Raw genomic sequence first — 72,089 nt, 5'->3', positions numbered from 1 at the left:
TGACGCACTGTTGCAGTAGCTTCCACCAGTTCATCATGAATTGTAGAGTGTTTTTGACAACAAATGCAGAATACTATACTCGGCTTTAGCAGTAGGGTGCGCCATGCTGTTTTAGCTCATGTAGCGGCGTGCTACGGTACTGCTTAGTAAGACCTGTGTCTCTCCCATCATCTTCATATTTTGAAGGATTACCTGTGTTAGTCATTATCGATTACATATGACTGTGAGTAAACATCACAAGTTTTTAACAATATTTTTGAAAAAAACTTCAATTATAAGTGATGGATCAGCCCACAGTTTTGCTTCTAAATACATCAGTTATGGAATTTTTTCAAAATTTCTGAAGATATTAATTTTAGTTTCACAGAGTTAATGCAGCGGTGAAGCGTGAAACTTGAAGAATTTCTCCGTTCGAGAAGTTCATCTGTTTCTTACCCTTGAATTTTCACAATCGCGTGCATGTACATATGAAAATAGCGCGAATTCTTTACAGACGAATGGAAATACTGATAGAAGCCGACCTCAGGGAAGATCTGTTTGGATTCCGTAGAAATGTTGGAACACGTGAAGCAACACGGACCCTACGGCTTATCTTAGAAGAAAGATTAAGGAAAGGCAAACCTACGTTTCTAGCAATTGTAGACTTAGAGAAAGCTTTTGACAATGTTGACTGGAATACTCTGTTTCAAATTCTGAAGGTGGCAGGGACAAAATACAGGGAGCGAAAGGCTATTTACAATTTGTACAGAAAGCAGATGACAGTTATAAGTGTCGAGGGGTATGAAGGGGAAACAGGGGTTGGGAAGGGTGTTAGACAGGGTTGTAGCCTATTCCGATGTTATTCAATCTGTATATTGAACAAGCCGTAAAGGAAACGAAAGAAAAATTTGGAGTAGGAATTAAAACCCTTGGAGAAGAAATAAAAACTTTGAGGTTCGCCGATGACATTGTAATTCTGTTAGAGACAGGAAAGGACCTGGTAGACCAGTTGAACGGAATGGACAGTGTCTTGAAAGGAGGGTATGAGATGAACATCATCAAAAGCAAAACGAGGATAATGGAATGTAGTCGAATTAAGTCGGGTGATGCTGAGGGAATTAGATTAGGATATGAGACACTTAAAGTAATAAAGGAATTTTGCTATTTGGGGAGCAAAATAACTGATGATGATGGAAGTAAAGAGGATATAAAATGTAGACTGACAATGGCAAGGGAAGCGTTTCTGAAGAAGAGAAATTTGTTAACATCGAGTATAGACTTAAATGTCAGGAAGTCGTTTCTGAAAGTATTTGTATGGAGTGTAGCCATGTATGGAAGTGAAACGTAGACGATTAATAGTTTGGACAAGAAGAGAATAGAATCTTTCGAAATGTGTTGCTACAGAAGAATGCTGAAGATTAGATGGATAGATCACGTAACTAATGAGGAGGTATTGAATTGAATTGGGAAGAAAAGGAGCATGTGGCTCAACTTTGACGAGAAGTAGGGGTCGGTATTCTGAGGCATCAAGGGATCACCAATTTAGTATTGGAGGGCAGCGTGGAGGGTAAAAATCGTAGAGGGAGACCAAGAGATGAATACACTAAGCAGATTCAGATGGATGTAGGCTGCAGTAGGTACTGGGAGATGAAGAAGCTTGCACAGGATAGAGTAGCATGGAGAGCTGCATCAAACCAGTCTCAGGACTGAAGACCACAACAACAAAACAAGGAACACGCTTGTGGTTTTTTTTTTTTCAAAATGAAGGTAAAATGCAGCAGAAACTAACAGGTACGTATATGCCGAACACTGGGACTGACGGACAATATACAGTGGCAAAGCATAAATGTTTAAATGTGAAACGCAAAGCATGCATGAGTTTACAAAGATAAATGCCACTTGTACGAAAATGTTGAATAGTCGGAGAGGGAACTAATTGTATTAATTCTTTTAGGAAAGAAATACTAGGCAAGAAAAAAACTAAAATAAATGGCTGTTAAGAAAACCTGTATAAAGGAACTTGATGGTGATGTTATGGATAAGAAAGAGGAAGAGAATCAAGAGGGCACGAGTCATGCGTGAAGAACAGTATAGACTGAAAGACCTAAGTTGAAACAAAGTTACTGGAGTAAACAACATTCTCTCAGAAGTATTGTAATAGTTTGGAGAGACAAGCGTGGCAATAACTATTTACACCAAATATGCAAGGTATATATGAGACAAACGAAATACCATCAGACTTCAATGACAATGCAACAACCTCATTATTAAATGAGCCATAATCTGAAGTATGTGAGTATTGCCGATCTATTGGTTTTAGTACGTCTTTGTTTAAAACTTCTCACGAATGATCTATCATTTAATGAGACGGCTGACAGAAGCCGGCCAGTTGGAACTTAAGTCTGGGTTCAGGAGAAATGTAGGAACACGAGTCATTATTGACCTTATCATTCAGGTTAGATGACAAGTTTCAGAAAGACAAACCCATAATAGCAGAATGAGTGGACTGAGTGAAGTCACTTCTACAATGTCGATTGGAATAGACGGCTTGGAATTAAGAGGTTATCATGGATAACATACAGGGAGCAGAAATTTTATCTGCAACTTGTACATTAAACGGACTAGCATTAGGGATTGACGTGGAAGGAAGCCAATTTTAGAGGAAGGTGTGTGTGTTTCATGTTGAACAGCTTGGCTACGTTCGCCTACACCAGCGATCGTGTTGCTGGGTACGCAACATCGATGCCACCATAGTGCGGCCGCTGCCAAAATTGTCGCCGACGGGAATCCCGCCGTCGCCTTGAGGGGGAGAGGTGCGGACAGCGGCGGGCAATCAGCCGGACTCAAGGAGAACCGACACTCTCCCAGAAGCAAGCACCACGTCTTCGCTAGGGACCCAAGAAGCGCCATCGGCAGTCGGAATGGGATCCTAAGGGCTAGGCGGCTGCCGAGACCGGCGGCTTGACCCGTGCTTACAGACAATCAGTAATAAAAATTGCTAGAGGGACACCAAGGGAAGCAGTTCTGTGAGAAACCAAGATCAAGGCGCTCACCGAGTTGGAATGAGCATCGAAATCAGATGGACACGGTCAGCGCGGATGGCGCTAGTGTGTGGACAACGACCTGTTGGAGTGGGTGCTGTTTCCTCAGGCAAGAAGGCGAGGAACGTCTTCATCAGAAAGCAAGGAGTACAATCAGAGTTGTGACGGCCGACGGAGCAAGATTCTTAGAAGTAAATTTCGCTCCGGCTGCCACCACCACTAGCCAAAATGGCAATCAAAATTCTTAAGGTGGTCTGAGGAAAGGGTCGAAACCGGTTTCTAACAAATTTATAAAATATATATGAAAACGCGATCGAGACTGTTTTTATCTGATTTTTAGCGTTTATACCAATGGCGCTGCGCCAGAAGGCTTTGTAAAATTTTAGAGTGTACTTGTGTTAATGTTGGTATCTGGGCTATTTTGGGTTCAAGTTGAGTCACAGTGTCATATGCACAGATGCAACAAGAAGTCATTTGTACTTCATTTCACCTGGAAGTCGCGATCGTTGAGTTAGTGCTTGTTGTGCCTCTTGCGCGTGTGGCTGTGTAAAGTGAATACTGTGTACTGATGCAGGATGTGCTAAAGTGAATAGTGTCATTTAACAAGCAGGCCCATATTTGTACTTGCTGTAGGACTACGCGTGTTGTACAGAGGTCAAATGTAATATAAAACCTTATTGAATCAGTGGATCTGTTCCATATTCTACGGTTTTTATGCTGATTCAGTACGTATCTTGTCGTTCAACCTGTCTTTCATTTACGTGTAGCCTATTGTGAGTTGCTATATTCTGTTACATGAATAACTTATTTATATATGTCACTCGAGTACTGATCATTTAGACGTAGGTATGGCTAGTAGAGCAGTATAATGGTAGTTGTTTACTTGGTGACCAGTGGTAAACGGGCAAAAAGTAGTTGGTACCGCTATAGCTCATTTTATAGGTTTTCTGATATAATAAGTTACCACTGACGTAACTGCTAAAGGTCAAAGGCTGTATGTTGTTATTTAGGTTACTCGTGTGGGGCCACATTGAATTGTTTTGTCTTAATTATTGTTATTATATCAAGAAGATATTTTGCGTTATTCAAACTCTGAACAAGTTTATTCGGGCCACATAAATATTTCATTTATAACAGTGTTTACGTTCTTGTTGTATTGATCTTTGCATGATAAATCAGTTAGTAATAAAAATACTGAGCCCCACGTATACAGAACCTCAATTCCGAACCCCACTTCACCTGAATCCCACGCCACAGGTGTAACACAGTGTTTCAGTATATGCTCTTCATTACACAGACGGCGCCTAGAGCAGAGAATAAATAAAGCGAAAGGTAATTTGAGAAAGGGAATTGAAATTAAGGGGGAAGGGAAAAATAAGACGTCAGTGTTTGTCAGTGACATTGTAATTTCTTCGTAAATTGCAAGCTCTTTGAAAAAAAAGTATCGGAATGCACAAAGTTTTGAGAAACATCTTACAAATGAATAGACGTCAAGAAAAGTAGATCATGGACAGAAGGGCATCGCAGTAGACGACTTTTGTTATTTAGTGAGCGAAAATAACTGACTATGACCGAAGTACAAACTTTCCTGAGGAATCAAATGCTTATTTAAGTGTTAGGAAGTAATTTTGAATTTATTTGGTTGGGTGAAGATGTAAGGAAGTGAAATTTGACGGATGAACGAAATATACATGAGGCTGATAGACATTTTGGTAATACTGAAGATTAGAAAGCAAGATCGGATAACAAAATGAGACTGAAATGTATGAAACAGGTGAGATAATAGCTTTATGGCTCTGTTTGTCTGCAGGAAGAGATAGACTTACAGTTCTCAATGCAGTCAATTTGGTAAAGGTGAGAGCTACGGCAAGTTAAAGCGGTACAGGTTTCAGTAAAGTAAGCAGACTCAAATAAACGTAATAATATAGAGATGGAAGACCAGCTTAAGACTGACTAGTATTAAGAGCTTGGGCGTCCCTAATGAGACTTCGCTACACCCAATAATTATTGAGTCCATCTCACAGTCCGATAACATATAAGATTTGATTTTAAATTTTCAATTTTTTGGAAAATTGTTTTGTTACCCGAACTGATAACACAATGAAACAAGGGTTGTCAATGAGACTGAAAAATATTGTATAGCAATAAATGGTATGGACACTCACTGCAACTTGAGAAGTTGCAACCATTATGTCACTGGCATCGACTTACTAGTAGCTCTCACACTAGATATACATTTGTTCCAGTCACATTCGTTGAAACAAATTATCTTACTTTGTCTAGAAAATGAGATTGATAAATGACTTCAACCAGCTTCTATGGCCTCATGTCTAATACTGTAATTTGTAGTTCTGCAAAATTGCATTCTCATAGCATCGCGTTTGGTAATCCGTATCAGAAGATATCTGAAAACTGGTAGCTTTTGCCCCGCCGTAAGATTTTATGACGCTGTTATTAGCAAATAATATGCCCCTACAAGACGTACCTCACCTCCAGTGAATCATCTGCACTATCCCTGCTTTGGGTTTCCATCTGTTGCGTGTATTGAATTCTACTTGTTCAATGAAACAAACGGTAATTATCACGCGCCAATCTAATTACAGTTCTAAGACTCGCTATGGTCGCAGGAACTATTCACTTCCTTGATCTCGTAGAAAAGTGTGTTACGTCCACGACGTTAACGACGCTTAGAAGGAGAGAAAAGAAAGAGTAAAAACGTGTTTTGACATTGCGGATAGCTCGTAGCGGCCTGCAGAAATTGTCACTGCCATTCGCCGGTCATACCTCCGGGAACAGTGATGGAAAGCGATCAAGAACTTCATGTCGCCACATCTTCTCCACGTAACAGCCAAACGTTGACCACGAAAATTTCTTGTATATTCAGGAGTCAGATCGGAGAGGCTTAATATAAGGTAAATGGATCGATCAAGAGGGACCGGATACAGGCCATATCTGGCTATACGAAAACAATGAAACTGAGACCCATAAATTCATGAGAGAGTACAGTCATCTGTCGCAACACCGGATCATATCACGCACGAGTTCAATATACAGTCAGTAGCGACAGATGACTGTAGAAACTTCTCCCAGAATAAACCAGTGTCGATAATACTGAAAGAATTAAGCCTGTGGCACCAAAAAAAAAAAAAAAAAAAAAAAAAAAAAATACAAATAATGTTCGTCATGTTGGATTGCATTTGAATGATTGTGCCTCACCTCCATTACGTAATCCAGAACAGAAAGAAGGTCGGCATCGGTCGTAGTGTCATTGTCCTTTTTAGTACATTGTAGATCTAGATTTCAACTGACGGTGCAGCTGTCATCAGTGCTTTACAAGCAGTCATGTAGACTGAAAGTAACTAGTACGACACATATTCCAGTCTCACTGAGGCCTGTACAAGTATTTGTCCAACTGATTCAGTTGCTCTTATTTATTTTGTAATACATTTTCTGACTTTTACATTAAATATCAGAAACATCTCAGACATTTCAGCCATCTGGAAACTATCCAGATCTAGGAGGATTACTTCCTAAGAATCACGAACAGAGTAGTCTAGATATAGACACAGGCGACAACCGCACACTATCGTATCAGAAGTATCGGGACACACTTGTGTAACGCGCAGACGAGAGGCGCACCACTCAATATAAAAGGAGCATTGCGTTGTCGGCAGAGAAGCAGTACAGCAAAATGGATCGATTTGGTGAGATTAGGGACTTCAAACTTGGACTAATTATTGGAAGTTATCTGAGTAACTGATCCATCAGGAAATTTTCAACCCTTCTAAAGCTGCTCCAGCGACTTTTAGTGATATGGCTGTGAAGTGGAAACGGGAATGAACACCTTAACCAAGACCAGACGGATATGATGTTGACCGACAGGGACCATCAAGCATTGCAGGGATGGTTGTGAAACATTCCATGATATAAGCCTGAGGAATCACTCGCAAATTTCAAAGTGCTCCAGCAGTTCAGGTAGCACAATAGCTGTGCTAGGAATCTAAGACGAATGCGGTGCAGCAGCCGAGCACCTCTTCATAATCTACAAATTTTTATAATCAATGCTGAGCGATACTTAAGGCGCAAAGCCATTGGACAGTGTATATGGGAAAGAGTAATTTCGAGGGATGAATAACGCTATAGTTTGGGACAGTATATCCTGCCGTAAAGCAGTATTTGTAAGGTTTGTGGACAGCAGCAGTCCTGAAATGGACTAGCCTGCTCACAGTCCCGACGCGAACCAAAGAAACACCTCTAATATGGCTTACAACGTCGGGTTCACTCCAGACCTCAGCGTTTATCATCACTCAGGATCTGATGCTTAAGGAATAATGGGTTGCCATTCCACAGCAGGCAGTGAAAATGTCCTCAGTTGAATTCAGGTCATTATAAAGGCGAAGTGTGTGCCCCTGCTTCGCCTTATTATAGTCCACTAACAGGTCACTGGATACTTTCGACCAGATAATGTTCATGTTTCGTTAAAGATATAGTTAACAATTAGAAATCTATGATTTGCAACATGATCTAGAATGAAGAGTACTCTAAGCTGTACTTTGTAACGAACTGTTGTACAAGACGTAAGAACGAAAGTAACTTACGTCTGATGTGTCACTGGCAAGTAACATTGCTCAATTAAATTGGAAACTTTCATAGATACAACAGTTTCTAGGTGCATTGCGTGTACCCACCTCTCGCCATGTGAGGATATGCCTAGCACTGTCGAACATGATTGTTTCGATGATGCAGGTGTTATAATGTGATGAGGTACAATGTTACATGTGCACACCCACATCTAGATCTTTGAACATGGTATACTCATAAGTTAACTTTATTTTTGTGCTTTCACCACGTGAGTCTCTTCAGGTGAGAATTTGGCCGTGATTTCATTATTATGGATGACAATGCATAGGTTTGGAAGCTCTTACAATGAGAGGCTACTTGATAAATGCACAGGTCTACAAATTCTCCTACTTAAATCTCATCAGAACGTGAGCGACGCGTTTGGTAAGGTATTTCAACACGTCCACATACACCAACGACCCTCCAGCAGTTGTCAGCTGCACTGGTGGAGGAATGGAACACCTACCACAAGAACTCCACACCAGCCTTATGGCCAGGATGGGAGCACGTTGCAGAGCGTCCGTTGCCGTCCGTGGTGATGACACGCCCAATTAAGAACGACAGTCCGACTTCTGTAGCATCCAGGGGACCATAATGAATAGCAGATACTTCTGTGTAATAACTCCGTTTAAATGAGAACGTCATTTCTGTTCTTTTCACAGCATGTCTCTTTCATTAACCTTCTGTACAAACTGTCTGTAAACCTCCTTGGTGTTTGTAACAAATAGTGTATGTGGTTGTCTAATGTTGTTTACGTAATGGAATTCTTACGTCTACAAATTATTAAGATGACCCATCCATTCGCAACTCACACCTATGGATTTCCAAAGAACGAATTAGATGTTGTGGGTTTACTTCACTTATCACATTAAACCAATTGTTTCTATCAGGGTATTATTAGAATGAATCAGAACGTGGGTGATGTAAATTACTTATTTTGGAAAAAATGTCGGTTGTTAAAAATTGTATAAATTTGAAGTATTCAACGTCAGATTCTATGCTACATCCAATTTCGAAATTTGCAGGACATTTGTTTGAATTTCCTTAAATCGCCACCCTCCACTACGCCCCACCCCGTTATTTGACGGACACAAGCGGTGAGAAACGTAAGTCCTACATCCTGACTGGCACTTTCAGAAAACGCACGGTGGACAAGGAAATAGAAATTGTGTTTCCCTATCCGTCGAACCGGACGTGCATATCACCTATTGAAGTGCTGGCAGCACTTTACTGCACCGAATGAGCTTGCTGGGCCGCTAGCTTCTGTTTAGATGACGTACGTTACATATCTGTAATTGTCTTTCTTCACATTGCAGCCAGTATCCCATCCGAAAACTCCTAGGGCCGAAATTACCTCTGTACAAGACAGAACACGAGTGAATATTTCTGCTTAATATACAGCAATAGAAATTTTATTCAAGTATTCTCCCATAAAGAAGCACCTCAATGTGTGTCACACTCCACAAAGGCTAGAGAATCGTCATTCAAGCAAACAGAATAACCGGCCTGTGGCAGAGAAACGATTTCACCTTCTCCCTGTGCCGAATGCAATACTTCGCAAAATGTAACCGTTAAATTCTCCGCAGTGGCTCTCGCCAGCAGTGTTTCTAGGTCGATCCTCGGAGGAAACTGTCTTCGATCGATCATGGCAGGGAAATTCCCTTGATTCACTAAGGGAGGAAAGTGTTCTCTCCATGACAACCGTGCTCCCTCCTGCAGACGTGGCATCCACGTTTGCGCTCAGGTGATGAATTCCAGCGGCCACTTCAAATTAGCTCTCAGTATATGGGTCATGAATCCGCCAACCAATCACATGAAGCTCACACTCTTTCAGAAGATTTTCTACCATTTCCATTTCCCCTCCTACCCCTTTTCAGTAGGAAGCATGCTCTGGCACTTTCCGAAGGAAGATTCCCTCGAGGTCAGCTCGCGACAATCGGTTATGTGCCCAAGCACTCCTCCACACTAAAAGGATTTCTTTTCGCCTCCTTCCGCCCCTGACCTCTTTCTCCAGGTAAACTATCCTGAATTCGTTTCCGTCCCACCAGACAGCAAACTCCCACCCACTCTGCCTGTGCTACAGGGGTTCTACGGCCTCCAGAACTGTAAACCACCACCATCTGACTCTCCTCCCTCTCAGCGCAGTAAATGTCCACACCTGAAGAATACGATAAGGATCTTCTCAGCACCTCTTTAACCAATAGCGGCTTTTGAGGAATTCATGGCCCACTACACCCTTTCTGTCAGTGCTTAGTTCGAATTGACTCCCACACACGTGGTACTGCAGAAATTGTTAGCATGCTATGCTAGCCAGTATCAGCCAATGAAATAATTAACAATCCTGTGGCCCATTGTAAACAGTAATCTGACACGAATGTATTCATGATACATTGCAACTGCCGAAGTTCTTTTTATGCGTGGCTTAAGTTTAATGGAGCTATGTTACTCCCAGTGAAACATCATGTGAAACTTTATTTCGTCCTTATGTTTCCTATATCAGTGTAGTATGACACATAAAACATTTTAGCACGTCAATCAACTAAATTTAGTAACACTGTACCTACCCACATAGCCGTTCATGTTAAAGCACCGTTTTTCGATGATGGGAAAGTGCGCCCATCCTAGATCAAATACACTGTCTGCATTAACAATGAGGGTTGGTCTACTGCAATGGATGTGGTTATTAGGCGGTTACCCAAATCCCGTTAGGTGAATATGGGGATGGTACCTGAACAGTGAATTTACTTTCAAAATCTATTCTTAAAGAATTTACTTTATTTACTAGCGATTCATCAAGAACACTAACACATTTAAGCGTGGAAGTAGTTGCCAGGGAGTAACTGATGAAAATGAAATTATCTTTAACAAATGGGAATTTTATTCATAAAAGCCTTTTCAAAAACAGATTTAAAATTTATAAGCAGAAAAGCACCCTCGAAATATCAAGTTACAATTTTATTTAGAGGCAGAAAGAACAATATTGACAGTATGAGCCTTCGGGCTGAGAAGCTTGCCGTTCCCTTTCAACACGGCCGTAGTCACGAACCGCTCACCACAACTTCTGAAAGACTACACTGGTGCAAATCTGCAACACACCAGATTACTTTAAACTAAAAATTTTAACAACTCACACAAACGCATTAACTATGCACCCCGTAAGAGGGATGGAAATGGTACAAACACTCACACTAAGAAATTATTTGCCACCGAAAGTACAATTTGTTTTTAAAAGGACTCTTACGGTGTAAGTGTGGCAACTTCATAAAAATGACTATTTAAATGAAACCCACGAAATTCAGACTTACATAAAATGTACAACATGCTCTACATTACACATATAAGGGACCGATGACCGTAGCAGTCTGGTCTCTTTACTCCCACAAGCCAACCATTACACCTATACCGCCTCGCAAGATGATAGGCAAGATAAAAACATATTTCAGGAATTCGGCCTTTACACCTTAATTCTATAAATTCGTTAACACCGAATCCGACAAGCATGACAGACGCAGCTATTAACGTACGGCAGATCAACAGACAGGCCGACACTAACTGCCTAACAAATGCGGACGGGAGACAGACGAGCAAGCTGGGGACGAGAGACTGACCAAGAAAACAAGTAGAATTTAACAAGTAAATGAAATCGCATATCTGCCATCACTTAATTTCTAACAAAATGCGATTTCCGGCGAAGACTCGGCGTAGCACCCCCAAAACGCTCTCCCGAACCGTCCGCTGCCAGCCGCTTCAACGGACGCAAGAAGGCGCGCCGATCTCCCGTCTCACGGCGTCGCAGCTCGCCCCGGCCAGACCGATGTCGTTGGTTGACCCCTGTTGCTCTCCTGTCGGCCGCGAAGCCACTACGCCTCGCTATACGGCGCGGTCACTGGACTCACGTGGCTACCTCATACGCCCCGACGCTCCAGGCGGACAAGTCATCTTGTGTCCCAGACGGGCGGCCTAACACATATTAGCACTCCGGACGACAGACAGAGACATACACCCAGACTTACTTGGCTGACCAACTGACCAGACTCGCCGAGACTCACAGACTGATACAGACTCACTCCGACTGACTGACCCTCTTCCGAGCTCATAGTGCCCCTTAAATGCACGTGAACAGGCAACATTCCCCCTTTCCCACCAAAGGGAGACACCAAAGCTGCGACACCAAAGCGGCGACACCGCGAGAAACGGAAGGCGACTGCTTCATACTACGCGCTGCGGCGGGCTCTTCAAAAATAACAAATTTTACCACGGCTCAGTACCTAAATGTCATCTCAGTTACATGGCTTGCAAACATCTAGAAAACTTTCGCTCACCTTCACATGAATAACGCTACACACAGACTGGTGGGGTTCACATAAGCAGTCCCAATGGTGTAGGAGGTGCGGGGGAGGGGGGGCGGGGGGATGGAGGAGCGCGTCTGGCCACACCTTAAACTAAACTGCCACATCCGTAGATAAGCATGCCGGCAATGCATAAACGCAGGACAAAGCCCCAAGCAATAGATGAAAAAGAGTTAAACTGACCAACACCAGGTACCTGTACGTTAAGGACTTCCATATTAGCGCACGATGCTGAAGAGACTACCTTTTGGTTATGAATTTGGGTATGCTGTCCCATGTGTGTCGTGTCCAAGAGTCTTAGAAATGCTTTTTGCACACTTTTCGAAGTAACTGACAGTAATCCTCACTGGAGTAAGTGACGGGTATTTCCATTTGCTTCCACGTCCAGCCACTCGAAACTTCTGAAGACCCATTACTTTCCTGAAGTGGTGGTCGATGAGGAGACGTCGAGCGGCACTTGATCCGGCAAGCAGCCAGCTGTTGTCGCGCAGCGGCCGCGCCTCCTCGGCAGCCGATGCGGACACGGCGGGGCGGTCGCGCTCGCGGCACGTAATTTCCTCTGGGAGGGGAATATTAATATCAGGGACGCGCCGCGCCGGCTGGGCACCCGGGCCGCGCCGCCGGCCCCCTTACGATATATCGATCCGGCGCCACCGCCACCGACACCGACACCACTGAACGCCCCCTGTGCCGTCCACCCCTGCCGATGCCGCCGATTTTTGTTGCCCTCCGCGTTCCGTTAAGCCCGCTCTCGTATCTCCTTTGCCTCTGCGGGCCACTGGAGCTACGTATATTCCTCCAACAGGAGTCGAAGCGCCAGACAAGCTCAATGAAGAAGGAAGGGTGGAGATCAATGTCCAGTAGACAGCGAGCATATCAAATAATTTCGAAAGGTGAGGGCGGAGAAATAACAAAAGGAGTTCCACAGGTTTCAATTTTGGGTCCACTTGTATTCCCTATACAAATATGCGTGTGCGTGGGTGACCTTCAACTAACGTTCACGAAGCGTAATTACTACTTTCTGCAGACGATCTAGTGTTGTAATAAGTCCCATTAGAAAGAAAACAGCAGTAGAGGTGATAATTGATATTTTAAAAATAATTATAAATTGTTACTCAGAAAATGGATTCACCATAAAATTCGAAAAAAAAACCACACTATATTCCATTTCCGAACAACCAATTTGATGTAGCACAAGAGCTGGAGTCAGTATGGAGGGTACAATGCTACAAATTTTTAGATGTAAATTCCCATGAAAACTTGTCCTGGAAAGAGCGTATTCTGAGCTTGTGAAACAGTTAAGTAGAACTACTTTTGCTCTTCATACAATTGCCGATTTTGGAAACATGCAAAATAACTTCCTGCCTAATTTTCCATATTTACACTCAGTTAAGTGTTATGGAATAATTTTCTACAGTAACATCACTTAAAAAGATCGACTGCAGAAAAGCAAGCTGTGAAGGTAACACGTGGTGTTCTCCCAAGAACATTATGTACAGGTACGTAACGAAATCCATCGTAAATAATTCATCACGATTTTAGAAAGATAGTAACGTCTATACCTTCAACGCTAGAGGGAGACATAACTATTATTACCCATCATTAAAGCTGTCAACTGTCCACAAGGAGTTTAGTATACAATAACAAAAACTTTTCATCCTTTTCCCAATAACATAAAATATCTGACAGGTAGCAAAGCAAGTTTTAAGTCTAACTCCTGGGTTATTCCGTCTACTTCGTTTTAATTCAAAATTGGTACCAGGAAAAACAATATTGCTTTAAGTGTAGCTGCATGAATAGCACTAAAACAATAATGTATACATTAATGTTAACACATTGTGTGCACGTATCCTGTATACAGCTTCTCTCCACACTGTTTCGATAAGAGAAACGTTCAAATGAGCTATGGAATATATAACTAACCGAATAACCAACGTGGATTACATGTAATATCTGAGGAGTTGGCAAGGTACCAAACGAAAGGCCTGGCCTTATTCCAGGTTTCAGACTGAATTTTCACTCTGCAGCGGAATGTGTTCTGGTATGGAACTCCCTGGAAAATTAAAACTGTCAGACGGATAGGATTCACACCCAGCACCGACGCCTTGCATGGTTCGACTCACAGTCCGGTACACAGTTTTAATCTGTCACGAAACTTCCTATCAGCCCATATTCCACTGCAGAGTGAACAATCATTTCGGAAACAGTCACCCAGGCCATGGACAAACCATGTCTTCATAATACCCTTTCTTCCTAGAGCGCTAGTCACGCAAGTTATCAAGAGAACGTCTGTGAAGTTTGGAAGGTAGAGATGTGGTACTGTCGAAAAAGCAGCTCTGAGGACGGGTCGTAAGTCGTTTTCAGGTAGAGCACTTGCCTGCAAAGGGCAAATGCTCCTAGTTGGAGTCCTGGTCTGTTACACAATTTTGTTATAGGTTACTAGACACCCATGCTGTGGTGTCTGACAAAATACGCTCTCGTTTGCCGAGACGATAGCTAGCATAGTCTTCAGCTACGTTATTTGGTACGACCTAGCAAGGCGCCATTATCCGTTGCTATTGATATTGTAAATAATGTACAGACAAGAGCTACGTTCAACATTAATGGATTAAAGTTAAGTATTCCACCATCTGCGTCCGTTTTTCTAAGTTCTAATTTCCTTGTCCTGCTCCAGACCTAACGCCAGCCTGCGTGAGCTAAAACGCGTGCTTTTCGGCTTCCTCTAAATTTAGTGGGTTGGTCTCCTGCCAATCCACAACACATGCCACATGTAAAACTCTACCATCTCACAGGCAAAGCGCCACTAGATATTTGTCGCGAAGCAACTGCGAAATGTGGAGATAACAGATCAGGGTTATCAGTATAGTCATCCATTAAAAGAGCACTCTGCATCGGCCCCAAGATTGAGGGCCAAACGAAGTTTCCTCAAGTCCACTTCAGTCTGGCAAACAACAGGAACTACAACAAGGAAGTAGCAGTGGATATCTCGAGTTCAGATTGATTCTACCTTTGGATACATTTCACAGTGGGAGAGAAAAGTGTTGGATTGTGTGGAGGTAGCTTAGCTGCCCTGAAGTCTGGTCCGAGAGTGACTGTGTTATGTCGTCTTTCCTGCGACCAACGGTTGGAGTATAGCAGCATGTGTTCTGGAGTCCTTCTCCCTCCATATGCACAATCAGCCTCCAGGCCGAGATTTACATGCTGCAAATGCATGGGGTATGATTAGTTAAGACATGAAGTATGCCACGATCTGGATTAACTAAATATGACACAACTGAAGAAATTTGTGGTCCCTCTTCCTCACCCAGTTGAGGCCAATACTAGAGGCAGCCACACTGATGTCGTGGGCGAATAATTTTTTGTCCGTTCCAAGATCCAGGAGTATTAGAAATGACATACTACCAGCTGTGACTGTTGAGAAGCACAGACCATGAAGAATATACTGGTTTGTCAACTGAGCCCTGCCTATTCTGCTTTCAATTCCGAGCTCAAATGAAGCTGAAGGTTTTGGTCAGTCATAGTGTAGCGAGATCATTATTTCTTTCAATTGTTTGCAATGTTGATTACCATGTGTCGTATTTATTTTTGACTCTATTAGAAAATAATACTACACGACTGTTCGCAAAGATATGTGACCAAGGTTAGAATTCACGACCTAGGCGCAAAATAAGTTTTTAAGATAAATGTCGAGGCAGTATCTGTGATGAGTAAAGTTTTGACATAGGATTATGTGAACTGCTTTTTAATGTAAACACAGCGGACAAAAAATTATTCGCCCACGACATCAGTGTGACTGCCTCTAGTATTGGCCTCAACTGGGTGAGGAAGAGGGACCACAAATTTCTTCAGTTGTGTCATATTTAGTTAATCCAGATCGTGGCATACTTCATGTCTTAACTAATCATACCCCATGCATTTGCAGCATGTAAATCTCGGCCTGGAGGCTGATTGTGCATATGGAGGGAGAAGGACTCCAGAACACATACTGCTATACTCCAACCGTTGGTCGCAGGAAAGACGACATAACACAGTCACTCTCAGACCAGACTTCAGGGCCCAATCTCAACGACTGTGCAAACAGAGCGTCTCTAGCGCTTCATAAAGAGTACTTGCAGGGACGAGAGTACAGGCGGCAACGAACGCAGGCGATGAATGATGCCAAGGAATATACTAGCGAGACCGGCAACAGTAGAAATGGTAGCAGGTTAGACGAAGGTGGCACAGGTGAAGACGGGCAAATATAAAGAGTATCAAGAAAGTAAGTGTTCATTAGACAGTAATATTCGATTGTAAGAGAAAGGTAGAAATACAGAAAAGCACACGCTGTCGTTTAGATTCACCAAAACTACTTTTAGCATCACTCCGTCTCGCGGCAAGAAGCTCAAAGCATTGTTGAGGTCCTCGCACTCGAATGGCGAGTGATAGTAGATAGTGCGAAGGCTGCCCAGGGGTAAGAGCTCGATGTCTGTCTGACATACTTCCTACTGTACTTTATGCCCGAAGGTAAACAGCAAAGCCAGCAAAGGATGTATCCCATATATTCACTGCCAGAAATCCTAAGTTGTTCACACATGTTTCGGTAAACTCATCATGACCTTGTTATTGGAATGCAGGGGCCCTATGCTCTCTGAGTTCCTCGAGCATAGAACCACAATCCATGTTCAGTGCTATGAAGACACTTCTCAGACACTTTTCAGAAACAGCGACGCGTCATAAAGTCAGAATGCCCGCGGATGCTGGCGAACGGAGTCATCCTGTTCCGCATACCAATCGTCCTCACACTGCTAATCGCACAAAGTCTAGACATCAGCGATTTGGCTGGGAATCACTTCGACATCCTTCGTACAGCCCTGGTCTTTAATCGTGTGATTTTACATCTTTGGTGATCTGAAGAAAGACACGCGTGAATGTCGGTTTCAATCGGACGAGGACATACAAGGGTGGGTGCGGTCGTGCATATATCAGCGGCCGAGCGCTTTCAATGGAACAAGAATTGATTTTTGCTACCGAGGGCTGCTATTGCTGTTAATTGTAATTTGTAAACGGTCGCTGAACATGCAGTCATGTTAAAAATTTTAAGAATTGATCGTCTCGAGTCTCGGTGGGATCAATCTCTTAACGTGATGGTGATTACTTTTGAATTTACCAGTGGCTGACTGTGTTCTACGAAACAAGAATTGATTGTCTCGTCTCCTGGTGGGATACATGTCATAACGTGTATGGAGATTACTCTTGAATGGGAGCATTCTGTGGTCCCCTTGTGGCACGTGAGATTTTCATTTCACGGCCCCTCATACTTTATTTACCTTCGAGAAATGTCGAATGTAATCTTTACTGGACGTACGAGAAACATCCAGATGATATTAAAACTCGTCTGATATTTGTCTGGAGCCATTGCATTCACTGCGTAAGCTTACTCCTATGTTAAGAACAGATATCCACTATCACTAGATGTTAGACGAAGCAGTGCAATGTGAAGCAACGCTCTTCTTTGTAAATGCTCATGAATCAATGTTTAATTTGTAAACGCAGCCTGACAACAAGCTAATAAACGAATGTAACATAGTAGACATACACAAATCTACACAACCCCAAAAAAGAATATGCTTAGGCTATGTTCAAATGGCTCTGAGCACTATGGGACTTAACTTCTGAGGTCATCAGTCCCCTAGAACTTAGAACTACTTAAACCTAACTAACTTAAGGACAACACACACATCCATGCCCGAAGCAGGATTCGAACCTGCGACCGTAGCGGACGCTCGGTTAGACTATGTAACTGAACTTAAAGCAGTAGGTAATGACTCATAAAATTCTACCAAAATTATACGTTTTAGGTAAGCACAGTACACTGAGGAACTTCCTCCTTATTGAAATTACGAAACTCGGATTCTAAAAGATTTATTGCTTTAACGCCTTAAAACTGACATATTTAATCAGCTTGAGGACTGAATCTTCAAACACTGTTAGAAATGCGGGAAGCATCTCTACCATGTACTACAATAGATACCACGTTGTCTGACAAACATGGATACGGACACTCAAATGTCCTCCGCTGCATTCGGCATTCCAGACACAGCGTCGAAACTAACATTTCTCCGCCTGTAAATTACTCATGTACAGAGAGAGATATCTACCATTAATGAAAAGGAACGCCGTGTAAGATGTTGCTGTTGGCTTAATCGTAGACTGATGAATCACTCAAGAGGCTTAACGTGGGTCTAGACAATCGGTGTCCAGAAGATGATGCCAAGCTGCCACTCCAAGCATACATATACTTCAAGTGCAAGAACTAATAAACGGTTCAGGGAGTGCAAATATAAGTAGCAGTAACACTGAATTAAGAAACTATATTGACCTGAAATTCGTGAGACAATTTCTATAAACCACCTAAGCATCTCAATACGTTACACACGAATCGAAGTTCAGTAAAACCAACAATACATGTTCTCAGCGCACATCTTCCACTAAGTCAATAGCTATTTAAAGTGCAGGAGAAAGTAGTGGTAAGATTGAGTGCATATTGAAACAGATTGAATAAATAGAACTCGATTCTGTAATCAGCTTCCAGCTTATGAAAACGAGCGATCTGTGAGCCTTTGTGGCGCTTCCCTCATGAATACCAAATCACATTTAAAATACTTTCAAGTTCTGCACATGAAATTATTCCAAAATAACTATGAAAATATTGGTATCACGGGCCTTAAATTATCAAAACGTTGCCTAACAAAAACCATGGAAAATGTCTAAAGTGGTCTAACAAAAGTTTCCAAAACTCCAGTCGTCGTTCCCAAATTTCTAGCATTCGAATCCCAGAACAGAAAATGGTTTCACATACTTCCACCCACATGGGCCAGAAGACTGTACATGTCCCGAATGGCTAAGAGACCGAGAGTCGTACCAAAAGGTAATAAACACGTACATCAACGCCACAAACAGAGAATTCAAAGATATATACAGCGTGAATATCAATAATACCGACAAACTGCAATGACGGATTCCTGACTGGAAGAAAGGTCCTATGAACATGTGTCAAGAAATCCATCGTTACGACGGTAGATGGTGCTGACGAATGACAGTTCCTCTGACCACGTGCCGTGTATTCCTTGTGAGTGGCTGCGTACTGTAAGCAGTTGAATCGTCCTCTATTCGTATCGGGAACAAGCCGAGATGGTGTTTGTGCCTGGCTAAGAAGATGGATACGATCGCAAGGCATCACGGCTGTAACAGAACAAGTACCCACATGGACACCAACCACATCACACAACATTTGAAGCCAGTTTTGGACATTTTGTGTGACCAAGGTCATTTCAGACAGACGAACATACAGGGAGACGGCGGACTGTTCTTACACCCGTACAACAGTCCTGAAGGACCCGCTCCAGCGGAGTATTGCGGCGAAGTGCCTCACCCCCCCCCCCCCCCCCGAAAACATAGTGTCAGCCAAAGTACGATTATGTGTATCCTGCATAATAATCGGTGCTATACTTGTCACCTGCAACGATTGCAAGTATTATCAGCAGCGGATTTCTCTCTATGGGAAGGCTTTTGTAGATGTTTCTTGCACCAGACCATGATTTCTGTCATCAATCATTTTTCCCGACGAACCATTCTGCTGCTTTCAGTACGCTGTGTCAGTTACACAGCCTGCAACGCACAAGGAACAAATGACACATCAGAGAAACTTTCATTCATTAATAGCATATACCAGCAACTATGCATTTCCGGACACATATTCATAGGACTTTTTTCTCCACTCCGGGTGGCCAAACGGTTCTAGGCCCTACAGTCTGGAACCGCGCGACTGCTACGGTCGCGCGTTCGAATCCTGCCTCAGGTATGGATGTGTGTGATGTCCTTAGGTTAGTTAGGTTAAAGTAGTTCTAAGTTCTAGGGGACAGATGACCTCAGAAGTTAAGTCCCATAGTGCTCAGAGCCAGCCATATTACGTGAATCAGCGAATCGCTACGAGTAATGAGGATAACGGGCAGACGCACTAGATCAGTAGTGAGTCGATAAGAAGGGATACTTGAGTCTGAAAGACTTTTTGTAGATGGCCGTGGCATTCAAGGCAACCGTTCGCATGAAACGAAAAAAATCCGGGTTCGAGTCGCGGTCTGCCACAAATTTTCAACGTTCCCCATTCATGTATTCCAGTGCCAGCTAGTGTCTTTATTTCCTTGGCACAGGAATTCAAAGCCCAACTGATATCGATTAGTGGATGTTCTTGCTGAAAATAGCAAAGACGATGTCACGATTTGAATGAAATCAACAACTATGGACAGAAATGAATGTGCAACTTAACATACAACTTTCAACTGCTATTGTTGCGTGGCATCACATTTCACCCTAAATTGTTGAATGGTTAGACAAATGTGGTCTCTCACAAGGCCTCCAAAAGAGAATCTCACAGTCGGGGAATGGCCACCTTGGAGGCCACTAGTGCAGTGTGAAATCTATACGCGCTTAGATGCCCAATCCATCGTTTACATAGCTCATTGTAACGAAGTAGTGTTACATTTGCGTGTCAGTAGGTAACGCTCTATCCTGCTCAAAAATAGCGTTTTCACCATGTTCTAGTAATTGTAGAGGAACTCAGACCTCGAATGTACTCACGTAACTATTGTGGACGAGAGCGCCAGCTGCGCCAGCGATCCACCGTTTAATGAGGCAGCTTAATACTGTCACCAATGGATTTTAGTTTCGATGAATATGTTAAAATCTACTTAGTTTCTATTTTTATTCTTGCACAAGAATTCGGCGAGTCTTTTAGAAACATCTGGTTCTCCCTTGATGGGAGGAGCTTTACAATTGGTTCAGATCGAACGAGGAGATGCTGAACTAGCATTCGGTACGGACAGAGTAAATCTAGACGTAGATTTTTTCAAGCTTTTCGCGAAATCAATTAAGATACTGGTTGATTTCAAGCAAAATGGATGTAGCCGATCAGCATCGCCGACTTGGCGCCGTAAGTGCGTGCACTGATTCACTAATGACATCATCGTCGTTAATACATTTACCTGTGATTATCCTTGCATATCAGTGGACAGTTTATACAAATAATTAGGAAAACATAAAACCAGGAGATGTATGTTTCATTGCCTAATGGAAAGGTGACGTCTCACAAAAAAAGAAACACATAGGATATCCGCCTTCGAGAGACAGTTCTAGCAGAAACTTTCTGTGACCACCATGGATTCTGAGATGCTGAGGTGGAACAACTGCATAGCAGGGATGCTATTGGGCGAGCAGCTTCCAACGAATTAGCTGATTCAGGAATAGCTCTGGGAATCTACCACTGATTAGTGTTAGTTAGCTGGACACTCTCCACAATAAATGAACTACGCGGTCCAGTCGCATTACTGTGACCGCCAGTCAAAAGGATGAAAAAGCACCTTTTGCAATTCAGTCGGGCAGGAAGATAGTTGGTGAGATTCTGGAAAGCACCGACAGGGATGTGGCACCATGCCGACTCCAGTGCTAGGCAAAGGATTCACGGGATTCACGGCTGAGGATACATGACGCGAATAGCTCGACTGAGGTGGTTCCACAAAATCCCGACTGGGCACATACCGAGCGGGTTGGGGATTAGTGGCCAGAGGGTACAATAAATTCATCCTGGTGCTCTTCGAACCACACACGTACACTGCGATCTGTATGACACATTGTATTGTGTTGCTGGTAATACTGTCGCGCCGAGGAAAAACAAACAGAGCATTGCCCCAAGGATAGATGCAACTTGTGCTGATGCATTGTACTTTCCAGAACGGCGAGTTCACACAAGGACTGTGACGAAAACACTCCGCAGACCATAACGATCCCTCTTCTGACTTGACGATAGCTGCTGGATTTTTTACTTTTTTCAGACGTTTCAAGCTGTACGCGCCAACGGCCACCTGGTTCGATGGTGCATAAAACGTAGTTTATCTGAAAAACCATCTGTCGCCACTCATTGGGCGTGCGGTTGCGACACTGGCGTGAAAATTCCAGCCTCCATTGACGATGAACAGTTGTCAACTAGGGTGCATGAACCAGGCGCCTGCTGTGGACAGCCATTCACATCAACGTTCGCTGAACAGTCGTTGTGGAGACGCTGTTGGTAGCTCCTTGGTTCACTTGGGCTGCCACCTTCTCAACAATTGCACGTCTGTTCGAATATACACGTCTCCGCAGTCGTCGTTCGCGCCTCTTATCTTTGACCTATGGTGCACAACAGTTTCTTCCGTGCATGTTTCAGATAGCGCCATTTTCGACGCATAGCATACTTTAATCACGGCCGCAAGCGAACAATCACAAACTAAGCCATTTCGAAAATTTTTCTACCCTTACCTGTAAAGACAATGATCATGCCCTTTTGGACGTCAGACAATTCGCTCCGTTTCCCTGTATTAGGACAATGACTGCACTGTTTTCCACTCCCCCCCCCCCTCCCCCCCCCCCCCCCCCGACTCGGTTTACATGCCATCCAATGCTGTTTGCTGGTGCTGACGTCTGCTGCCTGTGAATGATTATTGCACCTTGACGTCGAACACAGGCGGTTTGACGTCGAACACAGGCGGTGACCACATCAATGTTACTGGACCATGCAGTATCACTATCTAAATTATACTTTATTCTTGCAATCATGCTAGCGATTCTGATGTGTCGTGTACAGCTGGAGCCATAAATAAAACGTGTATTAGACGAGGTCCATAAGCTCGTTGTAGCTGGCAGCACTGACGTCTTGGAAGTATGGGTATAGTACTTTCTAGTATTGATATTGATTCGATCATTGAGTTTTTTCCACAGTTTGTGCAGACTCCTAAGGAAGAAATTTGTCCCCTTTATTTCATAAGGAAGATGTGTCTTAGTCATCTTGAGAAGGTTCAGCGGCTCAAATTGACCACCAATAGATTCCACGTACTTCTAATTTGAACAGGCTGCTTCATGAGCTACTATCGTGAAACTGTCCACTGTGAAAGCTACAATATTCCAGTTCAGGCCATCTTCAGATTTCTGACAGTCTGACCTAATTTCTGTTGTGCGCAGTATTTAATGTCTCATATAGGTTGACGGCCACTGTGGTTAATCCGATGTATGATCTGAAAAGGTGACCACTGTTGTTAATGCGATGAATGATGTGAAATTCTGTTGTATCAGTTCGTTCAGTGTTGGTAAGAGACCTCGAAGCAGTAAAAAGGGCATTTGCCTAGCATTATCCAACACCTCCCACTGTGCACCGCTGTCCGCCTCCCGGCCAGCGAACAGGTAGTTGCCGAAACCAGGGCCACTTCCGCATGCAGCTTACGTGATATTTAAGGCAGCAACACTGCAATAAAATCACTTTGGTCCGTACTGACACTGACCGTCTGGCTAGGCAGGTCATTGGATGTGTGAGTCATCTACTCGATGACCATCGCAGTGCCAGCGGTCCAGCCATAACAGTGATGAGCCGAGGGGCGAACTTGGAATCTCCTAGGCACCGAGACATTTGGCGTCCAACAGAGCCAGACGCTGGTCTAGTGGGTAGGAAGAGTTCTCCACGCCACGGATGCGGCACGCTGACGCCCCATACTACTCTATGTCTAGACATGCCAGTTTGGAGCATCAGCTCTTAACGCAGCTCGACCATCTGCAGAGACTGTTTCCACGCAAGGTCACAGCGCGCCTGGGCTGTGCTGGGCATAGCAGCTGCAGGTGTGTACGTACACAACTCTCCGAGATACATGGGTCGATGTTCAGCACCCACCGGTGCAGGCTTGAGCTACTGATTTTGATTGATAGAATGAAATAAATCCAGTCTGCTGTCATCAACCAGCTTTTGAAACACCCTGACGCACCATAGTCCACTAAAGCAAACCCAGACGGGTTTCGTTTTCCATTTAATTCCTAGCGTTTGTGGGTCATTGGGAACTGCTCTATTTGAGGTCCGAAGTAATTAATGTGAGACAACAATCATGAGAGCAGCAAAGTAAAGTGAACTGGAGTTCACAGGTTAATATTATTCTTATATTGTTGCCAGACTAAGTTCACATCAACGGCCACTATAAATGTACCTAACGTTTCTTGGAGACGACGTTTGTTTCATTGTTCGCAGTCCTCAAATTATCCTAAGGATATAGAGGCTGTATATTGCAGATATTTATTTTACGCAGATGAATACGTCTTGAATTTCTACATCTATATCTATATCTACGTGGATACTCTGCAAATCACATTTAAGTGCCTGGCAAAAGGTTCATCGAACCACTTTCACAATTCTCTATTATTCCAATCTGGTACAGCACGCAGAAAGAATGAACGCCTGTGTGAGCTCTGATTTCCCTTATTTTATCGTGGTGATCGTTCCTCGCTATGTAGGTCGGTGTCAACAAAATATTTTCGCATTCTGAGGAGAAAGTTGGTGATTGGAATTTCGTGAGAAGATTCCGTCGCAACAAAAAACGCCTTTCTTTTAATGATTTACAGCCCAAATCCTGCATCTTTTCTGTGACACTCTCTCCCATATTTCGTGGTAATACAAAACGTGCTGCCTTTCTTTGAACTCTTTCGATGTACTCCGTCAGTCCTATCTGGTAAGGATCCCACACCGCGCAGCAGTATTCTAAAAGAGGACAGACAAGCGAAGTGTAGGCAGTCTGCTTAGTAGGTTTGTTACATTTTCTAAGTGTCCTGCCAATGAAACACAGTCTTTGGTTCAAATGGCTCTGAGCACTATGGGACTCAACTGCTGTGGTTATCAGTCCCCTAGAACTTAGAACTACTTAAACCTAACTAACCTAAGGACATCACACATATCCATGCCCGAGGCAGGATTCGAACCTGCGACCGTAGCAGTCGCACGGCTCCGGACTGCGCGCCTAGAACCGCGAGACCACCGCGGCCGGCAAACACAGCCTTTGGTTAGCCTTCCCCACAACATTTTCTAAGTGTTCTTTCCAATTTAAGTTGTTCTTAATTGTAATACCTAGGTATTTAGTTGAATTTACGGCTTTTAGATTAGACTGATTTATCGTGTAACCAAAGTTTGACAAGTTCCTTTTAGCACTCATGTGGATGACCTCATACTTTTCATTATTTAGGGTAAACGGCCACTTTTCGCACCATTCAGATATTTTTTCTAAATCATATTGCAGTTTGTTTTGATCTTATGATGACTTTATTAGTCGATAAACGACAGCGTCATCTCCAAACAACCGAAGACGGCTGCTCAGATTGTGTCCCAAATCGTTTATATAGATAAGGAATAGCAAAGAGACTATAACACCACCTAGGGGAACACCAATTTGAAAAACTGGTTCTTCGAAGTATTTATTGAGTTCTTACATTATGACAAACTTCTATGCCTTCTCAGTGATGGGTTCTTTCTACAATCTACGAATGACACTGTCATTTAGGTCCTTGATGTGCTCAGTAATTTAAGTCTCAAACATAGTTTGACGAACTAATTCCACCCAATAGTACTTCGGCTGTGAGCCATTGTTGAAACACTCAGAGGTTTCAATTTTTAACTTACATACTTAAAGACGACTAAACAGACTAGTACAGAATAAATTACTTATTGCACTACAGACTAATTACTTTTACACCAGTAATGAAGAACTTCGGCCTGCTCGAATGATCATTGTTGCTATCACCCAATGATTATTTGATCTGGGACTTATGTATCTCTCGCAATTTGGTTCTTTCTAATTTTGACATTCACACTTCGCACGCCACCGAGACGCCGTGATATCTTTTTTCATTGGTTCTACCGCTGAAGGAAGCTGAGGAAAGCTTCAGCTTCTTGTGAAACTCCATCAAGCGGCACCTGGATTGATAAGCTCACAGAGCTATGTACTTTGATGACTGACCAATATAAAATGTAGTATGGATTGTTCATGCTACTGCATTCAATTCTGATAGAATTTTTCCTTCTTCTGTCTCTGCCTACCACAATCGCACTCGCAGTCACTAAGTTACTGACACTATTTTCACCCCCTCTCCCTCCTTTATTTAGGAAACAGAAGTTATGAGTCAAAAGAGTTGTCTTTTGGTCAGTACTTAAAATCATTTCCTTAGAGTCGCAGACCTAACATACAATAAAACACAGTAATAATAAAAAATGAACGAAATTGAAAAAGCAATTTTTAAAAGTTTTCTTGTCATTTATGAGTAGCAATATTTGCATAAGAGTATTGGTGTGTAAAAACTCTACAATTCTCCGCCCAGTGCTGTCACAGCTTGCGAAGTTAGTAACCTGCCTGAGCTCCACCAAAGCACCTGATTTCATATCCTACTGGCAAACGTAATTAATCGCAAACATTTGCTTTGTTACAGTTAACATGATTCAAGTTATTATTAAAAACAGAGAATATGTGGGGACCTTGAAACAGAAGTGATGTAGATTTCGAGCAGTCTCAAAGAAACAGATAGATATATTGAAATCTAGTGTCACATGTACAAAGGACGATCGTTGACAGATGTAATGGTACTGAAATAGGTGTCAAAGAGAACGGAAGTTGTTTAGCACAACCTCAGAATAGATTCGGTACTCATTGGAGAAAACAGAGCCCAAGAAATGCACTAGGTGCTGAAGCGAATGTGACAGATATCGGCAAAGAATGATACAATAGCGGTAGCTTTACCAGAGTGGCAGTATTAACACTCTCATGACTCAGCGGCGATTGCACTTTCGAGCTATCATCGTTATTTTACTAAATTAGTCAGCAGGCGTCAGCCCTAAAACATCTGTAGACGTTGCGCCTGGACTGCAGGTCCATGTAATGCGGAGGCTGACCACACCAGTTGGAGAAGCGGTTGTTGTTACCTGCAAGCTTGACCAGACTGGCATAACTTTGTGCCATTGTGACTGGATCATTGTACCATATACTGACAAGACCAGGCCCGCGTGACGTTTTACTGCTAGCTCAACCACTCAAGAGTATCCATGTTCGTGAAGCGAGGGTTATATTACATTTCTTTTAACTAAAATTGTCTCTTAGGCGATAATTTGGGACTTCTAATGTCATTGTACTATGACTCGTAACGTGTGTATATATTTTATGATAGTAAATGGGTTACTGACTAGAGTGATGTCTGATCGTAAGCTTTATATTTCTTAAAAAGCAGTCTGCAGGTCCTTTGCTATGAGCGATTGCGAGAAATAAAATGTTGCATCGTGAAGGTGTATGCTTTAGTCTCCTTCGTTGCAGTGAACTGGGCACTAAAACCATTACAGAAACTTTCTGTTGATCTATAGTGGACGCGGGACAGAGGCTTGCCAAATATTTAGCAAGAAAAATCACAAAACAGCCGTACGTTTTGATAAGTTATTTTATTTGGACAACCAGTTTCGGCATCCCAATAACACCATCTTAATGTCCCGTATGCATTTTATGTTCAGATAGTCAGGTGTATCGATATTAGCATACTAGAGCCATCAGCATCTGGATACCGTGAATGCGTTATCTGATTGTTTCCTTCGAAGACATGTTAACAATTGAGTGCACGTGCAGGTGTGTTCGGCTGTTGAGTCTTCTAAGGAAATACTCGAATAACGAATTCACGGTATCCAGATACTGATGGCTCCAGTATGCTAGTATCGATAAGTCTGACTAGTGAGGCGGCGGCGCCGTCTTTTACGAGAGCCTAGCAACTATTTTTGTGGTCAGCAAGAAAGCGATGGAGAACATACCGACCATAGTTTCTAGTCTGCAAGTCCACATTATTGTCCAGCCCACAGAAAGAAATGTCTCTGTTCTCTATTTACTCAGCCGGGTCACGAATTATGATTATAAATGACAATATTGAGTTGTACTTAATACATTCGTTTCATAAATTTTCACACGCACAACATCGTAATATTCATGACGTTAACACTAATAATAAATCACTCTAAGCTAAACAGAACTTTGAACATTTCAGAGGAGACCTCCACGGTAAGTTCCTACTAAAATGTCTTTCACCCTGACTTCTGATAATCAAACTAATTGCTCGTACAACAATTAAAAATAATTGTCACCACTTGCCACGCGGATTTCTTAACGCTAAGGGCGGCACACTAACAGTTACTTACGCGAAATCTAAGCGATCCATTACGGTGTACAATTCTCGCGATTTCACTTCCTATTTGTACCGAAAACATGAGTTCAGTTGCAGTATGACTGTGACGTCATTCGAGGCATCACGCACTCCGGCGTTTGACTGACGTGGACCACACAGTAGCTGCCTCTCGGGCCGTATTTATATATGGGCGCAGCGGACAGCCAAGGGAACATCTGAAGTTATCTGCTCTATGCCCACGGTAGTAGCCTCTAAATGGCCGCTTTTTCGGGCACATAATATTTTATAAAACGTGGTGTGTTAATTTAGAATCATCGTAATTTTTGTATGAATGCAATTAAATTGGCTACAACCACACAATAAGATTTAGCTCGCCTACATACAGATTTTGGCGTCTATAATTTTTAAAACAGAATTGACAGTAGAACATGACCTGTGAGGCCGGCCGAAGTGGCCGTGCGGTTAAAGGCGCTGCAGTCTGGAACCGCAAGACCGCTACGGTCGCAGGTTCGAATCCTGCCTCGGGCATGGATGTTTGTGATGTCCTTAGGTTAGTTAGGTTTAACTAGTTCTAAGTTCTAGGGGACTAAAGACCTCAGCAGTTGAGTCCCATAGTGCTCAGAGCCATTTTAGCCATGACCTCTAAACTACAACTTTAAGAGAACTTGTTTTGGTTGTTATTAACATCATGGCCTTATAACGTGTTAATCTCTATTATTTAATATGTTTCATCACATGGGGTAATCAGAACATTCTAGCATTAATATAACAGATACTTAATCAACTACAAATTTAGCTTTCAGTAAATTACACGAAGACAATTAGAGGTAGCTCACTGGAGTCACGTAGTTACTATTTTTGTGTATGAACTGAAGCGTCACACAAATTTTCATATTTCGAAGTCTAATATTTAGACAATTCAAATTTTTTTTAAAAAAAGACGTGGATTCTGACCAAAACATTGCTCTAATCACGTTGAAACTTGTACCAGTTAATTTTCATATACATCTGCACATTATGACCGATTTTTGGCTTTATAGCTTTGTTATTTCACGCCACCTGTTTTTTTTCCTTAAACCATGTATTTAGGAAAAGTTACTCATCTAACAAATCTGAGATTTGACGGTTTAAACATTAATATAGCAAAATATATGCTGACAAAGTTTGGAAAGGAAAGTTTAATTTTCCATTTCATTCTTAAATTATGGTGCAAACTTGCATGCTACGCACAGACGCGTTATGGTGACGTGGCGCTAGTAGCAGTGAACTGGGGTAAGTCCCGGCACACTCGCTCGCCTCTGTATCTCTCAAATGATACAGCACTTGTTTCGGTGCATTTGAGGCCTGGAAACGGAATGATTGTGATGCCGAAACTGGTTGTCTAAATAAAATAACTTCTCAAAACGTACGGATGTTAGGTGATTTTCTTTGGTAAATTAGATAAAATGTTTCTCCCATATAATGTATATTCTTGCTCCTTATATACAATTTTTACTAAAAATTGTTTACACATCAATACGCTGTTTTGTTCCCTTCCATTCAGCCCGTTTTAACAGACAGCAGTTGTATTTATTGCTCATCGACTAATAATTAGAATGCAAATACCGAAAGTCAGTCGTCCGAAACAGTAATCCTGCCCGTTCGCAGATTCAAACTATGCGAGGAACTGTCACTGAAGCTTCTGTCCTCACAGATCCAGCAGGTGGAGAGCTGCCTCGCATACGACATACATCAATGATCCCATTCGTCTTACGCACTCACTTTAAGCGGCTGAAGTTCCCGATCAAAGGTTTGTTTGCAGTGACAGGTCAGAGAAAGGTGACGGACCAACAGCCGGTTTGGGGTGGAAGGTAGGGGGGGGGGGGGGGGGTACCCCCCATATAGGGAGTGTGAAAGAGGAGATGGACAGAGACGGGTGAGAGGAGGAGAAGGAAAGAGAGAAGGTTAGGAGGTGATAGGGACGAGCTGGATAAGCTGTAAGAAGAGAGGGGGGAGGAGGTAATGGATAGGGAAAGAAGGAAGATGGAGACTTGGACGTGTATCCAATGCATATTTAGCAATTGCAATGCATTTCATGGTTCGCTAGATCGTGTATAAAGTTTTTCATTGATTGTGAACTCCAGTAATTTATGTCACTTAATTCTGTATTATTATGGAATATTATCTTAATGTAGCCACTTCTTGAGTATATGGGGTCACATGTGAAACGTACAATACTTTTTTGTAACGAATGATATAATCTTCCGGACTAGGAAACGCAAACAAACGAAAAGCATGAATAAACAGGTGGCGTTCAGCTTTGGGATTAATTCTCTTCACATTTTACAAACACGCGCATCAGAAGATGAAAGTTTACAAAAACAATGGTTCATTTAAGAGAGATGTTGTCACGGACTCATTTTCCCGCGGAGCCGGGAAAATAAGAGAGGAGAGAAATTTTCCTGTGCGATGTTCGTAAATGAATAAGAGAGTTTTAGAATAAAATATAAAAATTGTTGCAATTTTCCGGCTGCGTAACAAAGTTATAGCGGGGCGGACACGGCAGGCGCGTGCGGCGCCTCAGGGAAATCAGCCGGTGATTGTGCTCTCGCCGGCTGTGCGCTGCGGGTTGCTGCCCGCGATGCGCCGCGGCATCCGCCAGGCGCTGTGCGTCGCCACGCAACACGACACGGCATGGCGCTACGCTTCCAGAGGCACCGTCCGATGCTGCCCGCGTGGTGGTGTATTAAAGCGTCTCGCACCTCGCACACGGCAGACAGTCGCAATCCCGCTAACCAAAATTCTGTGGATCATTGAGTTGTGCCGTTCCACACTCTTACCGCTGTCGTATATACGACCGCGGAAATATAAAGAAAAAATGTTACACTTGTAAAGAAGACGTCTTGTATAGTAGATATACTGCTTATGTTATCAACGTTCTCCCCAACAGACAGCATAGGTGCGTAGCTACCAGAGCGCCATCTGTGTATATCCATCAATAGGGAACGCTCACAGTCAGAAGTCTCGGTGAAATGCAAACGTGTCAAGCAAGCAGGCACCAAGTCAGGAAGACGCAATCGTACTTCCTACAGCAGGCTGAACGAGTCTGAAAGGGGTCAGTTTTTTTTCTTCCGAGTGGTGGGATGATCCTCTCGGAGAAATGCAATAGAAGCTGCATGTGCTGCGTCAATTGTGCAATGATGCCGGTATCAATGGCCATGGAACATTCTCACACCAATAGACGAGGTTTTGGGTGTCCACGCAGCACAGACATGCCCACCAGACTCTTCGTATTGTAAGAGCAGCAATACCAGATCGTAAAGATGTCACATCACAGGTAAGAACGATTGTGAGCCGCCGGCCAGTGTGGCCGAGCGGTCCTAGGCGCTTTAGATTGCAACCGAGTGACCGCTACGGTCGCAGGTTCGAATCTTGCCTCGGGCGTGGATGTGTGTGATGTCCTTAGGTTAGTTAGATTTAAGTATTTCTGAGTTCTAAGGGACTGATGACCTCCGATGTTAAGTCCCATAGTACTCAGAGCCATTTGAACCATTTGATTGTGAGCCCAGTATTGTCAACATGAACTATTACCAACCAATTAATAGCAGCGGAACTATGGGCCCACACCCCTCTAGCGGTCTTCCACTCACCCCACAGGATCGACGTGCATGGCCCAACTAGTGCCGTCAGATGATCGCTTGAATGAAGGAATGGAGCGCCGTGGTCTTCACCTATGAAAGCAGTTTCTTCCTGCACGCAAGTGATAGTCGTTTTCACGAACGATGTAGTCCTGGCGAGCGCTGTTTTGTAGAGTGCTTTCGTCCAAATCACACTGGCCTCACCCTAGGGTTTACAGTCTGGGGAGCGAAAGGGCTCAGTACGTGCAGAAAGTAGTTAGACCCGTTCTGCAGCAGGAATATGATGCGTTATTCCAACAGGATAACGTTCACCCACAACCTCCCCGTGAAACTCAAGCTGCTCTGCAAGACATGCAGTAACTTCTTTAGCCACCACGGTCTCCGGAGTTGTTTCGAATCGATCACGTGTGAGATATGATGAGACAAGATGTGTCTCGTGCAACTTGTCAGCCGACAACTCTTACAGCACTCAATGAACAGGTCGAGCAGGCGCATTCCAAGACAGTATTCGCTATCTGAACGACCAACTGGATGCCAGCTCGGACATATAGAAAGTTGCGAGCAGGGGACTTCAGTTGAATAAAACATCTTTAGTTTCGTGTCGAAAATGACTCCATTTTACATTTTACGCTTACATGCAGTAGTGTTTGTCTATTACGCTTCTGACGGTTGAAGAATTCAGTGTATGTTCAAATGGCAAAAGATTTTTTTATATGATGTAATTATAAATTAGGAAGTTTCACGTTTCCTACAGCACTTGTTCTCTGAAACTTTGGGTCTTACCGAATTTTGTGATTCTAGGTCAATGGGAAGTAAACTATAGGTTTTAGTGAACGGGTTTTCAAGTATAGAAATATGTGACATGAATTATCGAATCTTTTGACTTCATTGATTTTGAAGCTCGTATGTTTTTACAGCGCCAAGGAACCTTATACTTTTATACATGACATAAATTAGATCCCAACACGTCTACCCATTCATCAGGAAAAAGGTTCTTACCAGTCGGACTAATAGATAGACACAGCGACAATAAAGCGATCCTATAAGGCTTCCATTTTTAGAGATTGACTCACGGAACCCTAAAAAGGCGGTGGAAAAGCTCTGCGAAACACTTCCGGTGGCAGTAGACGTACAATTACACCGCTAGAGGATCGATACGTACCCAAACTGGCAAAAAGGAACGGACATATCACTCTTAGCAGATCACTGCAGACTTTGCTGGCGCTACCGATACACGCTTTTCTTCCGGAATTACTCCGCGGCGATTAAATCACACTGGCTTTATGGTCGAAAGCCTGTTGCATTCCTCTCACTTGAATTCTGTCATGGAAGAAAAGAGTTCATTGATGTAGGGGACATGTCGGTTGCGGTCAGGAACAGTGGTCCAGAGTGATATTTTCCGACAAATTCCACTTCACTGTGGCGGGACGTCTGGCCACCAGTTAGTGCAGACAGAGTGGAGAACACATTACACTCCACAGAATGTTCATGGACGTCATCGGTATGGCCTAGGCGTTATGGTGTGGGTAGCCATTATGCACAATGGTCGAGCATCGAGGCACCCTTATGGCATAACGGTATTTCCAGGAAGATTATTCTTTATCATGTCCGTCTGTTAGTGATGCAGTAGGTCCCAGCTCAGTGATTGTGGGCGAAAATGCTCGCTGAGAAGTCGAACAAACTGGAAGTGAAGATTTTCACTGGAAAGTGAAGATGCTAAAAGTATGGAATGGCCTTTGTACTCCACGGACCTAATTCATATACAGAATGCCTGGTATGCTCTTAGAAGACGTGATTCTCAGCGGACATCCACTCTCCGTTCCTGTGTAGTGAAACCTGTACCATTTTTCTTTATAAATATAAGAGGTGCATTCAAGGTCTAAGGCTTCCGAATTTTTTTGTCTGGACTGGAAAGAGATAGAAACATGCGCATTGTTTTAAAATGAGGCCGCGTTCATTGTCAATACATCCCAGAGATGGCAGCACCGTATGACAGATGGAATTTTACCGCCAGCGGCGAGAATGAGAACTGTTTTAAATACTTAAAATGGCGACGTTTTCCTTACTTCAACAGCGTGCAGTCATTCGTTTTCTGAATTTGCGTGGTGTGAAACCAATTGAAATTCATCGACAGTTGAAGGAGACTTGTGGTGATGGAGTTATGGATGTGTCGAAAGTGCGTTCGTGGGTGCGACAGTTTAATGAAGGTAGAACATCGTGTGACAACAAACCGAAACAACCTCAGGCTCTCACAAGCCGGTCTGACGACATGATCGAGAAAGTGGAGAGAATTGTTTTGGGGGATCGCCGAATGACTGTTGAACACATCGCCTTCAGAGTTGGCATTTCTGTGGGTTCTGTGCACACAATCCTGCATGACGACCTGAAAATGCGAAAAGTGTCATCCAGCTGGGTGCCACGAATGCTGACAGACGACCACATGGCTGACCGTGTGGCATGTTGCCAAGCAATGTTGACGTGCAACGACAGCATGTAAGGGACTTTCTTTGCGTCGGTTGTGACAATGGATGAGACGTGGATGCCATTTTTCAATCCAAAAACAAAGCGTCAGTCAGCTCAATGGAAGCACACAGATTCACCGCCACCAAAAAAATTTCGGGTAACCGCCAGTGCTGAAAAAATGATAGTGTCAATGTTCTGGGACAGCGAGGGCGTAATCCTTACCCATTGCGTTCCAAAGGGCACTACGGTAACAGGTGCATCCTATGAAAATGTTTTGAAGAACAAATTCCTTCCTGCACAGCAACAAAAACGTCCGGGAAGGGCTGTGCGTATGCTGTTTCACCAAGACAACGCACCCGCACATCGAGCTAACGTTACGCAACAGTTTCTTTGTGATAACAACTTCGAAGTGATTCCTCATGCTCCCTACTCACTTGACCTGGCTCCAAGTGACTTTTGGCTTTTTCCAACAATGAAAGACACTCTCCGTGGCTACACATTCACCAGCCATGCTTCTATTGCCTCAGCGATTTTCCAGTGGTCAAAACAGACTCCTAAAGAAGCCTTCGCCGCTGCCATGGAATGATGGCGTCAGCGTTGTGAAAAATGTGTACGTCTGCAGGGCGATTACGTCGGGAAGTATAGCCAGTTTCATCGATTTCGGATGAGTAGTTAATTAGAAAAAAAATCGGAGGCCTTAGAACTTGAATGCACCTCGTACATCTCCTCCTCTGTTACATATGAAGTGCCTAAGATTATTGCTCTCCAACAATATTTCTGTTCCTTATCAACTCTAAAGCAGGGTATTAACTGCTGCTGACGAACTGAACATGCAACCTCGCTACTTAATGTTGATTGTATTACATAAACTGTCACTGTAAAATTATTGAAGCATGCGTCCATAGAAACAATAATCTACACTTAAATCTACATCCATTCTCTGCAAACTATTGGGAAGTGCACGGCAGGGGTTATGTCACACTGTACTATTTCTTAGGGCCTTTTCCTGTTCAGTTACATATGGAGCTGGGGAAGAATGATTTCTTCAATGGCTTTATGTGGGCTGCAATTAGTATCATCTTGTCTTAGTGTACCCTAAGGGAACGACACATATGTTATTATAATATACATTCCTTGGTTCATCACATAAAGTTCGTTCAGGAAATTTTCTTAGTTGGTCTTCACCTGATAGTTTGCGTCTATTATGAAGCGTCTGCCAAGTCAGGTCTTTCAGCTTCTTCGTGACATCCGACTACATCACTTTTATTAATTTTCTCTCATAATTTGTTGTCTAGTTACCGTAAATAGACACATATACCTTTCTTCACAGTTATTAAAGACATGTCACCATTATCTAATACCCACCTATAAGGAATTATTAGCCAGGTAACAATTTCCTCCACACTTCCAGCAATCAGACTAACACCTCACTTCTAATTTACAAAGTCTCATCATGAATAATGGTGTATCTGAGTGTAATTTCGCGAATGCTTACGGTTTTTTCTGTTTTCAACAACACAACAGCCCGTTGACGCGACACTAGATGATAAGTTGGAGCACGACATACATCTGTCCAGAGCACTTTCGCTCAGCGAATCACAGTGCATGGGTGGGCTATTTCATATCTGTGAGTAGGCACCGAAATTATTTCCTACTACCACCATCTCTATGAGAGGAAAGGAAAACTGATATTTTGTATTGTTAATCAATTCCCTTCCCTCTTTATTACTACTTTATGTGTTTTATTATATACTTACGGTTTCCCTTCATTTCCACAGCGCAACTCTAACATTCTGCGTGGTGTCTGTTTGTTCTAAGTCGTGTCTCCCTACCACTTTTGCGCAACGACGATCTGAGCGTGTTTTTTAGGGAATTGTCTAGTTTGAACCTGGGACCTGTTGCTGGTAAGGAGACGCCAGGCCACACATGACATGTATTTTTCAGAAGAGTTCAGTGAGACTAGCGATGATATAAACAAATACTTAATGATTTCAGTGTCAGCTCCACTGCACTCCCTGTAAAAGAATCTTAATACTAACTAAATTTAGTGGAAGGGGTTCAAGGCTTTCCTATTTTTAGTTAGCTGGTAAAATGACTTCGAAAAAGCAGTTAAGTTTACCATTGGAATTTTTATCTACTCAAAACTGTTTATTATTGTATTATTGATAAATGGAAATATTTTAATACAGGATGATAAAAACCAACTGCAATCAACAAAAAATGCGAACGAATATTCCCTGAATGAGTTTCCAAGTTATATAATGGATCGAAAGATGACCTATGCCATATCACATGTATAATCTAGGTTTAAATTAAGTTTCATAAAAGAGATAACTATAAAAAATGGTCTACAGTGACCCTCAATTATCTGTAATTACTTATTTAACTTGTCGTAAATTACAGTGGCTGATGTGGCTTCTCAATGATTATATAACAGAAAAATCATCGCATTTCAGATTTTAACTTCAAGTAGCAAATGTGAATACCACGAAGTTTCATTGACGATCGACACTAGTATTACGTAAAAAGGGAATGTAACAGATGAGACTTCTGCAATTCTGAGTGAAGCCTTATATGCTCTTATGCAGCATCGCGTGCGTTCATTACCTTGTCAGTGGTTAGGCAGCGTCAGGGGTGGCAGGCGGCGCAGCTCCACACAACTCACCGTCTCGGTAGCAACTCTATCGAACTTCTCCTTACTACTTTTTACCGAAGTTGGTTTATTTAAAAGGTATCTGGCTGTGTTTTCAACTGACCAATCAGCGTCTCAATGTTAACCTTAAGCTCCACCTACAAAAATTCTGTCTATCCAATGAGAAACATTATACTTTTCGTGGTTGGGCAATATTTTTAATGTTTGCTATGTAACAGAGATGCGTATAGTCTCACGCTATAACTTGCCGCTGGTGTGGCTCTTTTAGTGTTATCGTAAGATCTATACTGTTCTTCTCGAGGGCTATATCTTTTAACATGGGCTGGAGGATGGACCTCCCGCCGGTCGGCGACGATGTGGGTGTCCCATTGACCCACTCTTATCGTAGAGCTTTCTAGCCTACACGACTCTGCTCTCGGCTTCTGTTCTCGTTTCTCCCCTCGGACCTGCGTCTGTTTGACAGTGGGAAAGTATGACATGCATTTAGGCATTTTTTTGTTAGTCTGTGGTATTCCATTTGCTCACTCGTTAGTCGTATTACTTCGGTTAATTTAATGCCAGGATTTATTCGAAGCTATGTGACATATTACCGGATTTTCTATCATGTCAGGGGTTTGGGTTTGGTTTAAAGGCGCTCAACTGCTGAGGTCATTAGCTATCATGTCAGGGATTTCATGGAAGGTGTTGGATTTGCCTGACACACAACAACTACCTGATGCTTCACTAACTGATATGTCCGCTACACCATAGCTCGTTAGCAGTAGCAGCAGCAAGCAGATATTTCAGAATCGTTTCCTTCAATGCCACAACCTCTCTTGTTTTAGCTAAGAGGTCACGGTGTACTGTTGTATGCCACTGTATATAGTTTGAAAGCGAGTGGATCCAAACATACAGTTATATGCAGACAGTACATGTGATGTAGTAACAGATATCGAAGGTATTAAAAATGGTATTAAATTGGGATTTACAGAAACTGTGTCTGAAAAGATACGTCGTGTGATACCATCCATCAGTGCTCATATGACAACGGAGTATTACACACCTTGTCCACCTCGAGACATACATCTCTTTGATTTGAAACTATCATAACACTCGTCCATAATTGCTAAAAAGTAACTCCAGTAACACTCTTCTGAGTTTCAACACTTCCGCTGGCCACCAAACTCCCCAGACATGAACATTATTGAGCAAATCTGGGATGCCTTGCGAAGTGCTGTTCAGTGGAGATCTCGACCCCCTTGTACGCTTAGGAATTTATTGACAGCCCTGAAGGATTCGTGGTGTAAATTCCCTCCAGCACTATTTCAGACATTAGTCGAGTCCATGCCACGTCTTGTTGCGGCACTTCTGCCTATTCGCGAGGGCGCTGCACGATATTTGGTACTCATACCATTTTATTTGGATTTTCAGTGTATCATCTGCAGTTGTAAGTCATTTTTGTTCTACCTTACCAGCCGCTATCTGTTTGAAAAAGTAGTAAACCTCTCCGTAGTAGGTAAGTTGTTTTGTTTCTAATATTCACCTTCATATTAGTACATATGTGTCCTTTCGTATACTTTTCCAATTTCTTTATCCAGCATGTGCGACTGTAATGAGTGAGCGTTAGTGTTAGTTTTGTAATGGAAACCAGTACCTACAGTTTATGGGTGCAGTTTTGTCAATAGCGAGAGCTTGAGGCGGGAAGACGAAGAGATTTAGCGATACTGTAGATCATGTACCAGAGCCGATATACAGTTAATTTAGCAGGAAGGGCATTGTTCTTCTTTGGCTGTTCCTACATGCTGAAAAGCGAAAATGTTCCCTATCCGTCCAATGTGACACCCTGGCGCCAAGTGTGGGTAAGAACAGTTGTCCTGCAGATACTATGTAGAAAGACATATTGGAATCTACTTAGTGTGAAAAATTTCGTCATCTGTGATTGAACATTTAGAATTTGAGAGTAAAGTTATATTAATCATGGTAGGAGAAATTTCGGAGGGGGATTTGCCATGTATTTTGCGTTTGAATTATTTTTCAGTGCGTAAAATAAGATGCATGGGGTTGAACGTCATAGGTTCCATGATTATTTGGGCCTTGAAAGTAGAGGGTGTAGTTCAGGTAGCACACCACGTGGGAAATGGTAGGATTTGAGCTTGTTCCTTGTTTTTACCTCCAGTAAATACTTATACCTTCAGTGCTCAAGGGGCATAGATAAATATTTCTAAATTTAAGCTGATTTTCTCTGTAAAAAGATGTGTACTCGAAAACGTGTCAGTAAAAGTACATTGAAACACGATTCTTTATTAATCACTATACAGATATATATTCGTGGAGTAGAGTGATTATTTACATGGGTGTACCATTTTTTTGTAGTTTTGGAGACGTGTAATTTAATGGAGTTTTCGTGGTAAGGAAACTTGTCCAGATTATGCACGTTCCTTCATGAGTTTTTTGGTAAAGTGCCTGTACCTTTACTGCTCACGTTACTAACGTGCACTTTTCCGGTTTCGTTTAAGCCGAATTTTCTAATCGAAGTGGGGAGGTTTTCTATGTGTACACAGCACTTTGTTCAACCACGTAATAAAGCACATCAGAATTCAGATCCTTGCTGATCACTGGTAAGATAAAAATACGCAGAGTAAAACCAATATCTGCTAGTGTGCATTACTTTTTCTTATCTTGAAATTATGGAATGTAATAGATTTTTGATGGTTTGGCCGTTGATCAAGATTGTGGCAGGTCGTCTATGCTGAATAAGCAGTAGCATTTGTAGTGACTCTCGGTAATAAAAAAAACACTTTCACTTCTCTTTGTTGATACAAGAACTAATGTCTGACTGCATTTACCGTAAAGCACTAGTCCTTTCGTGAACATATCACGGCTGTCCCTTCCATATAATATTTAGTGCTGGTTTGTACATAAATTTAATGTAACTCTTCTATGATGTAGGGACTGTGCCTCTGTAGTACGTTGATGAGTGTACTTTCATTATGTATGTCTGATCTTCCCCACTTGCTCGATAAATAAATCATTGAAACTTTATAAGAGATCCACGTTCAATGTAATTCCGTCCCATCCTCAATGTGTTTATGATATAAGAATATAAATTTTCTTAACAATAGACATAAGTGTGGCATTCTGATCCTTTGACTAAATGATTTCAGGAAGCAAAGCTATGAGTTGCAAATTATCAGACTTACGCCGTATGCGGTCCAGGAAGTCAGTCGAAGTATTAAAGAAAATTTAAAAAATTGCATAACTGTTCGTTTTATGGCAAGGCTGCAAATCAAATGCGTTTCATATCACCTCTTACGTAAATAATTAACTGCAATCTTTCAGCTGGTTCCTCTTCTCAAGATCGTACAGTTATCAGATAACAGGGATCTATCACTGTGTGTGTGTGTGTTATCTTTCTGTATATGTTCTGCGTAATGAGATTTTAATTTTTTTACACGGCGTTGTCTCATTGTATCTGTTCGTTTAAAATGACAGGATGTGTATCTCTCAAAATATGGACTGAATTCTAATACGTTAATTGACAACGTCTATTTTCCTGGTATATGGAAAATGTAGAGCGTTGTGGACCAACGAAAAATGAAACAACAGCCTAGGATCCAATCAGAAGTAAGCATGTGGAAGTTTGTCCGGTAACGGAATGCTTTAAAATGTATCTAGCATCACAGTTGTTGTTGCTGATCTCCACTTCACTCTGAAATAATGTTCGAAGTAGGGTTTTCTGTATATGCTGTAAAATATGTAATTAGATAAAACAGTGTATAAAATTAGTCTCGTTTTACTTTTTCACTATTGTCTGAGTTTACACTTACTAATTCACTGCAGTCACTGGCATAAAAATATATTCATGCCATCTGTTCATTAGTAAGATTGACAACATGAGGCCATTATATTTCTTTACTAAAAACTTTGTATCCTGCTGTACCACATATCGACTATCGTTCTGGAATAGTGTTTGTAGAGTATAGCTTATTATCTCAAGAAATTAGTGACATTAAGAGCAACTTTACATAACTGGTTTAACAATCAAGCTTTATTCAGCAAATATTACAGAAAATTAGCTTCTAAAGTAATCAGCCATAGATAGGTATTTAAAGTTTGCCTGCCTTTGACTGCCCGGTTGGAGCCATTAACTTCAGCTAACTTAGTTAGTAACTGCGCCTTTTAGCGTAATAGGTATTAGCTGGTCCAGGTTCGTTTAAATATCTGGCTGACGTTTTATAGCTGTAATTTCACAAGAGTGTTTCCCTGCCCTGCAGTTATTTGGAAAATCCTACTAAGCTCCACGTCCCCTTGACCTTACTACCAAGTTGTTTTCCATGCATCACAGTTCCTATACTCTAAAAGTATATCGCTTTAGAGGATCATCACTATCTGACTTCACTCTGTAGAGCTACTGGACGTTCTTAACTGTTAACTAAAAAGGAAGAAACAATAGTTGGAAGAATTCAGTTATAAGTTTTATCCAATGAAACTAGTGTGTGAGGTAAGTGGGTGCTAAGAAGGCGTCAGAGGGCTAGTTCATATTCAGTCTGCACTGAGGGCATGTCGGGTTTGGCGTCTTTCCGACGCCGAAAATGACTCCTAGCTGCGTTTGGTGCGTGTTCCGTTGTTTCTGTACATGATTTTTAGGTATTATCACTCTGTAGCTGACGATAATTCGTTTCGGGAAACGTAGACCTCATAGTTCCGTTCATTTAATCACAGACTGGGTGTGTTCACTACACAAACAAAGCGAATGTTCACTGGTTTAATATTTGCGTATTGCCTGTTCTGTTAACTAGTGGGAGGGAGGGGGGTGTTGGTTGCACCTTAGTAAACCACTGTACGCTGTTCAGTCCTTCCCTTTTAGTATACATGTAATAGAAGTTTAACTTATTTTCTTATTCCATTTTTATGCGCTGCAATCTCTTTCCGAAATTCCAAGAATTACTCTGGAAAATTAACGTTCTTTTCAAATATGGAAACATGCTGCATGTAAAACATGGTCATATACCTGGGAACAAATAGACTGAAATTTACAAGCGTTACAGCCGAGAAAATTTCCTTATTCCGGTATTTAATAGTCCATCTGTTATATTACTATTCTCCTACACACAAATAATGAGTAGGTAAAATTAAATTAAGCACGTTATATACATTATGAAATAGACGCTATTGAAAACTGACAAGTTTGTTTCCTGGGTAGATGAAATTGTTAAGACCTTGAAGGAAACTTAGTTCTTTTACAAATATCACTTTCAACTATCACAAGTTCCATGCTGAAAGGCCTTCTACAAGTATCAGCTGATATAGGACCGACAAAGTACGGCTTAACTGTCCACATGTTATATAAATAGATCTAAAATATATATGAAGACTTAGTACAATATTCCAAAAAGCCTTAATATATTGTACAGCAGTAAAATGTACAGAACGCGAAAAATTCACAGATGCTGCACAGAACACAACCTGATGCGTAACAACGACACAATCGATAGAAAATGCCGAAAACTGCTTACGGCAGTCTCCAGCGCATTAATTCATGAGATCCTAAAATCAGTCTCTAGTGTAAAGCACCGACCAAAAAACACCGTATGTCTCCTGGTATATTATGTTCTAGATACAACACATATTTACGTTACTTTAAAAACTCATTTGCATGCTGAGTTTTATTAGCAGAAAACGTAATTATAATTAACGAAATAAAGAAATAATTTGAGCCTCAGATATATCCCACGGATGTATAGGCCTAAATATTGTATGTAGCCGCTGGAAACTTTTGAAGAATTTTGAGGCACCTTTTGTTTTCTAGGTCTTGTTCAGATTGGACATACTATAGCACACCGACATTAATACTACATTATTTCATTAATATATTCAGGAATTGTAACCAAACGGCACTCATAACTGCATAATGTAAGTTTTCTTCTTTTAATTGTGTTTCTATTTCAGGATATACTGTTATTACTAGCCTATGTATGTTTTATTTTCTATTTTTAGCCATTGTAAGACTGTTCGGTGACCTGGCATCGCAAAATGTTCCGTACTTCTAATCAAAAAGTCGTCCAGCTCGATCCACCGTCGTCTTCGTGTGCTGTCTTATTACGAAGTATGATTTAACACAGAGAGAAGAAACAGGGTTAAAAATACATAAACGGACCTTTAACAAAAAAAAAAAACCCCATGCTCAAGCGCCGAGAGTTTGTACGAGATTTTTTGATATTCATTACTATAATTCGTTTTATGGTCTCGATGCCGTAACGAATGAGCCAAAAAAATTGATTAAATTACGGTGTTACCCACGAAGTTTATACGTTTCTTAGCAATAATGGACTAAAATTTCCGTTCGTTATTACGAGAATTATCTCAAATGTAGTTCACCATACTGGTACGGGTCGTAACTGAATATGAAGTAAATGCATTGGAAACAGTTCAGCAGCTCGGAAAACACCACCTTCGAAACGCTAATGAAGCAAATAGCTGCAAATAAGCTTCTCGGGTTTGCCGCCGGATCGTATTGTGTAACTCGCACAGTATTTCATAGATGCAACTGCTCGACATCATCAGATGGCGGTAGCTGCTGCTGTCACTGCTGCAAGACAGCAGGAGTAAATTATCTCACTTGGCCTCGTCATGGCCATGGTGAACGTTAAAATGACAGCGCTGTGCTATTTTCCGTGACTGTCTTGACGTAGTATCAGTCGCGACTTGCAGCAGTGACAACAGCAGCTACCGTCACCTGATGTTGTCGAGTATTTGCATCGATTAAATATTGTGCGAGTTACACAACACGATCCGGCGGCAAACTCGAGAAGCATATTTGCTACAGTTCCGTTGGGAAAGCATGAAAACTCACAACAAGAAAGTAGCTGTTTTCATCTCTACTGTTGTCACTGACTGATTACCGTATGTCAGTTACTGGAATTCAAAGAAACTGAAGTGAAACAGTAGATAGTGCGTTCGACGAAAAGTTGTTAAGTTCTTCAAGGCCACATATCTGCTGTTTTAATTGTATGCAGCGAAACATTGTACTGCACGATAATTACATCGTCGCTTCGCCAGTTATTTGCCAAAGGACGATTTTAATTATTTCAGAAACAAATGCACTGCGGAGATCAAATTAAAATTGCGCAAAAGTATGAAATTTGAACTGAGTTTTCTTGTCGAAAATAACAGCTCCAAACACTGAGACTCCATAGTGACTTCCTAATTACCCCCAAAAGCCGCTGTTTGAAGGTACGGCGATGGATATAATTATGATGATTCAATATGTATAAAACTTGTTATTCTTCAAATGAGTACGATTGGGAGAGAAATTAGGAAAACAAAAGTTCGCATGTCAGCAGTGGAACAAACGCTTAGTATCTTCGGTCCTGCCACACAGCCGTACATTCATGTATTTTACGTCCTTTAGATAAAAAAATTTATTGATACTGTATTATTTATATTTAAATGCAGTACGTTGCCTAGAACTTATCAGTTCCTTTCTAATTCCTCACTAAGTCTATCGTAATATCGATAGTTGCTGAACCTCGGCTGTTCGATATAAAATATTCAATGAAAACACCTTTTGAAGTATAAATTTCCAGTTGTTTTATTTCAGAAAGAAATTTCCACGCTGCATTTAGCCATTTCAGGCACCATAACAGACATGGAGGAAGAATCTCACATCTGTTGTTGTCAAAACAAGGGCCACGTTCAATGACTGGCATCCGTATATTTCCTCTTGACACGGCGAAACTTTCGATCATTACATGCCAACTATCACTAAGCAATGATCGAAGGGATCGCTTGTTGTTCAAATAAAATAACTGGAATTTGGACTGCTGAAGGTGTTTTGACTCAACGCGTTGTACAGTCCTTACGGGAAGAATCTAAATATATTTTGGGACCAACCAGCAACCACGCATAACACCACTCCATGACAAGGATTTCTGGAAGGATGAGTATCGGGTAAAATGGTATAACAGGAGTAGGATTCGTCATGAATAGGAAGGTAGAGCAAAGTGAGATACTGTGAATAGTTCAGTGATATGGTTGTTATTATCAAAATCGACAGTAAAGCAACACCAACAACGATAGTATAGGTATGCATGCTGGCGTCGCAAGTTGAAGATGAAGAGAAATATAAAGAACATGAGGATACTGAAAAGGTACTACAGTACGTAAAAGGTGATGAAACTCTGATAGTCATGGGGGACAGGAACGCAGCTGCAGGGGATGGACTAGAAAAAAAGGTTACAAGAGAATGTGGGCTTGGGACAAGGCTTGAGTGAATGGAAAGATTAAGTGAGTTCTTTTAAATTTCAGTTAGTAACAGCAAGGAATCATAAGAGGAGGAGGTATACTTGAAAAGGCAGGGTGACACGGGAAGACTTTAGTTAGATTACGTCATGGTCAGGCAGAGATTCCGAAATCAGATACTGGATTGTAAGACTTCCCTGGAACAGATATAGACTCAGATTGCAGTTTAATAGCGATGAACAGTTGGTTGATTTTTAAGTGATTAGACAGGAAGAATCAACATGCAAAGAAGTGGGACACAGAAATACTAAATAACGAGACACGTTTGAACTTCTCTAAGGGTGTAGATACAAAAATGACGAATAGCTCAGTAGACAGTACAGCTGAAGAGGAATGGACAGGGCAGTGACCGAAGTCCGGAGGAAACACATAGGTAGAAAGAAGGTAACAGCGAAGAAACCATGGGTAACAAGGAATACTTAAGTTGATCGACGAAAGAAGGAAGTACAAAAATTTTCAGGCCAATTCAGGAATACAGAAATACATGCCGCTGAAGAATGAAATAAATAGGAAGTGCAGAAAGCTAAGACGAAATGGCTACATGAAAAATGCGAAGAAATCAAAAACGGAATCATTGTCGGAAGGACTGTCTCAGCAAATAGGAAAGTCAAAACAACCTTCGGTGACATTAAAAGCAAGGCGGTTAACGTTGAGAGTGCAACGGGAATTCCACTGTTAAATGCTGAGGAGACAGCAGATTGATGCATTGAGGCCTGTATAGGGGGAATATCTGTCTGATGTGACAGAACAAGAAACAGGAGAGGATCTAGAAGAGATAGGGGATCCAGTACTAGACTCAGAATTTAAGAGCTTTGGAAGACTTACAATCAAATAAGGCAGAAGCGATAGATAATCCATCACAGTTTCTAAAATCATTGGGGGAAGTGACAACAAAACAATTATTCACATTGGTGTGTAGAATGTATGAGTTCTGCGACATATCATCTGACTTGTGGACAAATATCATCCACACAATTCCGAAGACTGCGAGAGGTGATAAGTGCAGGAATTATCGTACAATCAGCTTAACAAGTCATCCAACCAAGTTGCTGACAAGACTAAGGTACAGAAGAAATGAAAAGAAAATTAGGGATGTGTTAGACGGCGATCAGTTTGGCTTCAGGAAAAGTAAAGACACCAAACAGGCAATTTTGACGTTGTGGTTGATAACAGAAGCAACATTAATGAAAAATCAAGCCACGTTCATTGAATTTGTCAACCCGTAAAAAGCGTTCGACAGTGTAAAATGGTAGAGGATGTTCGAAATCCTGAGAAAAATAGGGGTGATATAAAATATGTACAAGAGCCAAGAGGAAGTAATAAGAGTGGACGACCAAGAACGAAGCGCTCGGATTAAAAAGGGTGTAAGACAGAGATGTAGTCTTTCGCCCCTACCGCTTAATCTGTACATAGAAGCAGTAATGACGGAAATAAAGGAAAAGTTCAGGACTGGAATTAAAATTCAAGGTGAAAGGTTATCAGTGATAAGATTCGCTGATGATGTTACTATCCTGAGTGAAAGTGAAGAAGAATTACATGATCCGCTGAATGAAATTAACAGTCTAATGAATTCAGAACATGGATTGAGAGTAAGTCGAAGGAAGACGAAAGTAATGAGAAGTAGCAGAAATGAGAACAGTGAGAAACTTAACATCGGCATTGATGGTTACGAAGTAGATGAAGTTAAGGAAGTCTGCTACCTAAGCAGGTGTAAAACAACCAATGACGGACGGAGCAAGGAAGACATCTTCTGGCTGAGGACAACGCGAACAACAACATAAGCAATTAGAAACATATGACTAGTCTTCGCAATTAAATAAATCTACTGCATGCCGCATTTTACGGCTATGTACTTAGTGGCACGTCCTGTATGACATCAGTGTTTTCAACACTCCAGTTTCTGGAACAGACCTATCAAAAAAGTTGAAACCACAACTCGTACGCGAAGTACATTCTGCGAATTTTTGAGAGACCTGTTGACATCTTCCCCTTCAAATTCATCCAAGGTCCTTACCCTACATTGTTTAAAAGTGATGATTTTAATCGTTCCCTTAGCTGATCCCAAGAACATGCTTGTTTATTTCACAGTGCAACTAATATTCGGAATAAACTGCAACCGCTGTCTAATATCAAGTAGTTTTCTTTTAAGACATTCTGTCAATTTAATACAGACAGAATCGCCACTTATCCATTAATTGTGAAGCCTAAGATTTTGTTGGGACCACACAGTCGGGAAATTTGTATGACAATTCGTTATGTAATTTCCTTTTCCACACTAACGCTGCACCAGTAAGTTCACTCTTTAAGAGAAAACATGATTTTTTCAGTAACAGTTTTGCAACTATAACAACGGAACAACAAGTTGTCACGTCTCATAAGCACCGGAGTACCGCATCGTACTAGGTAACGGTACTGAAAAGGCTCAGAAGAAAGGTAGGTACTGCCAAGCATATCGGAGCCTCCAAGTTTCCTTATAAAACGAGAGTGCCGCTTATGCTAGACACCCTGAAATTCTGATTTCCTTTATTGGAAACAGTTTGTTGTTGTTGTGGTCTTCAGTCCTGAGACTGGTTTGATGCAGCTCTCCATGCTGCTTCATCCTGTGCAAGCAGCTTCATCTTCCAGTACGTACTGCACCCTACATCCTTCTGAATCTGCTTAGTGTATTCATCTCTTGGTCTCCCTCTACGATTTTTACCCCACACGCTGCCCTCCAATACTAAACTGGTGACTCATTGATGCCCCAAAACATGTCCTACCAACAGATCCCTTCTTCTAGTCAAATTGTGCCACAAACTCCTCTTCTCCCCAATTCTGTTCAATACCTCCTCATTAGTTACGTGATCTAATCTTCAGCATTCTTCTGTAGCACCACATTTCGAAAGCTTCTATTGTCTTCTTGTCCAAACTATTTATCGTCCATGTTTTACTTCCATACATGGCTACACTCCATACAAATACTTTCAGAAACGACTTCCTGACACTGAAATCTATACTCGATGTTAACAAATTTCTCTTCATCAGAAACGCTTTCCTTTCTATTGCCAGTCTACATTTTATATCTTCTCTACTTCTACCATCATCAGTTATTTTGCTCCCCAAATAGCAGAACTCCTTTACTACTTTAAGTGTCTCATTTCCTAATCTAATTCCCTCAGCATCTCCCGAGTTAACTGAACTATATTCCATTAACCTCGTTTTGCTTTTGTTGATGTTCATCTTGTATCCTCCTTTCAAGACACTGTCCATTCCGTTCAACTGCTCTTCCAAACAGTATGTATTGCTACAAACTGTATGTTGGTTATAAATATATTTTTAGTCTTTCGTATTAGTGACATTATTCGTACTTAACTGGATGGGTTATTGTTCCTTTTACGAACTGATTTCTTAGGTTCATTAACGTATTCACGTTGTGAAATGATTGTGAAGTGGATTATAAGCTCACTGGAAAAAATGCTAGTCAACCCCTTAAAAGATCACAAAGAGGGGTCGGTGAGTTCTGGAAGGGATGATTTTAATCGTCCTTAAGCTGAATCTAAAGGTATACTTGTCTACTGCATGCGAGAAGTAGTTGTACACGTGTTGCTCTAGGACCTGGAAACCACCAAATTCGGTTCTCTGATCCCATGGGTTTATCAAGATCGAAATATTTATGTTACTGCAGCACTATTCCGGAAGCCGGTAACAGTTACAGGCTGCCTACTTATCGGCTCCCTGGGCAATAAAAATTTGATTCTCAGTATTTCACGTTGTTACTGACCGAATTGAAACATTTACAAGGATATCTTAATCTGCTCAGTAAGAGATATACTCTTAAGGTAATACTTTAACGCAATAAGAAAACTGTTACCGCTAGAAACTGTGAATACTCGAGTGTCTTGAGGCATCGCCACTGACAAAGAGAGAATTCCCGTTCTACATTCATCTGTACACATTATTTCAACTCTCAAAGAACCTTATACTAGCTGACACCCACCACAAGTAGTTGTAGGGAAGAACATATATCGCTTACTATATTTTCGCTGCTCATGAAGCATTATTCATGACGGTTTAACTTATTACTGTTTTACTACCGGCTCTACCCACAACACAGCTTGGAGACAGCGTCCACATATAAAACTGAATGCACGTGTAAGAATATGTCATTGTGCGCGACAAAGGTCAAAAGATATGACGCCATAAATACTAAGATGTATGAAAAACTAGCTTTTGCTTAAAATGAAGTGCAAATTACCCAAATATATTCATCCAGTACTCCGCAGTTAGAGCAGTTAAAGACTACCGACAAAGTTTGAGCATAATTCAGATCTGTCCTGGAATTTTTTCTCGTTTACATGCTTAAAGTGAAATACTTAATTTATACATTCGTTTGCAAAGAAATCAGACGGTTGAAGCTGTTTTACACGTGCGAGTTCGATTCTTTAAAGAATCGACGATTATTGTTTACTCTGCTAAGATGTACAGAAAGGCTACAAAAATTTTTCAAAATTCACAAAAGCTTTAATAAAGAAATTGAAGGATTGAAATGAGACGAGTTATGGAGCTTGGTATTAAATAAACACCCATAACTGACGTCTTAGAAACCCCTAAATTTTAGGCAGTGGTCAAAATGTCGTCACGAACCGACCGTTGTCTGGGTACTTGCAACCAGTTCTGCTTGCTGAGCTAGTCTCTGATTGTAACTCCATTCTGAGTTGATACAGCCACTGATTATATCTGTAGCACTGGAAGACGAAGCCAGGGAAATGTGACTTGGACCACGGCGTAATGTCCCTTAAACAAGTATCGCCAGAAAGGCAGACACTGGCCGTGAGGCCTGCATTGTGTGAACGACTTGTCTATCGTCGTAGTCCAACGCTGAGTTACAAGCGTATCAGGTACCACATTGAACACATATCTTCAGCCGATACTGCAATCCTGCAGGAGCTTAAATTAATTTCGTTCATTAACAGGAGCCAATATATTCTGACAATACATATAAATTAAATCACGTTACGTTCATTATGTTTTTATACGAATACCTTTTACCGCCAAAAAAAGAGGACGGTTGAATTATTCAGGTGTAAACAGAAAACTGTGGCTCATTTTGCTTTCACTTCCAAACTCGACAAATTAGTAGGATTTTTCAGCGTTGCCGCTAAAATATGAATCGCTAATATTGTTGAAATTTTATCTGAGTTATTAATTTTAATGAGTTGAAAATAAATCGATTCTCTTTTATTAATTAGAAATCAAAGGAAAACATTTACTACACAGTGGCAGGTAATCACTTTTTAATGGTACCAGCATTTGCAGCGGCGGTAGCCAACGCATGCTTGTGTGACGACATTCGGCCTGAGAATAGGCGTCTCGAATGAGCGTGATAGAACGCGTCACACCAATATTTGGTCCATAACTGGAGGAATGGCTGAAAGTGTGAGATCCGTAACAATATTACTCGACATTACCCTTGGTTCAAGCATATTCGTCTCCACAATGTCGTAGAGTGAGGAAATACAGTACTAGATACCGATAGAGATTATTTTTATTTATTTCGTCTGGTCCGTTATCGGACGCACATGTCCATCATCAGCGGCATCTGCATTCCAGAAGACAAAATATCTTTTAAAATATATTTATCACCAGTGTATAGCGTTTCGCATGACACAAAGTCTATTCTTTCATGTACAGTAATTTGTTCTGGTTTCTCAACACATGCAAAAGATGTTTTCCAACGATTTTCTCATACGTATCTAATTATCTAACGATAATTTTCATCAGCACATTTCGAGGGCGTGCTTAAAAGTAATGCCTCAGAACTATTTGTGAGAAATGTCTTAAAGATTTTTCAATAAAAAAAAAAGTTTTTTAACATTCTAAATCTTAATTCTTCCTGTCTACGTATTTATTACTCAACGTAGTCACTCTGGCAACGAGAACACTTTCCTCCCAACGAGATACCAGTTTGTAGATAGCGTCACTGTAGAATATATGAGTACGTTGATGGAGCCACAACGTCACCTCTGCTTGCACCGCTTCATCACTATCGAAGTGAAGTCCTCTAAGTCCGCAGCTCGTGGTCGTGCGGTAGCGTTCTCGCTTCCCACGCCCGGGTTCCCGGGTTCGATTCCGGCGGGGTCAGGGATTTTCTCTGCCTCGTGATGACTGGGTGTTGTGTGATGTCCTTAGGTTACTTAGGTTTAAGTAGTTCTAAGTTCTAGGGGACTGATGACCATAGATGTTAAGTCCCATAGTGCTCAGAGCCATTTTAACCATTTTTTAAAGTCCTCTAAGATGTTCTATAAATTTCGGAAATCGACGAAAATCGGATGGGGCCAAGTCCGGACTGTATGGAGGAGGGTGACCGGTGACAGTGAACACAAGATATCGGATTCTTGCAGACATCACGGCTCTCGTGTATGGACTGGCGTTGTGATACGGAACGAGAGGGCGCTCCGTGTGTGAACGATCTCTTTGAAATCGAGACTCTGTTACAACACGCTGTTTCTCACGCACTGACATAGTTACGTTTAACAACGAAATGTTACACGCTACAATTCGGAGCCCCGTAAGAATGAAGATGTAGAACGTTGGTAAGATTTGTTTTAGATAACTATCTCAAAGAGTTTTCACATAAAATATTCGGACGCATTACTTTCAGCACGCCCTCTTAATTTGGATATTTTGTAATAGTCAACGGCACTGTGCTATACATCAATAGATTATACGTAATGGCATTCGATGTAACCACAAGGCAGATTAACTAGGGAGAGAAGCGACTATCAGCAGAAGACCAAAGACATCAAGCTCCCATACGCACACTACCACCTATAAATAAAACGACAGGTGCTTATTTCATGTCAGCAAGAATGGACCGAAAGCCGGAAAAGCAATGGGTGAATGCTACGCAGGTATACAACCGCTCATACCAAGACGGCCATGATTTGTAAAAAAACAAACACTCAAGGGAAATCGTAACGGCCATTGTGAATGTGGATCTCTTTGGTGGATTTTTTTCCCACTTTCATATATGGAAAAGTTATACAGGTCAAATGGCGTCCTATGCCACTGTAATAAAGTCTAATTAGGATCAAACACGTTTCGCTTTATTCTAATACATCTTCAGTGGTTTGGGTTATTCTTTCTAACGCCATTCTTCACGGTATTCTAACTATAATTGATAGATTTCAGCACATAGCACTTTCGCTAACACTAAATATATTCACGTTATTCTGTTATGAAAAACCGCTCCTATCTCGTCAATATGTGTAGTTTGTTTTGATGTGCACATGAAAACAAATTGCACAAAATGGCGAGATGGTGATGGTACGTCACAGTTATGATCTGAAGACGCATTTGTACGTGTCTCCTCTTAGAAATATGTCTGACCAAGTTTAAATGTTACTTCGACAAAAAATTTTTAAAATTATAGTGTAAATATTGTTGTGCTAGAAACAAAAGGAAATAAATTATTTTTAAATTATATTGTCTGTGTTCACAGAATATCTAAATAAAGGAATGTATTCCAGCACTAAAGGTTCAAGAGAATATTAGTGAGATCTGAGATGATTGTATTGTTTTTCAGATTCCTCTGTTTGTTAAAAGTAGGGCCAGTATGTTTCGTCGAATAAATGAAAATTCCTATTTCTTCTAAAATATTTAGCAGGCCACCCATTCTGGCAAGGTGTAGGATTGACAGGCATTGTGCAGTTTCTTTGTCTGTATGTTTTAGTTCTTTTAGGCTTCCGTCAGTAAGTTTTTGACGTTCTCTGAATCTTGTTTTGAAATTTCTTCTTGTCTATCCTATGTGTATTTCCCCACAGATATCGCATTATCTTGTGAATACTTGAATGTTTTGGCAAATGGCTTTAAGATGTGGTAAGGAACCAGTAAATAATGGAAGTTAAACTACATTAAATAAAACTGGAGTACGACCCGCACTCTGAGGATTGCTTATGCATGTAGACAATAATAGTTATGCTTGGCTCATTGGGACTGTTCAAGTACTTCTACTGGCCGCCACTTCGGTCATTTGGGTATCCCTAAATTACCCTAGTTAACCAACCGGGGAAAGGGAAGCAATAATTTAATGTGGAATCTGAAAAATGTGTTGCTTATAGCGACTCCTTACATGTTTGAGAGATGAAGACAAGGACAGAGATAGGACTCAAAAATTGGTCCTCAGAACAAGATTCGATCCCACAATCTCACAGTTACCAGACATGACCTCTATAGTTAAACCACCAGGTCCCACATTTATGCAGATAGTTTATCAATAGGTTCTGGTCAGTGAGTTTGCGAGTATCATAGTATGTAATATATGTGATCGTATCTTTCGATTTCAATGACTTTAAAGTTAAACCTTTTTGCACCGCTATGACCCCATAGCGATTAGTATATGACGTAAATTTCCACTTAGTATCTCTACCCTTTTCTGGGCAAAAGGGGTCACTACAGACGTACAAACAGACAACAAATGATTAAAAAATCCTGTTTAATGTGATATAATTACAGAGTGATAGTTTTAGGATTTCTTGATGTATTCATTCCGCGAAACCTTGCTTTTTGAGGAATTTTATGATTTTACGTCATCGCGAAGTACCCTCCAGTGAGTGAGTTAACCAGCATCAGCATATGCGACGTAAATGGCTGTATCTTTCGATAACATAATGAATTCTTACACTGCCAAAGGACTGTAGACCTTCGTACCTGACATAAATTTCCATTTCCTGAGAAAAATGGTCTTAACAAAGAGGTAGAGGGACCGAGGAACAACAAAATAAAAAGAAAAGAAATTTTGATGTAATAACAAATTAACAATTTTGGATTTTTACTTTAGTTGTTCTGTCAAATCTTGATTCTTATCGATTCTTGAAATTGCAGGTCAACGTTTTAACGAATGAAATTGAGAATATTGAAGTATGTGACATAGCTGCCGGTATTTTTTCTTTGCACTGCCTTGAAGCTTCAATTGTTTACACCACCAAGTGACCGGAGACCTCAGTATGTGACACAAATTTCAAATTCTTATATCAACCCGTCCCAATAGAAAAGGCGTCTCATCAGTCGGACAGATAGACACATGGGCGGACAACAAATGGCACAAAGAATCATACTTTTTATGTAATATAAATTCAAATGAACAATTTTCAAATTTTTTCACATGTTTTCCCAAATCTTTCTTTTTCACAAATTTTGTGATTGTAGGTCATAGGGATGTATCCTTCTACATCTACATCTACATTTATACTCCGCAAGCCACCCAAAGGTGTGTGGCGGAGGGCATTTTACGTGCCACTGTCATTACCTCCCTTTCCTGTTCCAGTCGCGTATGGTTCGCGGGAACAACGACTGTCTGAAAGCCTCCGTGCGCGCTCTAATCTCTCTAATTTTACATTCGTGATCTCCTCGGGAGGTATAAGTAGGGGGAAGCAATATATTCGATACCTCATCCAGAAACGCACCCTCTCGAAACCTGGCGAGCAATCTACACCGCGATGCAGAGCGCCTCTCTTGCAGAGTCTGCCACTTGAGTTTATTAAACATCTCCGTAACGCTATCACGGTTACCAAATAACCCTGTGACGAAACGCGCCGCTCTTCTTTGGATCTTCTCTATCTCCTCCGTCAAACCGATCTGGTACGGATCCCACACTGATGAGCAATACTCAAGTATAGGTCGAAGGAGAGTTTTGTAAGCCACCTCCTTTGTTGATGGCCTACATTTTCTAAGCACTCTCCCAATGAATCTCAACCTGGTACCCGCCTTACCAACAATTAATTTTATATGATCATTCCACTTCAAATCGTTCCGGACGCATACTCCCAGATATTTTACAGAAGTAACTGCTGTCAGTGTTTGTTCCGCTATCATATAAGTTTTGATGAGTCAATTTGCGAGTATCGAAGTAGATGACATATACAGCCGTATCTTTTCGTGATATTGACTTAAAAGCTTAAACTTTTTACATCGGCAAGCGACCGTAGGCCTTAGTATGCAACGAAAATTTCAACTTGATAGTTCTATCTGTTCCGTAGAAAAATGGGTTTTACCGGTGGGTCACACAGACAGACGAACAACAAAATGATCCAATGAGGGTTCCGTTTTTACCTACAGAGGTATGGAACTCTAAAAGTAACTGTCACATTAAGTAGTACGAAACAGTTGAGATAAATGTATTTTGAAAGGTATTTTGACTTATGTAATGCAGATTCCTCTGGTGACTGGCGTGTATGACTAACGCTAGGCTGGCAGTAAATAGATGAAAGTAATCTGTGCTGATGAGCTTACGTGAGCTCTCTCTGCCGTGATCATCTCAAAGCACGGAAGCATGACAAGACCCCTGCACGTTATCATTGCATCCAACTACAATAATCAGTTATGGCTAAGAAGACGCGCACAGTATCCGAATAAAGACCAATGTAGGGGGAAATATAAAATTCTCCAATTTTTGCAGAAAAACCATTTGGCTTTACTCAATTAATACTGCAGCATGACTTTCAAGTCATTTTACAAAGAGACGAAACTTAATATAGTTTTTGTGATAGTCCTTGTTTAAATCTAATACAGTTTTCTTGAGAGGCTTTGTTGATCTGAGAAGTAAGACATACATTTTGGAAGCTCTTATGTTATGTAGCTTCATTACCGGCAGTATGGCCAGAATAATTACCAGTTTCAGCACTAACTCATTTTCTCTGGGTGACACATTTCTCTTCAGCACTGTATTAACCGTCGTAAATGTTCATTGGTTTATTAACATGTAAGTATGATAAAGATCAATAAAGACACATTTACCTATATCCAACAATGAGGCGGCTAATGAATGAAGAAGTACTAAGAAGAGTGGGAAAGAGCAGGCAATTGCTCTAGGTAACGCAACAAGATGGAAAAAACATGCATTGAAAATTCTTCCTGGGAAAAAGTTATATTAAAACCAGTTCCTGAAGTCTCTATGGACGGAAAGGGATTAACAGAACAGTGAAGATTTTAGTTTCAGGGTAGTCAGATAGAAGAGAATCGGTTCGTAAGTAATGACGAGTGAATGTAACTATTCATAAAAGAGGCAATAATCAAGAAGCCTTGTCTTCCAGATATCATCAGAATTACTGATCCACATTTCTGCTTTGAATATAACAGTACCGATTTAGGGAAATTAATTTTTACAGAATCATTCGAATCCTCAGAAATCAAACATGACTCCAGTCCTGTTTTTACATTAGCTATAAGAGAAATAACTGCCTTAATAATGTACCACCATCAATAATGTTTTCCTATCTGTGCAGTTGACATTCTTTAGCGCTGACGTGTTTTCGCGTTTCAAGTGGCAAGAAAGGTAAAGATTTAATATGTAGCTAGACAATCATGTTCATTTCGAAACCTAACGACGTGTCATATTAACGAAACGTGGAGTATTGCAGGGGAAACAATATGTGAAGCACTCATAAGGCATTAAATTCAAGACTGCTTTGTGTTGCTGTCACTTTAGGCAGAAATTCTTTCGCTACACCAACTTCATGCACATCTGTTCCACAAGAGAACATACGGTGTACTGCGGAGTTTGCAGAATGTATCACAATTATATTACGGTTTTCTTATTTTATTAGAATTGAATGTTCACTAATCCGTAAGTTGAAGTAGGTTAAGAGGCCACAATCACGAACAAAGTTCCGCGAGTTATTTCGTCCTTGGATGTTTTCTCTTTCTTAGTGTTCTTCCATCGAAGCAGTCCTAGAGCTAGATCTATGTTGTAATTTACATTGCTAAACGAATATCCGAGAATCTAGGGCACCATGCCCAACCCCATTAGCAGGTTGCCTATCCAATAGACAACGAAAGGTTGATATTCATTATGTCGTCTGATTATTGACGAAACCAAAAAATTTAAAACGCTGAAATAATCTGCCAGTTTAGACGTATAATCTTATGTTAAAAGTTAAACACAATGAGGGAAGTATTATAGTTAGAAACTGTGTGTTTGTCTCAAGGAAAATTAACTAACGGTGCTCTTATGCCCAGTATTTATTCCTCCAGTATTTGGAAATGATAACACTTAGAAACTTCCAACAAACTTTACCCACAATTTCAAAACTGCTAAAAAAAAGCATCGCGCATTCTTTACTGTTTACACTATTGGCAACATAGTTTTCACACAGAATTTACTTACACCACTACCGTGCGTGCTGAATTTTGCCAATGCACAATATGCCCTGAGATGACAAAAATCAATGGGTAGCGATATGCACGTATATAGATCGTAGTAGTAGCGGGTACACAAGATGTAAGAAAGCAGTACATTGGTGGCACTGTCATTTGTACACAGGTAATTCATGTGAAAGTGCTTCCGATATGATTTTGGTCACAAGAGGGAATTAACATACTTTAAAGGCGAAAAGCTAATCAGAGCTTACGTATGGCACATTCCATTTCAGAAATCGTTAGGGAATTCAACATTCCGAGGCACACAGTGTCAAGAGCGTGTCGAGAATTCCAGATTTCAGGCATTACCTCTCACCACAGATAACGCAGTGGCCGACGACCTTCTCTTAACGACCGACAGCAGCGGCGTAGAGTTTCCAGTGCTATGAGACAATCAACACTGCCTGAAATAACCGAAGAAATCAATGTAGAAGGTATGACGAACGTATCCGTTGGCCAGTGCTGCGAAGTTTGGCGCTAAATGGCAGTGACAGAAGACGACCGACCCGAGTGCTTTTGTAACCGCACGACGTAGCCTGCAGGCAAATTAAAATGTCCTGTGGTGCCTCTCCTTCTCGAAGTCGGCCCGTTTGACGTCCTACCCCCCCTTAACAATACCATCCGCTCTCATGAACTGAAATCGCGACTCATCTTACCAGGCCAAGGTTTTCTAATAGTCTACGGTCTAACCGATATTGTCTCCAATCCATGAGAGCCTCATGGATTGTTAAGGGGGGATAGGATGTCAAACGGGCCGACTTCGAGAGGGAGAGGCACCACAGGACATTTTAATTTGCACTGTCTATACTTTTACAAATAAATTCATAAAACTTTGTCAGCATGACCAGGAAGGATTCAGGATTCACACTCATAGCAGTGGATGTTCAAAAACACGAAAATATAATATTTTTTAAATGTGAAATTTCATGATTTTTTCACTTACTGTTGGCTGCATCTGTTGCTATAGGTACACATTTATTCATATGTAAGAGAGATTCTTCGATGAATTTTGCATAGCTTGCTAACCATACTCACAGATTCAACTTTTTTAGTCCTGTCTTCCTCAGTTGCGTGTAATATTACGGTATATTGATAATTTTTACTTATGGACCGTCTGACAGCAACTGAATAAAACACAATTTTAGTGCCATACGCGTTTCGCCTTTATTTTCGGCAAGGCATCATCAGTGGCCTGGAATATGTACATATGTTAGCTATTTAATTTACGTTTTTGTCACTGTGCCTATAGGTTATAAACAGTTCTGGTGGTTGGTATTTCCTATTAAGTAGTAACGTTTTGAACTGTACTTACAGGCTACGTGGACAATTTCTTACATATTACGCTCCTGTTGCATTTTTGGTGTTGTTCTTCTTCTTATGAATGGCAATTTGCGTTTTTTTCCCCACATTCCACAGCACTATGAACTGAAAGCTTGTTTCAATGCAATGTTTTTGTTTCTGTTGCCGACTGTCAAATGTTTTTGCCAAAGATCGAATGTTATTCCCAAACTTTCCAATGTAATTATTGAAGTATCTGTGATCTGTTCGTGTATGCATTTGTGTGTGCGTTTATGTGTGTGTGTGTGTGTGTGTGTGTGTGTGTGTATGTATGTGTGTGTGTCCAGATGGCGTGGGGAAGAGTTGTAGTAGGGAGCCTGTGCTGATGTGTGTTCATTTATCACATGTTTGTTTTCTGCTATGGCTTTCTGTATGTGGAAGTTTTCATGCGTCTCTATAAGATGTTTGTCATGGTTGCCTATTCTCATTATTTTCATTTCTTGTTCCATGTTTGTAGGATGATGGTTTTGGTGTTTTAAATGCTCTGCAAATGTGGAATGGTTCGTTTCATACTTCCAACATCTGATATGTTCTCCGTACCTTGTTTCAAAATTCCTGAATTTCATGCCTATGGGTACTGCATCACAACTGTGACATTCAAGTTTATATATTCCTGATCATCAAAAAGGCAACAGGAGCGTAATATGTTAGAAATTGTCCACGCAATAGTACAGTTCAAAACACTACTGCTTAATAGGAAATACCAACCACCAGAACTGTTTACAACGTATAGGCTCAGTGACAAAAAATGTAAATTAAATAACTAACGTATGTACATATTCCAGGCCTTTGATGATGCCTTGCAGAAAATAAAGGCGAAACGCGTATGGCACTAAACCTGTGTTTTATTCAGTTGCTGTCAGGTGGTCCATAAGTAAAAATTATCAGTATACCGTAACATACTCACAGGTGTATGAAACTCTAGAATTTATTTAATCTATAGAAAAATGAATGGGCTGTTACGTTTTAAGCTTTGTGTTTAGAGAAAGCTCGAATTTTATAGTTAATTATCTCAATTTTTACCACAGTTTTTAACAGATTTGGGAATTTCTAGAGTCTCGTACACCTGTGAATATGGGTGGTATGCTGTGCAAAATTCATCGTAGAATCTCTTACTTATGAAGGAAAGTGTACCTACAGCAACAAATGCTGCTAATATCAAGTGAAAAAAATGATGAAATTTCACATGTAAAAAAAATTGTTTTGTTATGTTTTTGAACTTCCTCTGCTATGACTGTGATCCTGAATCCTTCCTGGTCATGCTAACAAAGTTTTGTGAATTTGTTTGTAAAAGTATAGACAGTGTAAATTAAAATGTCCTCTGTGGTGCCTCTCTCGGCCCGTTTCACGTCCTACCCCCCCCCCCCCCCCCTCCCTCTTAAGGTATGGTGCAGACGCCACGAAGCAATGGACGTAAGTTGTCAACAAGGCACTGTGCAAGCTGATGGTGTGAGCTGTGTTTATATGGAATGTACTAGCCCCTCTGCTTCCACTAAACCGATATTTGACAGGATATGGTTATATTCGATTACTTGGAGCTATTTGCAGTGATTCATGGACATCATGTTCCCAAACAACGACGGGTTTTTTATGGATGACAAAGTGCCACGTCACAGGGACACAATTGTGCTGCACTGATTTAAAGAACATTCTGGACAATTCGAGGGAACGATTTTTGCCACTAAAATTTGCCTGACATGAAACCCATCGAACATTTGTGGGACATACTCAAGAGGTCACTTTATGCACAAAATTCTTCACCGGCAACACTTTCGCAATTATAGACGGTTACAGAGGCAGCATGGCTCAATACTTCTTCAGGTGACTTGCAACGGCTTGTTGAGTCCATACCACGTCAACTTGCTGTACTACGCCGGGCTTAAGGAGCTCTGGCATGATATTCGGAGGTATGCCATGGCTTTCGTCGTATATTTCAGGAGACATGACGTCAAAAAAATTATATGTTAGAAAACTAGCTTTTACTTAAAATGGTGCGTATTAAAATTCCAACATTAGGGTAAAATTATGTCATTATGCTACATGTAATTCATGCAGTGTGAGGTAATAGATACTGAGACGCTAAGCTTTTGCTTAAATAGAGTGCAAATTATCCACATTATATTCATCAAGTGCTTCATCATTAGTTCACTGAGCGACTTCCATGCAACTTTAAGCAAAACCTCCAATCCTCCCCGGATTTTTTTTTCTCGCTTACGTGCTAACGTGCTAAACGGAAATCGTTTAACACCTTAACCCTTTTGTAAAGTAATCAGACGTTTGACGGTGTTCCTTACCTGGAAGTTCGATTTTTTAATGAATATCAGATTTACTTGTTTCAGCTAAATAACCTCCAAATGGACAGAAACAGAAACTGGACGATAGCGACTGATTACTGTAATTGCCCGCCGAGGGTGTAATCAGATAATGTATGACGCTTTCCTGTATTTATGTGCATTACATCACATGTGTCTATGTTCGAGTGAAGAGGCTGTTCAGGAAGGTAATCAATTTATTGATGTAACCTCCGAGCGAATTAATGAGCAAATATTTGCGGAATTTCTGTTCTAATTGTAGCTGGATAACTGAATGAAGGCATTTGCTGTATCGATTTTCTTAATGTAGCGCCCTCTATGATCAAATTTGTTCCAGAGTGGGAAAGGATTGTTTACCAATTGGCGCATCGGCACCTTTGAAATCGCTACAGATCCTCGAGGCTGTTACATGTCATTCGTATGTGGTTCTAGATCATACTTTCACAACTGAGCCACTTAGGAGACGAGGGCCTGCCTGTGCTCACAGCTGATGTGCTTGGCAAATGCATGTGACCGGTTGTTCACCGTGCAGTTTGACCATCACATACATTGGGAAAGTCGTCAAAGTTATCAATTTGACTCTGTTATACACATTGACAGATGTTCTAATAAGTATTAGCCGTTCACAAGCTCACCTCACAAATACCTTCAAAAGAACGTACGCTGGCCACACTGGAGCACTGGAGGCAAAGAAGGCGTTGACGGAAGTCAAGGCAGTGGAATGACATCTGTGTTTCAGATAACGGTTTAGGATAATTAATTGATGGGCAGATCAGACAAACGGCTGGGAATAAGCTGTCGTATTTGGACCTACTCGTACCGCACCTTGAATACAGGTGACCGATTGGTTCGTTTATAACACGGATTTTCCAACATGTCTATAAAATTTGGTGTAGGCCTGCTACACGCAGCCGTGCAAACCGAGTGAGAACAGTGGTCGTACAGATACAGTAACCGAAAACAAGTGCCAACTATTGGCAATCCTTTTGAATGACAGCCGGTTTCGAACCCGACTGAAACTGCTGCTATCAGTATATGCAGATCCATCTCAACCATTTTCTGAAACAGAAAGACGCATACAATGGACTTCATGAGCCGTATTTTTCACAAAAAGATCACACACAGCACCACATCGAGCTGTACCTCTTCTGTGTGTGTGTGAAGCACACAGGAACTTGAAGGTAGTAGACTTGTTGCATGTGATGTGGTGCATTCTACTGTGACTTTTTACTTTTTCAAGTGATACAGGCTGTCAAGTGCACAGGCAGCTCAATGAAGCGCCGAACCTGCTGTGTATGAAGAGTGTAATTCTGGGGAAACTGGAACTGGCACGCTACTAGTGATGTTTTCGTACCGTTATTTGGACCCACTTATTCAAATCACCAGTTGCGGACGAAGACTTCCGACGTAAGAACTCACCTTCGTTCTGCCAACGACCTTGTCAAAGAAAGGCTGAGGAGCTGTCGGAGGTTCAGGGCACTTTATTACCCTTTTTGTGGGAAACTGATTTTAAAAGGTGGACGAATTAACAATGATCAATGGTGTGGAGATGCAGAAGGCCACAGAAACCACTGCATCAAAGACACACAACTTTTATCCACAGGATGTATGGCCCGTCAATGGAAAAGTGACGATCTCTCCACAGGCAAAATATACCGAAGCCGACCCCCATTACGATCCCCCGTGGTGGGCGGTAGGGGGGTTGGGGAGGGGGGACGGACTGCCGGGCACAGGCGGGAGAAGACCATGCGAAACTGATGGAGTTACCTGACGACGGGATAACATTCTGCCACCCTTCAGAAGTCTAGCCTTGGGAGGGAAGCCAGAAAATCTGAAAAGCTAAATGCAAAGGCACACTGTAGATGTAGTGGGTCAGTGAAGTATGGAAAATGGATAAGGACTCCTGGTCAGGCGAATACAGGGAAATATCAACAGCATTTGAAAATTGTATATTGAGAGTAGGATTCGTTATGAATAGGAAAGTACGGCAGAGAGTGAGCTAGTGTGGTCAGTGATATGGTTGTTCTCACCAGATTCGGCAGCAAACCAACGCCGACAACGATAATTCAAGTGCGCATGTCACTGTCTCAAGCAGATGATGAAGAGATTGGAATTGAACTCGTACGTGAAGATATTAAACAGTTAATATAGTATACAAAGGGAGATAAAGTCAAATAAAATTGGTGTTTGCAACGCGGTTGTAGGAAAAGGAATAGAATAAATTGTTACATAAGAATACGGGCTTGATAAAAGTAATGAAAGAGGAGAAAGACTAATTGAATTCGGTAATAAATTTACGAAATTTATATGAAATACTCAGTTCAACTAAGAGGAGGTATACTTGGAAGTAACCCAGATTAAAGTGAAGACTCCGGGTGAATTCCATCATGGCCAGACCAGCGGATCAAGAACGTACTTCCAATCTCAAAGTTTCCTCCCCATACGAACTAAAAGGGAGTTGCTCGATTTCTTGGAATGGTCAACTTCCATTGCAAGTTTGTCCCTAATTTCGCTCAACCAGCTGCCCCTCTTAACGATCTTCATAAGAAGGAACTGGATTTTGTATGGGGAGAGAGCCACAAGGCCGCATTGTAGGCCATTAAGGCACCTCTAAATAAGCCGCCAGTATTATTGATTCCTAATTTCGGGAGGAGATTCATTCTCCAGACCGATGTGTGTAATGCCGGGGCGGCAGTAGTCCATTCACAGGAATACCCACTTCAGAGACGACCTGTTGCCTTTGCCTGGTAAAGATTGGCGGTGTATGAGTGTGAGGCTCTGTCTACTCTGTTCGCTACCGCAAAGTTTAAATTTCATCTTGACCACAAAAAATTTGACCTAGAGACTGATTGGGAAATTATCCAAGCCCAAGATTTGTTTACCTTTTGAACTCGTGAAATTTGTATTTTGTTATTTTCGCAATTCCTTATTAGGTGGGCGTCCGGGCCTTCATAAACCCTTGCTAATGTCTGTGCTCGTTTTAAACGGCCATTCTTGTATAAGGATACCCGCAGGTTGGTTCACGAGTGTGAATCTTGCAAAATGGCGAAGTCCAGCCCCAACTCACGTAAAGGCTTATTGCATTCCGAACGGGAGCGAAGCCCTATGGATGAAGTATTCACTGATTATGAGTTCCCTGCCTTTAACAAGAGCTGCGAACGGCTATCTAGTAGTTGCTGTTGTTGCTTTTTCTCGTTCTGAGCTCCTTTTGCCAAGTAGAGAGGTTAAAGTCAATGTAACAATTCGTCATTTAACTTAAATATTTTCCTGGTTCGGGCCGCCAAAGGCGCTTGTGAATGACAGTGATCCCAACTTCGTGACACAAGAATTTAAGCAGTTTTGTTTTGGTAAAGCCATTCGGCGCATTGCGACTATTCTCTATTACCCTCAGACCACCTTTTCTGAGATGGTTAATCGTAATCTTAAGGCCACTTTAATTATCATGCTAAGAATCAGATCACATGGGACACTTCCACTCCTTGGATTATGGCTACCTTTAATGCAGCACAGCATGAAGCTTCTAAAGCAGTTCCTTCTGCTTTGATGTTCGCTTAGTCCGTTGATTTTCCCCTGGTTAATTTGTGGAGTGTAATGAATCTCTTGCCAGAGCGAATTTACCTTTTGCCTGATTAAAGAAAATAGGGATAGAGCTAGGAAAAATGTCGATCTAGCCCATCGCCGTCAAGAGAGACAGTTTACTAAGGCAAGGAGACCCTCTTGCAACCAAGTTGAAGAAAAGGGTTTTGATCGGAATTTTAGCATAGGTTGCAGTCAGGATACTGGTATTATTAGGAGGCGTGCTCCTACATTTGTGGGACCCTGTGCTACGGTTAAGACCTTAAATCTCATTAATCTGCTAGTGTGCAACCTTGTGACTGGCGAAATGATGAAGTTATATGTGAGACAAATAAAAAAAATAAAAAAAAGCTAGCTAAGTGACTCGTTTCCCTCTTTCTATCCTCAAAGAAGAAGAAAAAAAAAATTAAAAAAAAGGGAGTGAGTGAGTGAGTGAGTGAGTGAGAGAGAGAGAGAGAGAGAGAGAGAGAGAGAGAGAAAAGGGGGAGCGCCTTTTGGCCTGAGTAGGAGGTTGAGCCATGGCGGCTCGTTTCCCCTTTCCAGTATCGACAGCTTGTAGCCGGCGTCTCACCAGCTGGTGTGTGTGCGGTTGCCTCTCCCCCGGTTAGGCTTCACCCAGAGTGCCGTCGACAGGCCTTCGAACAGCGCAGTGCAGGCAGTTTACGTGTGGAGTTGGGGCCAGCGGCTTTCTACCTTCTACCCAGTCCATGCGAAGAAGAGTGAACGACGACCCAAAAAAGACGCAGTGCAGATCGCCTATGCCGTTCGTATCTGGTTGTTGAGTTCTGTACACCGATTTCCTGCTCCGCAAACTGTTTGACCAGATTTTCGTGCTTATATTCATTGAGTCGTCATGCACTTTGTTATTTGACTCTGTGTCGTTCTGGGAAAAATTTATTTCCTTGCCTGATCTTCGTGTTTTTTTTGAAATGACTTGTATTAATCTGCTCGCCAGGCTTCTTTCTAATGACTTGCCATGATTAATCTTGTTACGGCGATTTGTGCAAAATTGTATCAGAGCCCTATGAATTATCTAGTTTCTTAAAACTTTGCATCTTCTTTTAAATTGTTTTGTGGGAAATAACAAATTGGTTGTGAATTCTAATATTTGCTTTCACTGCGTTTTAGAAGCTGGTATGTTTTCTGATATTATTATTATTGTTATTATTATTATTATTATTATTATTATCTTGCCAGTTAAGTTTTATGGGTTATGACCTAAAGCTAACCGTAAGACCTTACCGAGTTGTCATTTATATTCCATCCTTGATGAATTTACAGCTCTTTTTCACTAGTTCTCTTTAAAACCTTAGGTTTTTAGAGAGTCTTATTTGCTGGAGCGTTTGACCCTATTGGAACGGTTCTATTAGTGCAATCGTAGCTAAACAATAACCTTCAGGTGTAGTGTAGTTCAGTGAGACATTAATGTTGGGCGTTCGTTGGCGGCATCAACTAAGCTGCTGGGAAAGCCTTCCGCGTCCGTTGCATCTTGCCGCCTGGGGCCGTGCGGAGTGGCCGCGCGGTCAAGGCGCCATGTCACGGATTGCGCTGCCGCTCCCGCTGGGGTTTCGGGTCGTCCCTCCGGCAGCTTAGATGTGTGTGTGTTCGTGGCATAAGTTAGTTGAAGCTAGTTTAAGTAGTGTGTAATACTAGGGATCGATGACCTCAGCAGTTTGGTCCCTTACTAATTCAAACACACATTTGTAGATTTGCCACCTGGGCCTGGCTTGCTTGTGGCTGTGTGGACGACTCTCGAGTATTTCCTAGAGCGGCTTGCTGTTTGTTTGCTGTCACGAGACGTGACTGTCTATGCTCAAGTTGTAAGTAGGCTGTTTAGGTTTTTATGTTGGTAACGCCACGTAGCGTTCTGTATGAAAATCACTGGCTGTGCTGTGTGCAGTCTGGGGCTGGTTTGCAATGTTGGAATATTCGCTATTGTAGTGTTGAGCAGTTGGATGTGAACACCGCGTAGCGTTGTGCAGTTGGAGGTGAGCCACCAACAGTGGTGGATGTGGGAAGAGAGATGGCAGAGTTTTGAGAGAGGACGATCCGGATGTGTGTCCGTCAGGAAAACGAAATTTGTAAGACTGGATTTCATGAACTGATATATATATATATATATATATATATATATATATATATATATATATATATATATTATGACTTTTGAACACTATTAAGGTAAATACATTGTTTGTTCTGTGTCAAAATCTTTCATTCGCTAACTATGCCTATGAGTAGTTAGTATCTTCAGTAGTTAGAATCCTTTATTTAGCTGGCAGTATTGGCGCTCGCTGTATTTCAGTAGTTTGAGTATCGAAGATTTTTGTGAGGTAAGTGATTCATGAAAGGTATATGTTATTATTAGTCAGAGCCATTCTTTTGTAGGGATTATTGAAAGTCAGATTGCGTGGCGCTAAAAATATTGTGTGGCTGTTTAGTGTTCATCAGAATAAGTAAAGAGAGAAATGGTTCAAAAATGGTTCAAATGGCTCTGAGCACTATGGGACTTTACATCTGAGGTCATCAGTCCCCTAGAACCTAGACCTACTTAAACCTAACTAACCTAAAGACATCACACACATCCATGCCCGAGGCAGGATTCGAACCTGCGACCGTAGCGGTCACGCGGTTCCAGACTGAAGTGCCTAGAACCGCATGCCCACACCGGCCGGCCGAAGAGAGAAATGTCTGAGTACGTTCAGTTCTGCTCAGCTGTTTGAAAATCAAATAACGTAAGAGGTTTATCAACACGATAATTCGCTAATTATTGTAAGGGGATGTTTCGAAGTTGAGTGCTTTATATTATCTCACTTGCGCTGCAATGGAAATTTTGCTGTTGGCCAAAAAACGTTTGATAAATTGGTTTCGGACAGGGAATTTTCCCTTAGGTGTTATTGTTCTGCTTAATACGTATTGCAAGCCTGTTTTTTTTTGTTTTAAATTGTTTGGCGTAAACACATTGGGTAAGCCCTAAAGGCAAACTGTTATGTATTGTAAACTACTTAATATTCATCCTTTGTGGGTCTGTCTAATATCTCGGTTTTGAGCTCGCTTGCAGAAATTTATCTAGTGCTCAGTTTCAATCGTTGGCTGGTTTATCTAAAGCTTCATCATCTCCCAGTACCTACCACAACCTACATCCTTCTGAATCTGTTTAGTGTATTCATCCCTTGGTCTCCCTCTACGATTTTTACCCTCCACGCTGCCCTCCAGTACTAAATTGGTGATCCCTTGATGCCTCAGAATATGCCCTACCAACCGATCCCTTCTTCTAGTCAACTTGTGCCACAAATTTCTCTTCTCACCAACTCTATTCAGTACCTCCTCATTAGTTATGCGATCCACCCATCTAATCTTCAGCATTCTTCTGTAGCACCACATTTCGAAAGCTACAATTCTCTTCTTGTCCAAACTATTTATCGTCCACGTTTCACTTTCATGCATGGCTACACTCCACACAAATACTTTCTAAATCGAGTTGCTGACACTTAAATCTATACTCGATGTTAACAAATTTCTCTTCTTCAGAAACGCTTCCCTTGCCATTGCCAGTTATTTTGCTCCCCAAACAGAAAAACTCCTTTACTACTTTAAGTGTCTCATTTCCTAATCTAATTCCCGCAGCATCACCCGATTTAATTCGAGTACATTTCATTATCCTCGTTTTGCTCATGTTGATGTTCATCTTATATCCTCCTTTCAAGACACTGTCCATTCCGTTCAGCTGCTCTTCCAGGTCCTTTGCTGTCTTTGACAGAATTAAAATGTCATCGGCATCTAGTAGACGTTCGTAAAGTTTAGATATCTGTAACATTTTGGATCACAATTTCGTTCGAATTTCAGTTTTAGGGGACTCCTCCAGCTCGTTGCTTTGGACCGAACGACATCTTGGGTGTTCCGCGAGGTATTCCGGAAGGCACGGCGGCGGCGTCGCTTCGGCCCGCCAGTGTCCAGGGTGCGGTACGGCTGTTCGCCTTTGATGCCAGGGCGGCGGCGGACACATGGTCCGGCGCACGCACACGTTGGCGCGCCTGCACAGTGTCACGCACACGCAGACAGACACAGAGGGACGGCACGGTCGGTTTACTGCCGCTGTGCAGGCGCGCAAATGGAATTGCGCCCTGCCCCTGCGCGGCCCTGCGCGGCAGCCCGCTCGCCTCACCCCTGGCCTGCACTGTCGGTCCTTCCGGCTACGCCGGCGGTGGCCCGGGCAGCGGGCAGCAGCACGGCACGGCGCGGCACTCTGCTCCACTGTAGCTCGTTCCACGCTTTTATGTTTTCTCGCACATAAAACGGGCGCCAGTCACTGGCGCGGCTCCAGCTGGGACTGCGATGATTTACTGCGGGGACCAAACCCTAGTCGTCTCCTCACTCATGAGGCCTCTGGCGACATCGAGGAAAGGTCAACACTCGCAACTGTGATTCAGCCAGTCAACACTTCAAATGTTCATATGTGTGTGAAATCGTATGGGACTCAACTGCTAAGGTCATCAGTCCCTAAGCTTACACACTACTTAACCTAAATTATCCTAAGGACAAACACACACACTCATGCCCGAGGGAGGACTCGAACCTCCGCTGGGACCAGCCGCACAGTCCATGACCGCAGCGCCTAAGACCTCTCGGCTAATCCCTCGCGGCCAGTGAACACTGATCGAGACCATTAGGATTGTCGCTGCTTCCGCGAATCATTTGCGATAAGGCGACAAAATTCACAGGATACCGATAAAAACAGATGCTAAGCTGCTAAGCTTCAGTTACCGTGTCACCATTAAATTAGAACAAATAAGCCCTCGGTCACAAATATTAAATCAAAATTGACCGGGTTTCGACGCTCCTATGAGCGTTGTCATCAGAATTAAACTAACTGTTCTAAAACATAATAGGTATATAAGACATTAAGAAACTAAAGTGTGTACTGACTGGAAAGAGATGCAGTACTTACAAAACAGTTTTGTTGCAACCCGTGTTAATTCAGGTACGAGCAGCCCTCAGTTAGTTTAATTCTGAAGACAACGCTCATAGTAGCGTCGAAACCTGGTCAATTTCGACTTCATATTTGTGACCGAGGGCTCATTTGTTCTAATATAAGATGGCGGTAGTATCGCTTACACAAGGTATAAAAGAGAAGTGGGTGGTGGAGCTGTCATTTTTACTCAGGTGATTCAAATTAGACGCATGCCGCAGTCCACTTGGGAAATCGTCAAGGAATTCAGTGCTCCAAGATCCACAGTGTCAGGAGTGTGCCGAGAATAATGAATTTCAGGATTTACCTCTCACCGCGGGACAATGCAGTGTCTTCATTTAACGACCCCGAGAGCAGCGGCATTTGTGTAGATTTGTCAGTGCCAACAGTCAAGCAATTATGCGTGTAACAATTGCAGAAATCAATGTGGGACGTACTACGGAATTGGGGGTCAGCTCTTATTCAATTCAACTGACGAATTACTGATGCCGCCAGTGTGGAAGCATCATCCACCTTTAGACTTTCAGTGCCAAAAGTCTGTTTTGTACAGATCACCTTATTGCACCAACAATTAAATCCTGCGAAGTGGTCTACAGATCGTCAAATACAGAAAGACTCTTACTCAATTACACTGCTCTAAAACTGTGGACACGAGCTTGAATATTACAGCGTGAAACCGATCTCCAACCCAGCTATATATCACTGTAAACCATGTCGATATAGTAAACATACGATTCATACCTTGCGCCATCCAAAATCGCTGTGTTAGATGATTCATATAGCTATTGGCCACCAGACACTCATACATATGCCATGAAGACAGGCAGCAAAACCACATGAACCATAGGTGTACTCCTTGCTGCACTGGATATTTCCTAAGTTTATCCACACCCAAAGCATGACCAGAGAGCCGTCAATGGGCCAAAGTCACTATCAGAGCTGTTCTAGAAATTCTGGTCGTCCACCCTCGGCACAAAGCGTTACAGCATATGGTTCCGACCTGCTGGCTTGCTTGCTTTTCTACACCCATCTCCTGACTCTGGGATTATAAGAACATATGTAGTTTCTCATCGTTTGACAGACTATTATTCCATTTCAAAGACACTTCTCAATGTCAAGCAATAGCAATATCACTTGCATAGCAGAATCACTCACGCGACATAAATCCGAATTTGTAGACTGGAAGTTATTTCTCTGCAAATCCGAAATTTTAACGAGGTGTAGTGTGCTGTAAACCACTGAGTAACTAGATACTTAAACTGTCTGCAAAGAGCTGTACATGGAAACTAGAAAAAAATAAAGGAAACTGAAAATTCCACTCACGAATACCGATGTTGCTGATGTAACAGATTCCAAATCATCCCTCTAATTTACAAAATCGACTAAGGGTTTCCTCATGTCTAGAGAAGCAGAAAACGTGTCTTCTACCTATCTTCCACCTGCTAGATGCACACACCACAATCGATGTTCCCCCAACTAAATAAAGGTGAGAAATGTGCAGAAGTTATCAGCTGGACAATTTCCATGGAAAAGAATAATGGTCAAGCGCAAACACACATCCGTATGGAATCTTCTCACAGTTCCACGCGATCGCGAAAGCTGCCCAACACCCACTAAGTATTTGTTCGCTGTTCAGTCTTCTAGAAGACGACACAATTAAGTCAGCTACATTAATGCATCCCAACAGGTGTTTACAGTCGGACAGCTCCTGGCGTTACATGTTACGTTTGCAGTCAAAGTTGAACAACATTAGACAATGAGCGAAGTATCGACTGTATCTGCGGCTCTGGAGATAGAAATGTGTGTACCATACTTATGACTTTACATATTCTTCCCTTTGCTATCACAGCACTCCACACCAAATCGATATCTTCCTTACGACTGGACATAGTCATTTCCTTTGCACATGTCAGTACACTAATACGTACTTTATAAGTCTGATGCTCAAGGCAAACCTATCACACATTCCCTATCATGAAGTATAATACTTCGTCAATACCTGATTGCTGGAGATACTAAATAATACTGACCGAAACTCAACGATAGGTGGTCATGTCTCATAAGTTTTCTTGCGGGAGGTACATTGTGTATTAGAACATGTGTAGTAATCGTCTTACAAACCGCCAGGTGTTAAAAAACTCAACCAAATTACTATCACAAGCGGTCTTGGTTCTACAGGTGCATACAAATATGCATGTTAAAAGTTATATTGGCTTTATATATCGAGGTATGGCATTATCTCTGAATGAAGTGTTTTCTTCCAGACAAATACCGTGACACTGAACATAGGCGGTAATCGCCGAAGTGTATAGTATCAGACCAACAGTGTGGTTACACATCATTGACAGTGCCACCTCGTAACAAAATTACCGAATTTAGAAAGTGATTCGGCTAAGGGAAGTGGTATGAAACCGGTATTTGCAACTCCTTCACGCCGCCGCTGCTGGTTATTTCTCCAGTATTTGTAAAGTATTGTGTCTCGATGCCATGTCAGAGGTTCGGTGACATATCAACTGGGTTATAGACGATGGTTGATTGGGAAGGATCACAAACAGTAAATGGTGTGCTGATTGAGGTTGTAAGGATGTACAATAGCTTTTCAGATCTCTAGTGCTACGCTATCCGCTAGAAATGCTGTCTGGGATTTGGAATCAAGTCTCTTCATTCAACGACAAACCTGCCTTTGATCCTATGG

This window comes from Schistocerca americana, chromosome 4 (genome assembly GCF_021461395.2).
Source record: "Schistocerca americana isolate TAMUIC-IGC-003095 chromosome 4, iqSchAmer2.1, whole genome shotgun sequence".
NCBI classification, from domain to species: Eukaryota; Metazoa; Arthropoda; class Insecta; order Orthoptera; family Acrididae; genus Schistocerca; species Schistocerca americana.
The sequence above is the reverse complement of the archived record's forward strand: the minus strand, read 5'-3'. Positions refer to the sequence as shown.